This window comes from Alosa pseudoharengus, unplaced genomic scaffold, assembly GCF_046254945.1.
Source record: "Alosa pseudoharengus isolate Yale_2024_CS ecotype anadromous, Long Island Sound unplaced genomic scaffold, YU_APseudo_1.1 YU_APseudo_1.1_scf_4, whole genome shotgun sequence".
Taxonomy (NCBI): domain Eukaryota; kingdom Metazoa; phylum Chordata; class Actinopteri; order Clupeiformes; family Clupeidae; genus Alosa; species Alosa pseudoharengus.
This window is the reverse complement of record NW_027468774.1, coordinates 10655759-10727847: the sequence shown is the minus strand read 5'-3', so window position 1 is coordinate 10727847 and position 72089 is coordinate 10655759. Positions and strand designations below refer to the sequence as shown.

The 72089-nt window shown below is 41.1% G+C and overlaps 1 protein-coding gene across 2 annotated transcripts; it reads left to right on the top strand.

Annotated features, from left to right (window-relative positions):
• The first annotated feature begins 14728 nt into the window (after nt 1–14728).
• LOC143101678 (alpha-tectorin-like) lies at nt 14729–65887 on the top strand. 2 transcript variants are annotated; one of them, XM_076264806.1, is made up of 31 exons: nt 14729–14822; nt 15190–15304; nt 15419–15439; nt 23128–23282; nt 24340–24438; nt 38175–38276; nt 38460–38930; nt 39030–39125; nt 46059–46177; nt 51486–51770; nt 51956–52051; nt 52479–52632; nt 53168–53424; nt 53536–53682; nt 53773–54352; nt 54434–55017; nt 55148–55709; nt 55792–56390; nt 56725–57289; nt 57392–57588; nt 57696–57905; nt 58069–58257; nt 58386–58675; nt 59304–59572; nt 60964–61083; nt 61228–61412; nt 61739–61899; nt 62855–63100; nt 63257–63419; nt 63936–64038; nt 64403–65887. In XM_076264806.1, the coding sequence occupies exons 7-31, from the start codon at nt 38654–38656 to the stop codon at nt 64501–64503; spliced, it is 6555 nt and encodes a 2184-aa protein (XP_076120921.1). In that variant the 5' UTR covers nt 14729–14822; nt 15190–15304; nt 15419–15439; nt 23128–23282; nt 24340–24438; nt 38175–38276; nt 38460–38653; the 3' UTR covers nt 64504–65887. The 2 variants fall into 2 exon arrangements, with proteins under 2 accessions (XP_076120921.1, XP_076120922.1); XM_076264807.1 differs by lacking the exon at nt 24340–24438.
• The last annotated feature ends 6202 nt before the right edge of the window (nt 65888–72089 follow it).

Here is a 72089-nt window from a genome sequence, read left to right as displayed (position 1 = left end):
AATCTTGCTGTTCTTGTTCAATCTTGCGAGCTCACATTTCCTGATATTTTGAGGAGGCGCTGGCTGTTCTACGTCAATATGACATCACATGTAAGCATTCTACACTCGGCCGCAGAATAGACCTGATGAAGGACAGAAATCAAAACCTAGACATTCTTCATACACTTTTTTTTTTAAGTATATATTTTTTTGCCTTTTATGCCTTTAATTGACAGGATAGTAGAGAATGACAGGAAGTGAGTTGGAGAGAGAGTCGGGGTGGGATCCGGAAAGGACCACGGGGCGGGAATCAAACCCGGGTCGCCGGCGTACGGTGCAGGTGCCCCAGCCAGTTGCGCGGCTGGGGCCATTCTTCATACACTTTAACACTCCACACACACATACACACAGCAAAACTCCACACATCAACACTAAAAACAAACATGAACACCAAGATATTCCACACACACGAGCACAGATAGTCTGTGTGATCATTAATAATTTGAGAATCATGTTGACTTCAAAAAATATACAGTAAGGAGGATATGAGAGAAATGTGTAGGAACATATGTAAGCGGTAAAAACATATGTAAACGGTAAACGGTAAAAACATATGTAAACGGTAAACACGGTAAACTCACCAAGGTGAGATCTTTTTGCAGTTTATTTATTAATTACATCTCCCACAGGTTTCACATCTTTGCAAGTATGACACCCATAAATCTAGAACAAGATACATTTATGTAACATATTTATATGCATACGTGGTCAATCTGAAATAAAAACAAATGTTCTTAATGTGGATAAGTGGTCTCTCATCTTGGGCTTGGCAGTAGACCTAGTAGTTCAGCAAAGCTCCCCAAAGGAAACCTTCTGTACTTAGTTTCCACGGCCAACGTCTTGGTTGCTGCATGCGGCACATCTTCAGCCCTGACCAGCATGGGAGGTACTGTGTATCTGTGATTTAAAAACCCACGCCCACAACCCAGTGTATATTGAGATAACATGAGGAAGACACTTCATTTCATGTTTTCAGTATATTTACTTTAACAGATACATTTTCTTATCATCCACGTGTGGTCTTGGTCATGTTATCTAAACTTTAAACCAACATGCTACATGTACATGAGTAGAAATAAACAGGGATGCACAGGAATTTTGAGGGGCAGTTGCTCTGACCTGAAAAAAGGGCACAGGCTATTATATATGAAGGACTGAGAATAACAGGGTCTTTATAAAAAATAAATATACAAATAAGTAAAACACTGAAATACAGCACTCAATCACCTTAACTACTACTAATAATAACACAGAAAATCATGAAAATCCCTACATCAATATCCCTGGTCCACATTTTCCTAACATAGTCTGGAGGCTTGTGACTGCTCCTCATCTTAAATGTAATGTAATTATGAAACATTGCCACTAGTAGGCTAAAATATGAGTCTGATTAATGAATCAATTCACCTACACAGTGTCATGTCAGCTTTATCACAGTGCAAAGTCTCTGTCTCACCTGCTGGTTGGCTTTTTCGCACTCCAGTGATGTGCTGCCCTTTGCTGCCTCCCTGAATTGTCTCTCCCTCTCCTGAATCTGCCTCTTTTCAGTGGGTATCTTCGCTTCAAACAATACCCAAAATAGTGATAGGATTTAGGCATTTAACCATTTTGAATAAAATAATTAATGTGATGCATTACTTCCATCATTCATTCTTCTTGCTAAAACGAAAATGTGAGAAACTAACTATCAGCAGACATGTGGCTTAGTTTGCCTAATGCCTACCAAACTAGATGTACCGCAGAGCGGTACAAAATATGACCGCCGCCCAGTCCAGCACATTTTTTCCACAAAAAGAAATCACGCTGAAAGGCCTATATGATTCTAACTGTCTCACTAAATTGCATTATCCACACTCAATTCTCACTGGTATCTGCTAGACAACAAGTACCAAAACATGATTAGTTCATAGATTTCACATGTAAAATTCATTTTATACAACCCCACCTCCATCTTGCCTGTTTATAATTCTGAGAAATTCTTGATTGTTTGTGTTATGTTTATGTTATGTGTGTGGGTGTGTGTGTGTGTGAGTGTGTGTGCCTGCGTATGTGTCTGTGCATGGAAGCGTACATATGTCTACTGTGTGAGTATGTGTCATACGTATGATTACTGTGTGTGTGTGTGTGTGTGTGTGTATCTGTTTGTGCACATGTGCGCACATGAAATGGGTTAACATGACCCCTGGAGGCAAACATACGGAAAAAAATGGTCATCCTAGGCCCTACAGTTCTCAAGATATTCACAGAGAACTGTGTCTGCCCTACCCTCCTTTCGGGGGGTCCAGTCCAGCGGGGGGGCTACAGATCAAAATTAAAAATGACGGTTCCATGCTATCCATGTGGGGGTACATGCCCACCAAGTTTTGTGTACCCCGGTCTTTCAGTGTCCCGGGAATCCTTGTTGGTGTACGTCACTAAATGTACACATAAATTATTTTATTGTAAGGCCCCCCATGAACGAAAGTACACAAAACTTGGCATGCATTCGGAGGGTGTCATAATGATCCTACACTTTTAATTTCGTGCAGTTTTGACCTTGTCAGCCAGAGATATTGTGATGAAAACACCTAATTTTTTGCTTTTTCATTTTTAACTAGGTGGCGCTATACATAAAATAAGTGGTAATGGGATGGGTTGACATGCCCCCTTAAGACCAACATACATAAAAAAGGTGGACCTCCTAGGCCCTACGGTTATCGAGATATTCACAGAAAACTGTCTCCGGCCACCTACAGGCCAGTTGGTGTACAGTAACATAAATGAATTTATTGTGTGGCCCCCCATGAACGGAATTCCACGAAACTTGGCGTGCATACAGGGTGTCATAATGATCCTACACTTCCAATTTTGTACAGTTTTGACTTTGTTAGGTCACAGATACCTTCAATTACAACACCTCATTTTTACTTTTTTGTGTTTAACTAGGTGGCGCTATACATGAAATGAGTGGTTATGGAATGGGTTGACATGGCCCCTTGAGATCAACATACAAAAAAAAAATGGAGATATCGAGATATTCACAGAAAACTGTGTCTGCCCTACCCTCCTTTCGGGGGTCCAGTCCAGCGGGGGGGCTACAGATCAAAACGAAAAACGATGGTTCCATGCTATCCATGTGGGGTTACATGCCCACCAAGTTTCGTGTACCCCGGTCTTTCAGTGTCCCGGGAATCATTGACAGAAATTTGGGCATGCGAAAAAGAAAAAAAAAAAAGAAAAAAAAAAAGAAAAAAAAATCTGACTAAACCTATATGACCGCCGCTTCGCTGCGCGGCGGTCATAATAAATAGTAACCTAGGCTATGTGATAACGGGCTGCTTGTCTACAAGCTATCTGTCTGATTATTTAGGTTAAATGTGGCAAACTCAGCCTGTAGGCTATTTATGAAGATTTTAATTAATTTCATAAAACTTGATGATGATGATCGTTCGTTTGTTATAAATCACAAACTCGCCTTTTCCGACAACGTTGAGTCGTCTCACCCGACAACCGCAACAATCTCCTTATAGGGCCGCTCATGCAGGCTCAGCTCAGGTGCCGCGTGCAGCGCTGCAGCCACGTAAACAGAGTTTGCCCTTCCCCTACTGACTTTCACTTTCGGTGCCCGAATGGAAGTGAATGAGGCTTTGCAATTTTTTTTTTATCTAGGCCGAGTCGAGAAGGGCATATGGGCAGTTGCCCGGGCAACCTGAGCAACCCCCCTGTGCATGTCCCTGGAAATAAATGTTTAGAGTTGGCCTCTAGGGTCCAATGGTTTTGTTGTTTTAAAAGGGTGTGCTTATGTTCTAATGCAGGGGTGGGCAAACTTTTTGACTCAAGGGCCACATTGGGTTTTGAAAATTGGCCGGCGGGCCGCACAACAACCCCCCCCCCCCCGACACACGCATAAAAAAATACATTTTTTATAGCCTATAATTAAGTATGAAAAGTATTTGCTTTAAAATATGAATTGCTTAAAAATACTGCTAATTTTATGCTGTTTAACAAATGTATAAATTGTGCACTGTCGATTTAATTCACGTTTATTTCTCAATTATCTTCTGCCTGCTCCGCTATGGCTAGTGCTGTACCTACGGCTGGGCCCTCTCACAGTTTTTAAATGGTCAGTAGTGGGAACTACTGTTGCCTTCATGATTTCCTTTTAAAACTTTCTTATAAGAAGGAGATATCAATTATCAACAATCACAAGCCAGCTGGAACCTGCGGCTCTCTCTCCCTCTCGTGAGTGCAGACGCGTTCCCAATTAAATGGATTGCATAATGTTCACGTTAGATCTGCTGCAAAGGAGATAACTAAGAGTTAACTTTGTTTAACATGATGTTATCTCTATTTAACACGATGTTTTGACATTGACATTGTAAACGTTATTTAAGGAGAGTGAAAAGCAGTTTGCAGTAAAGTTAACCAACGTCGTCTCTATCGCAGGAAAAAAATAGCGAGCAGCCTGATAACCAAATGAAATGCTCGGCGGGCCGGTTGAAAGTGCTTGGCGGGCCGAATCCGGCCCGCGGGCCGCAGTTTGCCCACCCCTGTTCTAATGTGATCAGTTCTGCAGTTGTGTGTGTGTAGTAGTGATGATATATTTGGTAATTTGTAGGCTTGTTCATATTGTGTTTTGAAATTTGTAGAGTAGCCTACAGGCCGACACACGCAGTCGTCGACGCGACACCAGTTTATAGCAGGCGACCGCGAAATTGAATAAAATCTATTGAAGTGAATGAGGCAACTTACATGGCAGGTGGAACGACGGGTGACTGTCACCGTCACATTGCTATAATCGGCCCCTTTGTATTTTTCAGGGCGATTTTGATATGTCATAGAAAAAGAAAACAGCTGTCTGGTCAGTGTATTTCTTCTGAATCGACGCGTGATGGCATCACCAATAGTGTGTGAAAAAAAGATTAACAGAATTCCACCTTCGCGTTCGACTGTCGCATCGCCGGCTGTGTGTGACAGCCTTACATGTTATTATGACCGCCGCGCAGCAGTCCAAATTTCTGTCAATGATTCCCGGGACACTGAAAGACCGGGGTAGACGAAACTTGGTGGGCATGTAACCCCATATGGATAGCATGGAACCATCGTTTTTCGTTTTGATCTGTAGCCCCCCCGCTGGACTGCACCCCCTGAAAGGAGGGTAGGGCAGACACAGTTTTCTGTGAATATCTCGAGAACCGTAAGGTTTAGGAGGACCATTTTTTTTTGTATGTTGATCTCAAGGGGCCATGTCAACCCATTCCATAACCACTCATTTCATGTATAGCGCCACCTAGTTAAACACAAAAAAGTAAAAATGAGGTGTTGTAATCGCAGGTATCTGTGACCTAACATAGTCAAAACTGCACGAAATTGGAAGTGTAGGATCATTATGACACCCTCTGAATGCACGCCAAGTTTCGTGGAATTCCGTTCATGGGGGGCCACACAATAAATGAATTTATGTTACTATACACCAACTGGCCTGTAGGTGGCCGGAGACAGTTTTCTGTGAATATCTCGAGAACCGTAGGGCCTAGGAGGTCCACCTTTTTTTTGTATGTTGATCTCAAGGGGCCATGTCAACCCATCCCATTACCACTTATTTCATGTATAGCGCCACCTAGTTAAAAATTAAAAAGCAAAAAATTAGGTGTTTTCATCACAATATCTCTGGCTGACATGGTCAAAACTGCACGAAATTGAAAGTGTAGGATCATTATGACACCCTCCGAATGCATGCCAAGTTTTGTGTACTTTCGTTCATGGGGGGCCTTACAATAAAACAATTTATGTGTACATTTAGTGACGTACACCAACAAGGATTCCCGGGACACTGAAAGACCGGGGTACACAAAACTCGGTGGGCATGTACCCCCACATGGATAGCATGGAACTGTCATTTTTCGTTTTGATCTGTAGCCCCCCCGCTGGACTGGACCCCCCGAAAGGAGGGTAGGCCAGACACAGTTCTCTGTGAATATCTTGAGAACTGTAGGGCCTAGGATGACCATTTTTTCCGTATATTTGCCTCCAGGGGTCATGTTAACCCAGTTCATGTGCACACATGTGCACAAACAGATACACACACTCACACACATTCACAGTAATCATGACACATACTCACACAGTAGACATATGTACGCTTCCATGCACAGGCACATACGCAGGCACGCACACACACACACACACACACACACACACACACACTCACACACACTCACACACACCCACACACATAACATAAACATAACACAAACAATCAAGAATTTCTCATAATTATGAACAGGCAAGATGGAGGTGGGGTTGTATAAAATGAATTTTACATGTGAAATCTATGAACTAATCATGTTTTGGTACTTGTTGTCTAGCAGATACCAGTGAGAATTGAGTGTGGATAATGCAATTTAGTGAGACAGTTAGAATCATATAGGCCTTTCAGTGTGATTTCTTTTTGTGGAAAAAATGTGCTGGACTGGGCGGCGGTCATATTTTGTACCGCTCTGCGGTACATCTAGTTTAAGTGTGGTTGGTTGCTTGAGATTGTCACATGGGTGAATGGTGGAAAATCCCAGACAACAGAAATGTGAGCGTGGAATGATGTTTGACTACTCTGTCTACACAGATTACACCGTTTACAAGAACTTCACACTCGATAGGTTTTCAATAAATTCCATATCTCACCGCACAGATCAACATTCCTACATTTTCATAAACATCTATTATCACTACCATGCACCTTTATCATGCCTCTCCTCTGCAATAGAGCAGCCCGTTCCCACCAAATAGCTATGCTCCTGCTATTGCTATCCTCACTGCTATTATGTCGTACCCAAAGGGCTACTACACCTGCATCATCGCTGAAAAGCTGCCCACTCAGACCGGACTGCAACATAAAGTGTCTTGCAGATTGACATGCATCTACTTTTTGGCTGCTGATACCATTGAACTGCAGACCTCTCTAGTCTCACGCATTGAGCGTGAGACACACGCATTTCAATGATTTCACACGCTCACACATGGCAATTATTAACTTGCCCGCACAGACATTTCTAAGGGCTATATTTTACAAACGTGTCACACAACGCTGCTGTCTGTGCGCTCATTCAGCTCATAGAGCTGCTGTTGAGTTAACCTATCGGCCAATCAGAAAATAGGATTTCTCAACCAATCAGGAAATAGTTTTGTTTTGATATGGGTCCGCAACGTGGACTCTGCTGGTCCGCAGAGTCGTGGAGTGAAATTAGGCCTGGTGCTTCGTCTGATAATTTGCTGCGCAGTTGATCAAGATACCGCAGACCGACAAAAAAAGAAAACAAACTTTTCTGCTATCGATGTCATTAAACATGGAGCCATACAATAAAGTGGTGGTATGAGCGTTCATTCAATGCAGGCGTCTGCGCGAGAGAAACTGAAACTAATCGATAACGTTGGTATCAAAGCTCCGCTTCAACCTGTTGTTGAATGCTATTTAATTGTTTAGCGACACTTAATAGAACAACGTTGATTTTTGGAACTTCCATAGAAACAGAGCAGAGACTGTATAATACACTGTATAGCACTGAGTATTGTATAGTCAAATTTGAATATAACGTGGCCAAAAGCTATTGTAGCCTTCTTTCTATCTGTTAAAGATCAACAGATCAGTGATTTACGCCTATCTGCTCGCCAAAAAAGCTAGTATTGTGTTTCCTGAATCCTTACATTCAGGCATTCAAATTAAACTTCATTAAAAAACATGTTCCTCCATTTCCTACCAATGTATGATGCTTGCATGAGGGAAACATCCCAAAACAATAGCACCCATATAATTGTTGCTGTTTTGAGAAGTATTTCTTTTCTTACGCAAGCATCATGCAACCATGCAAAAGCAATGAAACTAATAATTATATCTTACATTAGTAAAGCAGTCCTCTGATGTGCATGTCACAAAACATTTAAGTGAAAGTGCATGTATAACAATATAGGTATAATAATGATTGTGATAATGATAATGACAATTTGATTTGGAGGGAGTGGGGTTGGGTACGTGTAGAAGATCCCTATGACCCCAAAGTCTGCCATGACCTCAGGTCAAAGAAGTTTGAGAAAGGCTGGTCTACATAACCTGCATCAGATTGAGGTTTGCAGTGATGCGCCTGAAGGCACAGGTTGAGGACCCAGTCAGTTACGTCACAATATGCACATTTGTTTAAATTCATACCTACGTAATCACCATGACCAAAATTGTACTTTTTTTTTTCTTTGAATCTTGAAAAAAAAATATTGACCTACCTACCGACCGTTTTTTTTTTTTTTTTTGGCTGTTACTGCAAACAAGAATATTTTTAAGGATGGCCTCATGACTGTGAAAATGGCTGACATTGAACCACAGTGCTTTAAATGGGAGCCCCCAGTATCAATTGAAAAAATATAATGTCCGCAACACTGCTTTTGACTCCCAATTATTTAATGCAACGTTTCGACCCTGCTGGGTCTTCTTCAGGAGGGTCGAAACGTTGCATTAAATAATTGGGAGTCAAAAGCAGTGTTGCGGACATTATATTTTTTCAATTCAGTATAGTTTTCTTTTGTCCTGCACCTGCCAGAAGGTGGGATGTGCACACAATAAATGCTGAACGTCTAGCCCCCAGTATCAGTCATCAAGGCATCAAAATCTGCCACAAACACTTACAACACACAACATCACTCATAAACACACACACACACACACACACACACACACGGACAGAACCACCACTGTTCAAGAGACCATTTTGGGGCTAAATGTGCTTTTTCTCATTTGGTTGTTTTCTGTTTGTTTAGAGCAGAATGAGCCACTGCTGCTCAAAGGGCCCATTTGGGTGAAATTATTATTATAATTAATGTTATTATTATTTACTATAGGGTTCTAGAATAAATAAAACAGTGTGTTTGAAATAATGGAATTTGTGCTCTATCATGAAGCTGGGTCGATGAGACATGGGGAGGGTGGGTCTGTTGATCGGGGGGAGGGGGCGTGGCGCCACGAGTAGTTCAAGCAGACGTAGGACTTTCATGTACATCGATCAGGGGTGGGGGGCGTGGCACTGTGCCAATACCACGCCCCCTCCCCCCTGAGAAACAAAGTCTCACTCCTTGCAAACTTCAAAACTTGAGAGCCCTGGTGAAACTGTGTATAGCCTAACTGTTTTGTCGTTGACTGACACCACGGTGAAGTTAGTTTCACTTTGCCAATGAGTTCAAATAATAGACGAGTGCAAATGCGTGTAGGCTATACTCTGCTAGGTTTTAGTTAAGCATGGTTTAGTGGAATAACTGTTCCATATGGTCTCGCGTGCAAGCAGATTCCTTCAAATGCGCCACTGACTATCAAAATACTGATGTGCTGTTTAAAGTTGCGCTGCATGTCATTCTCATTGCTTTAAATGATGTTACGCCCAAAACAAACCCATGACTGATTAAGAAACCTAGGAACGCCTTGTTGCGCCATCCGCCCGACGTTTGATAACGAAAACACTCCCAATGTGGATTGGACATCCCACTAAATTTGAATAAGCTTTTCGCCAGTGGCCATGCGTTTTAGACTGTGATGATAGGGCCCAAGGAAGTAAATGAATGATAAATGAAATGACCGGTTTATTGATAAATCAAAATAAAAAGTTAATACGGAAGTAAGTAAGAATTGTAGGCATTTTGCCAAATCCGGCACACACTACCACTGTAGTAATTATAAAATAAGCATATCTAGAACAGCAGAAGACACACAAGACAACTCAAGACAGGACACGTCCAGGACACGTGAGCAGATCCAGCCCTAAACTAGCAGAGATCTACTCATAGGACAAACAACACAAACACACAGACATTCATGGCTCACACCCATGAATGCTGGTGGGCAGCAAGGCCCTGCTCTGACACCATCCTGAGCTTTATAATGGGTGACCAATCGGACCCAATGGCAATCAGAGGTGGGCGGGACCTGAAAGGCAGAAGCACACAGACAGACGGCCAGGACACACTATGGCCGTAACACCTTGGCTCACCAAAATAGGACTTTCCTGGATTTGCAAGCTTGAGTACATTACAGTACACATCTGCAGACAAGCATGGGGACACATGTGGCTTAAATATGATGGAGGAAAGTCACAGGGAACTAAGTTTTAGTTGCCACTATGCAGTGATGATTTCCCTGCCCTTGGAAAAAGATGCAAACTCAGTTTTGCACTAGAAGTCACCTTGCTATATCGACTCAATCAATGTTGTGCATGTGTCTGTGTGTCTGCACTTTTGTGTCTGTGTGTCTGTGTTTGCTTGTGTGTTTGTAAGATGATACAGTGGGCCTGTGCTTGTGTTGTGATACGATTTGCAGTTGTGTGTGGTAGTGATGATACGGTTGGCAACTTGTAGGTTGCTTGGTCATATTTATGGTTATCGAGTGGTCATGTGAGATTGGCTAAACTGTGTTCAGAGACCTCATATTAAGTTCATCTGCAGTGTGGAAAATGCCATTCCAGACAACAGAAATGTGACAGTGGAATGATATTTGACTACTCTGTAGATTAGACCATTTCAAAGAACTACACTTGGTAGGTTTTCAATAAATTCCATATCTCACGACACAATTCTACAGTCCTACATTCATCTATGCACTACCATGCACATCTACCATGCATCTCCCCTGCAATAAAACCTGTTCCCACCACATATCTATGCACCTGCTACATGCAACCTCTATGATGGCATACCCAATGAGCTACTGAGCCTTTGCATCATCGTTGCATGTGGATTTTATCTGTTGACCCCATTGGACTGCAACAGACCTGATCTGCAGATTGACATGCATCTGCTTTTTGTCTGCTGATTCCATTGAACTGCAATGGACTGTATCTGCAGACTGACATTTATCTGCTTTTTGTCTGCTGATTCCATTGAACTGCAATGGACTGTATCTGCAGACTGACATGTATCTGCTTTTTGGCTGCTGATACCATTGGACTGCCACATATCTGCATCATCATCACTGCCACAATGTCTCGCTTTCCCAGCAGTAGAGGAGAGAGATCGTCGTATAAAGCAAGTAAAATAAGTAAGAAAAATGTTATTATATAGTGCTTTTCACAAACAGGATCACAAAGTGCTTCACAAAAAAGTGCATGGAAAATATAAAAAGCATAGTAGTAAAATAGAATTTAAGAATAAATAATTAAAACAAATTAAAATTAATAAAACGGATCAAATTAACAGGTTGTTGTAAACAAAAGTTACCCAAACGCTAATCTAAACAAATGAGTCATCAGTTGCCCCTTAAAACTCAACACTTTCAGCAAACCTAATGTTAATTGGAAGAGCATTCCGATTAGTCAAAAGAGTATGGGGGCACTAGAGGCAAAGGCTTTATTTCCACACGTCTTTAGGTGAGTGCGTGGGACTGACAAAAGACTAAGACAGATAAATGGACCTAAGAGAGCGGGAAGGAGTGTGTAGCTAAATTATGTCTGCAAGATAAGCAGCAGACTCACGGTGTAGAGTCCTATATGTTATGGTGAGAATTTTTAATTGGATCCTGTGAGTTACAGTGAGCCAGTGTAGTGACCAGAGCAGAGGGGTGATATGGGTGCGTTTGTTTGATCTTGTGAGTAGCCTCGCAGCAGCATCTTTAACGGACTGCAGGCGGTGGAGGACAGATTTATTGAGTGAAGAGAAGAGTACAATAGTCAATATGGGATGAAATCAAGGCATGGATGAGCATCTCCAGTTCTGACTGAGAGACCATAGCCCAGGGGTCGGCAAATAGTGGCCCGCGGGCCAATTTTGGCCCGCCATCTATTCTATCTGGCCCGCGAGATGACGTTAATTTGCTGTTTAAATAATAAAAAAAAAAAAAAATGAAATTTTTTTTAACCCCATGTTTTTAAAAAGAAAAAAAGGCCTACAGCAATCCCATCAATTTCAAAACATTTATTGAGGTATAGATGATAGTCCTACTAAAGTGACAAAACAACAGGTGGAACATCCTTGCAGTTATCCATGACGCACAGGTCGGAACGGTATTGGCACGCGAGTGCGCGTAATCTTGTGCAAAAAAAAAAAAAAAAAGTGTCCTGTCTCCCTCTTCCAGTGGGCAAGGTCAAAAATAGCCTATGTTTCGTTAAATTAATAGGCTTGGCATTAATAAATGCAGGCAGGCTCAACACATACCTCTGCTTCCATTCTTCTTTGTAGGTCCTGCATTCTGAATCAATTTTTCTTTTCAAGGCTTTTGACAACGACATTTTGCATCGATAACTAGCATATAGCAATGTTCAGCTAATCATTTACACGTCATCCAAAAGAATAATATTTGTACACATTAGTTACGGCAAGTTGCTAGGCAAGTCGCCTGTTTCATGAGAGACGACAGGAGATGCAGCAGGCGGCATAAAAACAGCGCACATAAGCAAATAAACGTTTTTAATGGAATTAAATTAAATGCATTTTAAAAGTTAGATGATGTTTATTTTAATATAATATAATAATTCATAATTTAAATAGTAGGCCTATAACCCCCCCCCCCCCATTACAAAAGCTATGGCCCGCGATGCCATTGTCTGAAAAAAAATTGGCCCGGGTCCAAACGTAATTGCCGACCCCTGCCATAGCCCTAAATTTACTGATATTTCATAGGTGGAAAAACATGATTTAGTCAGTGATTTGTGTCAAAATACATGTCATGTGAGTGTCAAAATACAAGGATTTGTCAAATGTCAAAAGTCAAAGTGAACTTTATTGTCAATCAACCATGCAACAAGCTGTTGCACAGTGGACACAAATTGTGTTCACTGTTCTCCATGTGCTGGTTTACGTAACAACATTTAAAAAAAGGGCAGTGCACAGACAGGTACACACACAATCACAACGAAGACAGACAGTTGGTATTACACACAGACATATAGTAAAGACAGACAGGACAAGCTATTGCACAAGTTAGAAGTTAAAAATGTGCACAGTGAGTCAGAGATATAAATTATGAGGTAGATTAATGAAGGTAAAGTGCAGAGCTGATATGAGGTAAAGTGCAAGTGTTCATGATATTTTCTTGTCTTGTTCATATTCAGTAGAAGGTTATTGTTGTCGCACCAGTTGATGAGTTGATGTACCTCCTCTCTGTAGGCTGACCCCTAGGTTTCAGACTTGGGAGACAGCAAATGTCAAGGGCCCAATGCTGTTTAATCACAAGAATAGCACTGTCTGGAGCTTGATTAAAATGTCTGTCTTATCTGAGTTTAACTGCAGAAATCTTTCAGCCACCCAGTCCTTTGTGGCATCTATGCAGTCAAGGAGCCTTGTAAGTAGATGCCTCATTTTGTTTAAAGGTAAAGTGAAGCTGAATGCCATCTGCATAAAAGTGGTAATGTTAAAGCTGTGTATAATCTCAGCATATTGTGAAAATAGTATGGGACTCAGCACTGAACCCTGCAGAACACCACAGAGTGGAAATCCCCAAAAGAGAGAGTAAAGTGCCTATCAGTGAGATAGGCTGAACCAGTAGTTTGAATGTCTCGTTATACAGCTCCAGTTTTTCTGATACAGTAAGAGTTTGGCAACAACTTATGCAAGAATTTTAGATAACAATGGAAGTTGAAATGGGCCAGTAGTTCTTTAGCACTGTTGGGTCCAAATTAGGCTTTATAATAGGTTGAATGATGCACACTCAAAGTATCAGAATAAAGTTTTAGAATACTATGAGCATCTTTCAAATGTCAAATGGCTTAAATGGCTTAAATATGATGGAGGACAGTCACAGGGAAATAAGTTTTAGTTGCCACTATGCAGTGCTGCAAAAGTTAAGTTTTGGTTGTCTTGAGAAAAAGATGCAAAATCAGTTTTGCACTCAAAGTCACCTTGTTATATTGATTCTAATTCATCATACCTGAAGGAGTTGCTATCATAGACAAAAACAAAAGTGTTCATACTCAAATTTCCATTCTCCTCATGGCTGACAAACTGTGTGGGGTGAAGCTGTGCAGGCTTTCCAACTAGCATGCTACATGTGAGTAGAGGAACAGTGGATATGACACAGAACATGCTTACAAAGAAATATAATCATATCACGAGAAAAATAACAAATATACGATGTTAATGCATTTCATCCTTGCAGGATTCATAAAGCCAGGTTACCCTTTTCTAGACCTCCAAACCATGAGAAAGTATGCAAGTGTGTTAAACTAATTGATGCCCCATCTGAAACAATAGCAGGATCATTAATGGAATCATTAAGGGATTGACGTATAATAGAGGGATTTGGGGAAGTTTACAAAAAAAAGGTTATACATACATAATTACGCCTTTGTTACATCTGCAGAGTAGAAAATCTCAGACAACAGAAATGTGAGAGTGGAATGATGTTTGACTTCTCTATACAGAGGACATCATCCGTTTCAGGAGATGCTTTATAGAGATCTTGATTAAATCTGTGAAATTGTTTCTCAGTTCTCTGTACCTGCTGCCAATAGCAGATGTAACGTTAAAATCAGGATTGGCCAATATAGTTATTCTATATTCTCTTCACTGCTTCCAGAACACACCTACTGTAGCTCACTCTAAATCTTTGACACCAGTCAAGTCATCAAGGAAGAGAAGTGGATATTTGAGAGAGGATTACGGGAAGCCAATAAAAATCAGTAGAACTGGTTTGGAGATTGTGTGTACAACAGCCAGTAAACGGCAGCAAGCCGTATATAAATGAGATGGACAGGAGCAGAGGTTATAGATCCAGGGGACACTCAGGAGTGAAGAACAAGAGCATTGCAATCACATTATTCTGCACAACCTCAACCAGAATACTGGTAGGATGTACCATGTATTTGAGTATATATTTTTGTTATAGTTGATGTTTTTTAATCATATATGTAATGTTTGCAGAGGTGAATTGTCACCATTTCGATGCATTTTTTTATTCAATGCTAACAGTATAGAGAGAAAATACCTTTGCAGTACTTAAAAACAATGGTTTTAACAGGCAGCAGTAGCCTTTTGTGAGTAAACCATAGACTAATTGATGTGTATTTTATCATGCTGATATTACTGCTGAGACAGTTTCACATGATGGCATTTGTGCCTCCAAGAAAATAGTGGCTACTTCTTAATGCCTAAGGTATTGAATGGCTACTTTAAGCATCATTTTGTCTTTGTGGATGTGACATTGCTGTGTAGATATCAGCAGCTGAGAGGAGTGGACTCTCCTGCTTGTGAGAGAGACCAGGTGCAGCAGTCACCATGGGCTTTGCCGTCTGTGTGTGTGTGCTATCAGCAGTGATGCTGATGATGGGTAAGGCCTTCTGAAGCTGGCTCAGGCAGATTCCTCCACTCACACCAGATGTATTCTTCACAGCTTTGTGCCATTCTACTGGTGCTAACATTACATGCTCTTTTTCATAAACAGGTGAACTGTCAGCAGCACAAGGTAGGCAACAAATTCAGAATTCAGCTTTGGACAGGATACCTTGACTCTGATATCTGAATCCAGCTTTGCATTTTTCCCTAAATATATGTGCATACATGTATAGCTACCAGGGCCGGAGTGGGGCCACTTTTCAGCCCGGGAGTTTCAGGCCCACGAACGGCCCAATTTTTCCATAGTGGTGGAAATTGGATAAATGAATGTAGTTTTTATTAGTATGGTTCAACAAATGTGTAAAGGTTATATAATAATTCACTTCAACTGAGAAGTTAACAAAAAATATTCCACTATTCCACAAGTTAACAAAAACAGAAAGAAAGAAAGCCTTTGAAATGTAGCCTATCCCACGCTTTCACAAAGAGGCATATTGAACTAATGTTTAGGCTACATGCTTTTTTGCATGGGTAGGCTATATTGTTTGGTGATTTAGCCTAGGCTACTCCTTTACTATACCCTCTTCTGAGCAAACAAGGCATATAGATTTATCATGTAGCATAATTGCACTTTCTTACATTAAATAACTTTAATTTATCCTCTCTACTTGTCCCTGTAGTCATGGCCTCCTCATCACTAATTTAGGGCTCATCATTTTCAATGGTCGACTGGTTGATCTGCTGTTCAGAGGCTACAATTTTTACTGCAAAGGCCTACACAGATCAAGCTTCAGTTTTGTTATTTGCATACTGCAAAGTCTATGAATTGGATACAAAAGGCTATATTTTAAGTAATTTACTTAAAATAAGCCACGCTACAACGTCCAGCCCAATAATTACATTGCTAATAATCATTGCCTATAGGCTATCTCTCTTTACCAGTTGCCACTTTTGTCTGTAATCTGGAAGCTATGCACATTTAGCAGCATTCTACCTGGCCGTTTCAGTCCCTCCTGGCCTCTTTCTACCATCCATCCTTCCTGACGCTTATGGCTACTGTAGGGCCGGCCCGGCTGAGAAAACTTTTTGGAAAAGACGGGCTATATGGACCCAACCAACTCTTTTTGGGAGGGGAGAACTCCCTCACATGGTAGGCTACAACCCATGCAGAGGCAACGGGAATGCACAGAATGCGGAATGTGTAGACTACTTATAGACTAACGTGACAAATGTCAACATTTTTTTTCCTCGACCGGCCCAAAAGTGAAGCGGCCCACCGGGAATACTCCTGATTCTCCCGATTACCCACCCCGGGCCTGATAGCTACTTATCTGATACAATCATCTTAAGACTAAAATCATTAGTACAATGTGTAAGTGAACACGTGAGCGGTCTTGTGATGAGTCTACACAAATAATGTTATTCTTAAAACTAGAAAGTACAGTAACTAGATGTACCGCAGAGCGGTACAAAATATGACCGCCGCCCAGTCCAGCACATTTTTTCCACAAAAAGAAATCACGCTGAAAGGCCTATATGATTCTAACTGTCTCACTAAATTGCATTATCCACACTCAATTCTCACTGGTATCTGCTAGACAACAAGTACCAAAACATGATTAGTTCATAGATTTCACATGTAAAATTCATTTTATACAACCCCACCTCCATCTTGCCTGTTCATAATTATGAGAAATTCTTGATTGTTTGTGTTATGTTTATGTTATGTGTGTGGGTGTGTGTGTGTGTGTGAGTGTGTGTGTGTGTGTGTGTGTGCGTGCCTGCGTATGTGCCTGTGCATGGAAGCGTACATATGTCTACTGTGTGAGTATGTGTCATGATTACTGTGAATGTGTGTGTGTGTGTGTATCTGTTTGTGCACATGTGTGCACATGAACTGGGCTAACATGACCCCTGGAGGCAAATATACGGAAAAAATGGTCATCCTAGGCCCTACAGTTCTCAAGATATTCACAGAGAACTGTGTCTGGCCTACCCTCCTTTCGGGGGGTCCAGTCCAGCGGGGGGGCTACAGATCAAAACGAAAAATGACAGTTCCATGCTATCCATGTGGGGGTACATGCCCACCAAGTTTTGTGTACCCCGGTCTTTCAGTGTCCCGGGAATCCTTGTTGGTGTACGTCACTAAATGTACACATAAATTGTTTTATTGTAAGGCCCCCCATGAACGAAAGTACACAAAACTTGGCATGCATTCGGAGGGTGTCATAATGATCCTACACTTTCAATTTCGTGCAGTTTTGACCATGTCAGCCAGAGATATTGTGATGAAAACACCTAATTTTTTGCTTTTTAATTTTTAACTAGGTGGCGCTATACATGAAATAAGTGGTAATGGGATGGGTTGACATGGCCCCTTGAGATCAACATACAAAAAAAAGGTGGACCTCCTAGGCCCTACGGTTCTCGAGATATTCACAGAAAACTGTCTCCGGCCACCTACAGGCCAGTTGGTGTATAGTAACATAAATGAATTTATTGTGTGGCCCCCCATGAACGGAATTCCACGAAACTTGGCGTGCATTCAGAGGGTGTCATAATGATCCTACACTTCCAATTTCGTGCAGATTTGACTATGTTAGGTCACAGATACCTGCGATTACAACACCTCATTTTTACTTTTTTGTGTTTAACTAGGTGGCGCTATACATGAAATGAGTGGTTATGGAATGGGTTGACATGGCCCCTTGAGATCAACATACAAAAAAAAAATGGTCCTCCTAAACCTTACGGTTCTCGAGATATTCACAGAAAACTGTGTCTGCCCTACCCTCCTTTCGGGGGGTGCAGTCCAGCGGGGGGGCTACAGATCAAAACGAAAAACGATGGTTCCATGCTATCCATATGGGGTTACATGCCCACCAAGTTTCGTCTACCCCGGTCTTTCAGTGTCCCGGGAATCATTGACAGAAATTTGGACATGCGAAAAAGAAAAAAAAAAAAAAAAAAAAATCTGACTAAACCTATATGACCGCCGCTTCGCTGCGCGGCGGTCATAATAAGATGAAAGTATAAGATGCAATACTAGTGCAATAATAGTATAAGATGCAGTAATAGTTTTATGCAATCAAAAAAAAATCATGTAATGACCACAGCTGTGTGGTCAGGTGGTTACCGACGTCAAGCTAATCTGTGGCATGTTTGAAACCACTCAGTTTTGGGTTGGATGCCCACAAGGGACCCAATAGCCCAATGAAACAGAACCAGTTTGAGCTCTAATCCAAAAGAAGAATGAAGAAAAGAAATGCATTTCTATGTGTAGCCCGTCCCAATGTATTAACATCATGGCTGAAAATGTTTTTTAAATCGATGTATAAACCTTAGTAAATAGACGGGGAATTATGGTACTTCTAAGAATTTGATTCTTATTCTAAGAGATAATAGTCTAAATGGGGGAGATAAGCCTCACTTGTTTAGAGAGAGAAAACAAACTATTGCTCCTGTGCTCTGCTTTCCCCCACTGATAGTGTGCAAACTCTATTAGCATTACAGGGGTAAATAAAATTGATCCCTTCCTGCTAATCCACTCACAAAGAATAAGCATGAAAGATTCTTTCAAGATTAGCATGTATAGTCAAAGTCAAAGTCTGCTTTATTGTCAATTTCTTCACATGTCAAGACATACAAAGAGATCGAAATTACGTTTCCCACTATCCCACGGTGACAAGTGACAAGACGTATATTAGTGAGGTTATCACAATCCAAATAGTAACTTGCACGGATGGGTTAACTCTTTCTTGTGTGTTTTCTTTGTGTGTTGCCTCCTTTGTTCTCTGAGAACAAACACAAAGAGGAGGAATGCCAACCTGCTGGCACAAATCCAGACTTTACTCTCATCTCCTTCCACCAAGCATGACTAGATTTGGGACTGAAGCATGACTGATAACATGCCTGAAGCAATGCAGACTATGCATGAAGCACGATCCTTTTAAGATTTAATTTTGCAAGAACAATTTTTTGCCTCAGTATTTTTCCTCTCCTCCTCCTCTACGTAAAGGCATCCAACATAACTTCAGTATTTTTGGCTCCTAGAGTCGCGAAATATTTGTATTTTACCTCCATTCATTGTAAATACTTTTCCCCCTGTACATGCTGCAAGTGCTCTTTGGAGTGTCATCTCCAAAGAGCTATATCTACTAACCAAGTAATGTTTCAAGATTCTCGCGTGATGTATTAGGCTCAATGAGACCTGAAGTTGCAAGGCTGGTTTTCCGTCTGCGACCCACTAACCAGCTATGCTCTATGGCTATGTTAGGTGGACAATTCCCCAATTGCAGGTTTGTTTGCCAGCAAATTGGCTTTGAAGCTGTTATATTAAGGTAAAAAAAAACAGTCATAGTGCTGCTTTAATGGAACAACTTGCATCTTTGGACAATAACTTCTGAAGTTAAATAAAGATTGAACAAATTGAAAAAAAAAACCTGCATCAACAATTAAAAACAAAACCCTGAGTAATGGACCTCAGTACGTACATGTGGGGTAGAAGAAAAGAATTAAAGGAAATAGTATGTTTCTCTATCATTTAGGTCAAAACATTTACAACATACTGTATCTACACAAATATACACCAACAATTTCTCCCTTTGTCAATCATTTCTTCCTTTTAAACTAACTAAACGGACACAAATCTCAACCTTATTTTAATATAGACATGTAAGTTGTAAGATAAACCTGGGTAATATTTTGACAAGAATGCATTAGGCTTAGCCTGGGAATACCCATATGAACTTTCGGCAAATTTGGGATTTGCTCTGCCGGTCATATCTGGCCAAGAGGCCATTGAAGCCTGTTTCAAACGTCCCCAAAACACGGGCACGCAAATACAATCACTAATCCAGCATGGACATGTTTCCTTCGGAATTGAGTAAACAATTGCATGTAAAAACCCTCATTTACAAGATTGCTACACTTTTGGAATGATTTGGTAAGAGTTTAATGTACCCATTTAAGTTCAATTTCACTGCTAGTAACACCCCTGCTGGAAATCGTAAGTCAATGAACCTTTTCCAGACCCACTCCCAGTTGTACAGTTGTGAAGGTCCTTGTGTTCCCAGGCTACATTAGGCTCAAAAGGCCTTGCAGTTTTATAAGATACAACTGATCTAAGAACATTTATCTCAGCTTCCCGGGGTGCATCAAACACTCATCCATGATCTGGGAGCAGATCCAACGTGCCAAAAGGGAGCAAAGTGATATCCATGTGGTGTGGCTTGACAAATGCTTATGGTTCATTGCCACATAAGCTCATTGACTTTGTGATGGAATTTTTCTACGTTCCATCGTGTGTCACCAACATCCTTGCTAAGTACAGTACTTTAGCAATTTCCACATGTGCTTTGCCCTAGAAAGCTTCACGACAGGGTGGCAACAACTGGAAGTTGCCATCGCCATGGGTTGCTCGATTTCCCCCATACTTTTTGTGGCTGCATTCAAAATCATCCTCAGTGGAGGAGTTCATAGTGTCATATGTTCATGACAGTTCATGTCACTCTTATGTCGATACTGTCAAGTAAAGTGTGACACACTTCCTCCCGCAATTTCTTCGCTTTCCATCGCGATTTTTTAGAAAAGTTCCTGGAGGGACTGAAAAGGATTGACAGCAGCCAACTCCCTGGGAAACTCGAGCAGTGGTGCTACCAATTCACACTGTTACAGCAAGTGATGTGGCCATTGAAGGTGTGTGAAATCCCATGGATCTGGGCCAGCAGGCTAGACGGCACTACCAACACCTACATCAGGAAGTGGTTAGGCCTCCCTCGCTGCTTCTCAGATGTAGGTCTCTTTGGCAAAAACACTCTTCAGCTCCCACTGAAGTCCGTAAGCACAGGGCACAAGCTGGAGAAGGCTCGTCTGGTCGTCAAGCTGAAGGGATCCAGGGACCAGGCTGTAAGGAGCATAGAAGTGGATGTTTGAACGGGCCACAAGTGGAAGGCCCAGGCAGAGGTGAACCAAGCTATTAGCAGGCTGCAGCATAAGGAGGTCATGGGAAGACTGCAGAAGGCCGGGCTGGGTTCGGCTTGGCAGAACAAGTCATGTTCTGGTCCAAAGCCACGAGGAAGGAGAGGAAGACCATGATCGTGGACAAAGTGTCACGGGTGGAGCAGGAACACTACCTCACCAAGGCCGTGTCCCAGGGCAAACAGGAGGACACCATCCACAGGACCATAAGCTGGAGGGACATCTGGCAAACCCCATAGGCACGGCTCAGCTTCCTGGTTAGGGTAGCGTATGATACCCTTCTCAGCCCGCAAAAACTGTCGCAGTGGTTTGGGGGTGAAGAAAAGTGTCCCCTGTGCATCAAAACCAATGCAGGCCTCCAGCAAATCCTGTTGTCATGTGGAGTGGCACTGGCACAGGGGCACTTGAGACGGCGGCACAACCAGGTCCTGCGGAAGCTGGCAGAGCTCCTGGAGAAACGCATTGACTCTCTGTGTGCTTGTTCTGCCATGTTTTTCCAGTGTGAGGTTGGGTCTTTGTCTTACCCCTCAGTTTCAAGTAAAGTTCGTGGAAATTCTTGGTTTTAAGGGGGTAGCTAGCCCTTCCCCTTAGACCTATTCCTCAATCCAAAAGAGAATTTGGATACCTCTATATATGTTCATGCCCCCAGAGTGTAGTGCTGTAGCTGCCTGGTTGCTTTAGCTGTTGGCTGCAGCAACTCGAGTTAGGTAAAACAGATTGTTCTTTTTTTATTTTCTGTACTAAGAGTACTTGTGACCTCAAAAAACGGAGATCTGTTATTTCCACAAACCCAGGCATTTTGGATTAAATCCAATGACATGCTCACTGATAAAAATCGCCTTTTCTTTAGAATTCTATTTCTGTCGTGTGTAGGCTTGCCTACATCTCTGCTAATATACACAGTTGGCTCTCCGTAGCAGCATATTAACAGCATTTCTCTTTCTCCTCTCCTACATCTTTTCTTGGCTCTCTGCTTACCTGCCAAAGCAGCACTGGTTGATAGCTGGAAAGCAAATATGTAGGCTATGTAGTCACGCTGGTCGGAGTGTTTAGTTTCCCTACGGGTTCTGGTCGGAGTGTTTAGTTTCCCCACGGGATAAAGTTTAAAGCATTTAAAGCAACTTTAAATGTAGGCTAACCGAGAGGCTTCTCCTCTGGGTCTTGGAAAATACATTTCATAATCCATTGGGAGTGAAGGAGCAAACAATCAGTTAATGATCTAACGGTAGCGTTCGCATTTGCCTAATGTTATCCTATTGCACTAGTAGAAGCTAATAGACAAGCTGTAACATGCTAATTAAAAAAATTGGCATGTTCTAACGTTAGATTAGCCATCTTCCCATAAGTTCTCTGAGTAGTTTGGTTTGGTCGCCTCGATTGACAGTGATAATAAACTTCGCAGAGAATGCGCTACAGTAGTTACAATTTTGGCGTAGATCATGATGCTACCGACTGCACGAGCACACACACACACACACAACCCAAAACTGCTTGAGTGGCCTGTGCACTAAGGGGGGTGGCCTGTGCACTAAGGGGAGGGGTGTGTTGAGTGCGGGGCTTAAAGAAATAGTGTAAATCAGAGCGCTGTATGAGGTAAAATTTTATCTATTTCCAAAAAAATTAACGGAATGTGGCAGAATAATCGTTTTTTTCTCAATTAATTAATTAATTAATTAATTAATCGTTTTTTCAATTAATTGCACAGCCCTACATGCACTGCAATTATACTTCAGCAATTGCCTCCTGCACACAGAGCTCATAACACCAAGCTTTCAAAAACAGTGTATACGTTTTAAAACAACAACAGTATGCAACAATTTTCCATATGTACTTTTGTAGGTTTCTCAACAACTTCAACATCTCCATCGAGTTACTAACTCTAACACTAACTACAGCAGCATCTCCGGAGCCGACAACAACTGAAAAGACAACAGCTACTTCTGTGTCAACTGCAGTAGAGTGGCGGCTGGTGACTGGTGAAGAAGCAGAGGAAGGTGTGCAGTGTGTTGTTGAGGGCTACAGAGAGTGAGGGTGTTGAACAAATCCTTCGAGTTTTCACATAGATCTGTTTCTCAAGGTCATGATAGAGATAGATGGGCTTAAAGGATAAATACGGCGAGTTTTCACATATATGTTTGTTTCTCAGCACTGACATATATATAACATATATGTGAAAACTCGCCGTATTTATCCTTTAAGCCCACGCTAGCGTTGCCATTGAAGTTTTATACGTTTTGACCCTGCTTTTCGATGAGTGATACAAAGTTGGATGCTCAATAAAAGGTTTGCTTTATTAACAACCAAGCAACTGAAATGAAGTTGATTTTTGATCCCCATATGCTCAATTTGTTGTTGTTTTAAAGGAACACGCCAACATTTTGGGAAATTAGCGTATTCACTGCCCTCGCCAGTGTTAGATGCTCGGATACAAACCCTTCTTGTCTGCGTGCAGTAACTTAGTCTGAAGTACCCACCGTTAGCATAGCTTAGCATAATTCATTGTAGTCTATGAGCCACAGGGGGTTGTCACTACCACTTGGGGGTGCAAATTCTCACTATATTTTTCTGAAAGCTATATATCTCTGGAGTATAAAATGGTATGATAGCAAGTTGGATCTTGTAGCTTTATGGCTGTATAGAAATTCAAAGTTGACCATTGTTTTTAAAAAAGGAAATTCCACCTAGTGGCTTTTTTTTTTGTTAAACCACTCATAAGAGCCCAGAAAATATTCCAAACTTCATCTGAGTGCTTTTGTCATTTTTGGGAGATAGCTCACCACAGTGAGCAATACTAAGCTATGCTAACAGTGTGTGCTTCAGACTGAGTTACTGCACGCCCAGAGACAAGAAAGGAATATATCATCTTATCTAACTCTGGGGGAGATGGTGAATAAGCTAATTTCCCAAAATGTTGGAGTGTTGATTAAATGCATGTAGATGTTATTACTTTAATTTCCCTGAAAATTCCTGAAGTTTAGGGAGGATTGTCCTCCTTTTCCTCAATGGACGAGCCTCTTCTCATATCATAAACAACTGTAACATCTCCAACAGGTAGTGCAGAAACATCTCCAGAGCCAACATCAACAACTGAAGAGACAACTGTCTCTGTGTCAACATCAGCACACCGGAGGCTTTTAGAAGAAGAGGAAGGTATGTGGCTGGGGTGGGGGAGTGGGTGGGTGTACAGAATGTGCAGAAATAAAAGGGCCTAGAATTGGTGAGTATTCAAGTCATATGTTTTTATCTTGAAGTTTATTAATTTAATGATTTCCAGATTCCACTCTGATGCATAAGTAGCTACCAGTCTGCCAAAGTTCACGTGCAAGAGCAATTAAAAATGTAAAACTGATAATTACATGATTCCATTGCCCGCAACAGGGTGATTATTAATATACCATTTTTTATTATCTCAGGGGAGGCTATTTCTATATTAACTCCTATCATGTAAAGGCGCATCCCATCACCCCCTGTCTCTGTTACAGATAGTTAGTGATGGGCAAGCTACTTGATATGTGTAATGAGCTAAGTTACCTAAGCTACCTTTACTCTACAATAAATTCAGCTTCACTACACAGAATCTACCACCCATAAAAATGTAGCAAGCTAAGTTACAAACTGTCAAAAGTAGCTTGATAGGCTACATTAGCTACTTTCAGTTAATCAAACTGCATGTCAAGTCAATGCAATTTTAGTGATCAACACAACTGTCAGTCAGATAAAGGCTAAAATATGATTTATTCATTGAACAATAGCCCAATACACAAAAAATAAATACAAATCAGAACACATTTTTAGTTACGCTAGAATGTCTTTTGAAATTGTAAATAAAATAAATAAAGTAAGTAAATAAATAAATAAAATAAGTAAATAAATATAGCAATGAGCCTGAATAGGACAAAAAGATGAGTTTAGTTTACAAATTAACATTATTAATTGTATTTTCTTAAGAACTGTTATTTAACTGTTGTTTAAACTAACAATAGCCCAATACAGACATAACACGTGTGAATCAGAGCAAATTAACTGCTATATTTCAGCAAGAATGCCCTCTGAAATTATAAATAAAATAAATACAGTAAGTAAATAAAAAAAAACATGACATGAGTTTACAAATGAACATGACATGAGTTTACAAATTAACTTTGCAAAGAATTGCCTCTGTTTAGAAAAACAATCGTGACTACCACTACCATCATACAGCCTTATTATCCATCATTAAGTCACAGAGATTGATGAAAAGGGCAATAGCTCCAAACAGTAAAGTGAAAATAAAAATCTTCTAAATAAGAGCTGGTGTGAGTGTGTGTATGCATGTGTGTGGGGTGTTTGTTTACACGTCACGAGAAGCTTCTCAAAATTAGCATCAGAAAGGCGGTTTCTCTTAGGAGAGAAAATGCCTAAACTAAAGAGTCTTTCAGAGGCAGCACTTGAAGGAACTCCTGTGTTGTATTTGAGAAACAGCAGGCTTTGGAATGCACTGACGAGTTTGGTTTCAGAGCAATGCAACCTCTCCACCTCATTCTGAACTGTTGTCAATTTCAGAGATGGGAAGTACCCTGATACTTCATCACCATTATCACTTGGGTCTTCATGCTCTGTCTCGATGTGATCTGGAGCCTGAGTTTGTAACCGGTTCACTTCCGCTTTTAGGTTTGACACAACATGTGTCTTCTTTTCAGAAGGGATGTAGGTCAGCCTGAACATTGGATGAGCTGCAGAGGCTATGAGCAACCTGTGATCTTCAAAAATATATTCAAACCTCTTTTTAACCCCATCGATGATGGCATTTACCAGCGGGTTACAGTGATGTAGGTGGATCCCATGCTTCATCTGCTCCATCTTTTCAAGGAGAATTGAGATAGTTGGCACCAACACTCCTGTGTAGGCCATTTTGTCAGACTGTAGGACATCAAGGGCCTTGGCTATGATTTTGCATGGGGGACGTGTAATTCTGATAGCTGGTACCCCGAGAGGCTAGAAAACGGGGTATATTTTCATCAGCAGTAGCCTACAGGACGTCTCTCGCATTTGCAACAGCTCGCAACCTAACATATCTTAGTATCAATCTTCCACTAGCTAGCTAGCTAGCATTAACGTCAGTGGTTTTTGCACGGTGATTTGCACGGCTACTCGCCACAAGTGCTTGTCACCTTGTATGTATTCTAAAGTTTTGAATACACCCCTCCATAGCATAAGTCCCTTTTGATAGCTTCTGGAGGAAAATAAATCCTCTTATCGATCAAAACGTCCTCAAAGCCTGCTTTCATATACTGTCAGCTGCCATTGTCCACAATGTATTTCTAATCAAGTCTGGTTTGTTTGTCCGAGTTTTCACACGGTAACAATGGGGGGCGGGGCTTAGCGACAGGTCAATTAGGGGCCAAGCAGCGAAGCTGTGAAGGCACCCATTGTGTTTGTTAGTTTTCTTATTGGGGGCCAAGCAGCGAAGCTGCGAAGGCACCCATTGTGTTTCTATGTTTTCTTCCCTATTACGCTTCTGTCATTGAAGTCAATGCCAGCCCATAGAACCGTCTGGTAAAAAGTAGTTGGCACACTAATTAGGCATAGTGCCATGATTAATTTCACCAAGTTTTATACCGGCACCTTGAGCGCTCTAGCGCCACCAACAGGCCAAAGTTGGACGCGCATTCACGCACGTAACTTTTGACCCGTTTCTCCGATTGTCAAAAATGAGGTATTGTTAGAATCCTTGGACCAAGCCGAGTTCAACGCAACGTCATTTTCCGCAATGATGGAATTTCCGCCATTTTGGATTTCATCAAAAAAACACTAAAAAGTCTTCACAGGTCACAAATTTTGTCCGATCGACACCAAACCTGACACACATGATCTTCAGACCAGGCTTTTGCACAATTCAGAATTGAATTGAGAATGACTCCTAAATTCCAATTCAATTCTTGAATTTGAATTTAATTTGAATTCAGGTCAAAAACAGGATGTAGAATTACAATTCGAATTTGAATTGAAATTCAATGAAATTCGAAGAAATTCATATACATAATTTAAGGGTAGTGTTTAACAATGAAGCCTCACAGTATATATCAGATATGATTATTATATGAGCATTAAACACACAACTTGTAACTTAAAACAGTAACAAATTATATTTCCACACTGTTAAACATAATAGTTTCACTTACTTAAAATGTTCTAGTAAGTAGAATTCAGGTTTTGTCTTTTGTTGAGATTACTTGCATAAAATGAGTGTTACAGGTACGTAGTTTTGAGGTAGAAAAGTAAACAATCAAGTAAACTATACTTGAATTGCTGAAGTTTGTGCTACACTGTAAAATTAGTTTATAATCTTACTTAACCTGTTAGTTTTGAAAAGCATGCAAACTGATTGTCCTTGCAATTCCCATTCCAGATTTGTTTGTAATGTCAATTTGTGCAAACAAATGCTCACTTAGTGTAGCCTAGTGCACTTACAGTACACATAATTATTTACTATTTCAACTAACTTGGTCATTACAATTACAAGTAAAGTATACTGTATGTTTATTAAACACAACAGGTGTATTGAAGTTGTGCTAAATAATGTCACAGTTCAGCTAACTGATATGACAAAAATGCATTCCCAGAATACCACAGACCCGGCCTACATATTGTTAAAGGGATCACATATTAATCTTTACTGAAATTCAATCTTAAGTTACAATAACAAAGTGACAGTGACACTAAAGGCTATGTTTTTGTGTAATTGATATGTGATTTATATTGATACATCACCCCATCAATGACTATCCAAAACAGACCAAACCTGTGAGTAGAACTAGTGCTGACAGTTATAGACAGACACAGATCTGTAGCTGGAAACCATACATACAGGTACCCTGTCTCTGCTAAGTTACTGAGGCTAAATGTGAGCCATTTTTATGAGTGTTCTCGTTGCAAACTTATGTTGCTACTAGAAATGGTGGTGTTAGTGGCTGTCCATTAAATGGCACTCTCCTCTCTGGTCAGAATATTAATATCAACCCCAATGCCTTCACAACATCATGGATACACTGAACTGCCGAAATCAGGCCTTTGAATGCAGTGGTAAAACAAAGTCCTGACTCACTGTGGACATCAAAGATTAGGGGGTTCCCTGAACCGCTGGACAAACCCAGGTGTGTGCCACGTATTGGTGGTACATAGTGAGGTCTCCCATTCATTGTGCAGTACTTTCAGAGTGTAGTAATACAAAATATAAATGTAACATGTTGCTGATGTTCTACCCACAGCATTAGAGTGTTTTGGATAGTCATCTACTTGATGGTGCGATGCATCCACATAAATTACACACCAACAGTATCTATAACTGTTAGTGTCACTGTCATTCCATTGTAATTGTAAGATTGAATTTCAGTAAGGATTAATATGTGATATCTTTACAAATATGTGGGCCAGGGCAGTGGCATTCTGGAAATGCATTGTGGGAAATGAAACATCAGTTAGCACACCTTGTGTTTAATACACATTACTTTACTTGTAATGACCAAGTTAGGTTAAATAGGAATTCTCCTTAGTGTAAGTGTACTACACAAAGTAGCCTAAGCATTTGTTTGCACAACTTGGAATTCCTATTCCAGATTAGTCTGTAATTTCAAGGCAATCGGTTTGCATGTTTTTTTTTTTTTTTTAATTAAGGTTAACTAACAGGTTAAGTAAGGTTAACTAACTAACTAACTTCACAGTGTAGCAAAACTCAAGCAATTCAAGTATAGTTTACTTGATTTAAATGATCATGTTCACTTTTCCACCTCAACATTAAATTACTCCTTTTAGCCAAGTAATCTCAAAAAGCAAAATCAACATAATCAACAAAAGACAAAAACTGAGTTATACTAACCAAACATTTTAAGTAAGAATAGCTATTTGATTTTACAGTGCAAAGTAACGTTCCCAAAACTGAATGCATGTGAGATTCAACACATTCTTCCTGATGTGTGACTGTGGAATTGCTTTGAATTGCCATGAATTTAATTCCACTTCCTGTCATTCCAATTCCAATTCAAATTCAACTTCCTGTGGGGCAGAGCTAATTCAACTCAAATTCCAATTTGTGAATTGAATGGAGAGCCATTCTAAAATGTGGAATTTCGCACAAGCCTGCTTCAGACCAAGCCTCACAAAAGTTATTCCTTTTCGTCTTCAGAACTAAAACCGTTCGCCCGTAACAGCCAATCAAAATGACCTCTAGAGGGCGCTGCAATTAGCAAGAATGCATTTTGGCCTGTAGCTATTGATGTGTTTGGAATTAAAATGTACTAGTGGTGTCTGGTAATACTGTTGGAGACCCAGGCCAACTTCTGATGTCATCGTAATTGATTCAGCCGCCATATTGAATTTAATCAAAAACATCAAAAAGTTTTCACAACTCACAAATTTCATCTGGTCTTCACCAACATTGGCACAGACCATCTTCAGAGCATAACCTACTGTATCAATTTATTGCTTTCTAGAACAATTGACAAAAGCATTCGCCCGTAACAGTATAGTATACTTATATACTTTTAAATGAACAGGCTCTACCGTTTGAAAAGTAAGCTATTAAACAACACGCATAGCCTATGCTGCATTTCAAATAGGAAGCGCACGCTTAAAACGTCCATGTTAAACAACGAACAAATGAGTGAGGCGGTTCAAACATGGCCAGGCCCAGGCAGACTAGCCTTAAAAGTTTTTTCAGAGGCCAGACGCAATGGATGATGATAAATTGGTAAAGTCTGAAGCCTCAGATGTCCGGTCAACTCCACCACCACCAGATAAAAAGCAGAAGTGTCGGGCGTATCTGTCGGAATCAGTGACATTGGAAGTGGAGTTGCGGGGGGTGCGGCCGCTCCAAGACACTGTCATTCTCCGTGTACACTGGACATGCAAAGTGTTCTTTACCCAAAGCATAGTAGGCCTATGCGTTCTCTGTCTATGATCTGCAGGGTTAGGGCCTCCTCGACGAGGCGATTACTGGTCCGCGGATAATTTCTGCCACAATTAAACGGTATCCTTGAACCGCGGCCGAAAGAAAAAGAAACTAAACATTTCCCAGAATAGGAAACATTTCTTAATTTATTGTTATCAAATAAAGATGCATAGCATTAGGGGGTAGTGGTGTGAGCGCTCTTGTGTGTGCGCATCTGTGTAAGTTAAACAGTCACCACTGGAGATAAGTAGCAGCAACAAACAACGTAGCCTTTTTAAAACAACGAACAAAGCGGATTCTTGCTGTCCATGAAAAGATACTGGCTAGATCTTGTTAGGCGTGTTTAAGTTAGGCTAATGAACATGTTGCATTCTATACAGCCTGGTTATGTCATATTAGTATACAAGTATATAAGTATATAAGTACTATATATAAGTACTATATATATACACACACACATATATAAGCCGCCAAACAGGAAGTGAGCTCATCTCAGCAACCTTTCCACATATCCAAACCATCATTAGTACATGGACTTGAGACCACATCCTGAGGACGCACAATAAATTAAGTGACCAATGACCACAAGGGGCGCTATAATTCACAACACTTTCTTGTATCGACACCAAATTTGGTACATGGACTTGGGACACCATCCTGAGGACACAAAAAAAACCTTTCGACTTTCGACCACTAGGGGGGCGCTAAATTTAAAGGAAATTAGCTAATATCTCAGCAAGGCTTTCAGATATTGGAAGCAAACTTGGTTCATGGACTCGGGACCACATCCTAAGGACGCACAATAAATGTAGTCACCATTGACCACAAAGGGCGCTATAATTAGCAACACTTTCTCGTATCGACACCAAACTTGGTACGTAGACTCGGGACCACATCCTGAGGACACACAATACATTTAGTCACCGTTGACCACAAGGGGTGCTATAATTAGCAACACTTTCTCGTATCGACACCAAACTTGGTACATGGACTTGTGACCACATCCTGAGGACGCACAGTACATTTAGTAATGTTTGACCACTAGGGCGGCGCTAGAGGAACAGGAAGTGCTGACGCATGTCAGTTGCAGTGCAGTGCAGTTGAGAGACCCTGGGCAATGGGCAAGTGGTGCAGTAGAGACCTTTAGGCAATTGGCAGGCGGAGCAGTAGAGACCTTGGCAATGTCAAATTTATCTGCCATCTCGGCAGCTCAAGTATCTGCATCTGCTTGGCCCCCTCATTGCTGCTTTGCAGCTATATTTCTTCTTAAGTTTTATTCATATTATTATTCTCGGGTCCCTAATTTTCCGTAAGCTCCTGCCCCTAGACCTTTTGAGAAATCGCTACTGGTCCAACTCTGGAAGGTCCGGTCAGTACCGGTGTAAGTTGCTAGAGAAGATGGCGTCACTGACCCTTGTCATTCTTACGCCATATTGGATTTTATTGAAAGCGAACCTAACTTTCACAGGTCACAAATTTTGTCCGATCTTCACAAAACTTGACATATATGATCCCCAGACCAAGCCTCACAAAAGTTAACAGAGGGATTTTTGATTTTCGAAAGCGCTTGCCCATCACAGCCAAACAAAATCGCTGGCATAGCCACCAAACAGGAAGTAGGGTCATATCTCAGGAACACTTTCACGTATCGAAACCAAAGTTGGTACATGAACTCGAGACTCCAATGTGAGAATGCACAATAAATTTGGTGCCCTTTGATCCCTAGGGGGCGCTCTAATTAGCCAAGACATTTGGGCATTACGTTGATGCACGTTACTTTTGACCTGTAGGCCCGATGTTAAAAAATGAGGTACTGTTAGAATCCTTGGATCAAGCCGAGTTCAACGCATCCTATGACATAATTGGATTTACCGCCATATTGGATTTTAGCGAAAGCGAAACTAAAGATTCATAGGTCACAAATTTTGTCCGTATATTTTGTCTGTATATTGACTTGGGACCCCATCCTAAGGACACACAATAAATTTGGTGACCTTCAACCACTAAGGGGGGCGCTAGAGTTACAGGAAGTTAGCTCATATCTCAGCGACACTTTCATTTATCAAAACAAAACTTGGTACAGGGACTCGGGACTCCATTGTGAGGGCACACATATAATTTGGTGCCCTTTGAGCTAGGCATCGCTGCAACTAGCAAAAATGTGTTCTGGCGTTTGGATGTACCGTAAAACTTAATATAATAGCCCGGGCTTTTATTTTCCCAAATTGCTGAACTGCATCGGCTAGTATTTGAGACAGGTGTCTAGGAGACAGGCCTTTAATTCCCTTCACACAAAACTTTTCCTCTGCAAAGATGGGAAATATTATCAAATTAATTATTTCAAACATACTGAATGCCTATCCATATTGCTAGGCTATCTGATGATAGGTTTCAATTACGGATCATTCATTTAGTGTTGAGTGTTAGAGATAACGATCCAAATAGCGTGGAGAGCCTGGACAAATGAAACACATTTTAATCAAACGTAATTTACAAAGAGATCGTACCACACTGATAGTCAATATTATTTCACTATCAACCTAAATCTGTCCTCTGTGAAATACAGTTTCAGCCCTGACCAAAACCATTCAGGAATTCTTTAGCAAACTTGGACGTGTGTAATGTTTCATTATCTCTCCTGGTCGGAATGAATGAAACAGCGAGGGACGAATGAACATACAGTTTATCATGGAATTTGTTTGCCAGATTTGACAACAGCTTACATTTCAAATCATAGCCTACTCCTTTCTCTTTGTCGCCATGGTGGTATTGAAAGAAACACATTTAGAAAAAAAGAAGAATGTTCCTGAACCCTTTTGTTTTGTTGCCAGCATAAAAACTACTAGGCTTACCATCGGCCTATCCTTGTCATGACAAGATACAATATTGTGTCTAATGCGCAAAATATGAAACAAAATGGTGAACCGCACCTGAGCAAGCACACTTTGCAGTTCCTCGGAAGTGTATTCTAGTTATATTTTGAGCATTGTCAGTGGTATAGAATAGCATTTGTTTTTTGATGTGCTAGCAGCCCCCTCAGCTTTCACTGTAAGCCCATTCATTGATAATGCAATTCATTTGCTCTCAGTCAAATGTTTGAACTTATTGACTACTGTAAAATATATCCTAGGTTGTTTGTACTCCGGAGTTACACTTTAACACACTGGCAGCCAAATTTGCTTCCTTTTAAGCTGTCCCAGACTTAGGTGCTACTTTTAGGTCTAAAATGCTTCGTGAATTACTTCTAGTGAAAAAAAAATAGGAGTCCTAAAGTTAGGAGTGACACGCCCATTATTTTTAGGAGTTGCTCCTAAATTCGCCAGTTAGGAGCTACGTTTAGCCTTAAAATTCTTTGTGAACACGGCCCCTGTTCAATAGTCTACTTTTACACTGAGTACACATCTACAGTTTTGTACTTCCCCCTTTACTACATAGATAGATAGATAGATAGATAGATAGATAGATAGATAGATAGATAGATACTTTATTGATCCCCAAGTGGAAATTCAAGGTTTCCATTCACTCCCCATTTCTAAAACCTATCGAATTATTATTTCCAGTGTGCCAATGAAAAGTATATGGCCACCAACCATATGCCTGCAAAGATATTGAGGTGGGGTCAATTCAAAGGTGGATATGAAACACAAGGTGATATTTTCACCATTTTTTTTCTTGATGAGGTTACTGTATGTGGCCAGATCCCAATTGAAAGCAGGATCTATAGACCTGGGCCCAGTTTCCCGATACACTCTTAAGTGGATTTTCTACGATTCATCTTACGATCGTTCGTTTGGTTTTTCCGACTGTTTCAAGAACATGCTCGTAGCGTGAACGCGCGTGCACTGCTCTTAATATGCTCTTAAGGGGAGCTGTCCACATTAATAGTACTGAAATATCCTCTAATTTGATGGTGATGTCAGGTGACTGCACGTCACAGCTATAGGCCTACCATTTAAACTTCGGATCTACACATTACTTCACATCAATACGAAAATAGAAACACTTTGACATCTGCATGTAAGCATCCAAAGTAGGCTAGTTTATATACCAGACACAGACATAAATAATTGTAATTATTTAAGATTAGATTGTTGCACCATGCAATAATTTTTCGTGGTGTCACAAGAACACGTTTGAAGATAAGAAAGAAGCCGAGTAAGAAAGTGAGGAAATGTGTAGGCTTAGATTTTGATGCAGTACAGACTAAACCACATGTTCCTTTCTCTGCTTTTACCTCATAGGCCTACTAAATTATAGCCTTCACTTAGCAAAGATAATGGCAAACTATTCTGGCAACGTCTCGTTTCATAACTGGATTGCATTTTTGTCCGCTTTTCATCACATTATTATGACCATTAAATGTAGGCTACACTATTTTGCACGCTACACAATAAAGAATGGGAACGTAAATTGGATTATGTATTCTAAGTTGTAATTCCTCTGTATGTCCTGTTGGTGACCTCAGTGAGAAGTACTGTTAAGATGCTCTTAGCCGGTAACGAGAACTCTGGAGCACTCGTAGATCTACGAGTGTTTTCACGACAAGCTACAATGGTTTCGGGAAACAGTCGGCAACTCTAAGAGGGACTTTACGATGCTCTTAGGCTTAAGATGCTTTCGGGAAACTGGGCCCTGCCCTATCCTCTGCAATTACGTTATATTTTGTACAATTATTTTTCGTTGAGCTATTTTTGGTTTCATTTTTATTTTGTTTACAGTACAGTAACAGTACTGTATGTTTTGGTTTGGTTCCATAACGCCATATCCACCACTTTAATGAATTTTCATAAAAAATGTCTTTACATTTTGTTTTTTTAAGTTGGGTATTGTTATTTGATTTATCTTTACTCAATCAAAACAACATCGATTCGATCGATATTATCTGAAATACACAATTAAATAGCCTGACTTTTTAATGTTTTTAAAAATGGAGATATGGCATTTTGGAACCAAACTCTTCATATACAGCTCTGGAAGAAATTAAGAGACCACTGCACATTTTTCTGATGTCATCCTACGGTCAAATTGAATTCGAATTTGAAGTGGTCTCTTAATTTCCAGGGGCCGTATTCACAAAGAATTTTAAGGCTGAAAATAGCTCCTAACTGGCGAATTTAGGTAGCCTGGCGAGCCAGACCCACATTAAAATGTAGGGTCTGGGCACTCACCGTTCGCAGTGCTCAGTCCGAGGGGCGGGATAATCAGTTGTCTTTCAAATTCCCTCTGCACGCAATAGGACGCAATAGGATATTTGTTTTCAAGTAGCAGGGAATTCAAGCCAAACCGTTGCAACTCTGCCATCAATCATTATGTTAAGCCCACCAAACGACTCTATACACGATTTCAATGTCCTGATTAAGTTTCGATTTCTGGAGCTCACAAGCCAACGGAGAGTTGCTAGACTAGGCCTGGCAGCAAATGTAATTTGCTGCAGCTAGGGGCGTGTCTAGATTTCTAGGCTAGAATTTAGGAGCAACTCCTAAAAATAATGGGCGTGTCACTCCTAACTTTAGGACTCGTAATTTTTTTCACTGAAAGTACTTCACGAAGCATTTTAGACCTAAAAGTAGCACCTAAGTCTGGGACAGCTTAAAAGAAGTCGAGAGGACTCCTAACTCAATAAGACCTATTCACAAACAATCCTAAGCCGCATTTTGTGGCATTTCACGTCGCAATGTTTTGAAATGCACATGCGGCTACAGCTCTCAATCACGAGGGAATAATTGTGCATTGTAACTAAGGGATGCAATAACGCCACCAACAACAAACAAAACCATTCATTGTCAACATGTAAACTAAATGTTTCATTGTAAATGTAACAATGTAAATTGTTTCTCCTATTCACAAACGTAGGCTACGTGTCTTCATACAGATTAATAACATGTTGCAAAGATATTGCATCAATCCAGTGCATTTCCTTATTTCATTACTTTGTCTTACTCTTTTTCCTGTAGGCTATTTATTCATAATCTTCCATCCTTCGCGGAGTATTTTTACTTGTGTAGCAAAGACCTGTAACCTTTCACTCATCATCGTAGGGGGGGTTTTTGGTATCATTCCCGCAATATAATCATCAGTCAGTGAAAGTGGTCACTTCGATCAAGCTCGTGCATGAGTAATGACGTCAACCACAGCAACTAGGAGTTGTCATTTTTCCTTACTAAGAGTAGGTCTGAGAGGCTTTGTGAATAACTTTTAGGAGAAAACTCCTAGCTAAAATCTTTTAGTGTGATTTAGGATTACTCCAAGTGGCAAGATAAAAGGCTTTGTGAATATGGCCCCAGAGCTGTATATTCAGTAATCAATATATTATATATAATTTTATGTTGCAATCATAAAAAACAAACTATAAGCTGTTACTGGAGCATTTCTATTCTTGAGTTTCACAAAAGACTGTCGGAGAACATTACAATACAGATAGTAAAGATCGCAGTGTTTTGTATAAAGCACATCAGTGTGTTGCTGCTGATTTGAAAGAGTAATTCGAATGGTGCATGTGTGTATCATTTTGTTGCAAGAATTACATTTTTAGAAAGGACAAGTTGTTTATCTCCAAGTGCTGTCTTATTTGGCTTGATTTGACATAATGAGCCAAATTCTGCAAAAACTGTGTAACCAATAGGCAAAAACTGTAAAAATCAAATGATAATTGCAAAAGCCATTTTCAACTGCTCACACATAATTTCAAAGCTCTGTCTTTTTACACACAAATCTAACTAAAATGCAAAATGCAAGATTCCTCAAATCTCCAGAAAAATGAAACACAGCATTCAAAAATGTCATAAACACATCTCAAAAGCAAGCATTTGCCTCACATTATAAAATTTTTTGTCATGATATGACATTTTGGATACATCATGTACACACTGTTGCTCAACTCCTAAAGCTCTAGTCCAGAGTTATTTTTGGGGGGGACGGGGGGCAGAGAGGAGAGGTGGGAGAGGGGGTAAGAGGTTGATAGAATTCAGTTTCCTGACAGCCTGGTGGATATAGCTGTTTGCTAGTCTGGTGGAGCGAGCACTGAGGCTTCTATATCTCCTCCCAGAGGGCAGGAGGCTGAAAAGACTTTTCGGGTGTATGGGGAGTGGGGCCCCAATGATCTTTCCAGCTGTGTTCACTATGTGCTGCAGGGCTTTTCTGTTGTAGTCAGTGTAGCTCACCCCACACAGCGAAGCAGCTGGTGACGATGCTCTCAATGGTGCCCTTGTAGAAAGTGCCCATGATGGGTGAGGGGGCTCTTGCTCGCTTGAGTTTGCGGAGGAAGTAGAGGCGCCGCTATGTTTCTTCGCCAGTGATGCAGTGTGGTCCAGGAGATCCTCACTGATGTGCTCCCCCAGGAATTTGGTGCTGCTCACTCTTAGTGTTAATTTCGTCAGACTAAGACGAGACGATGACGAGACTGCACTAATGTCCTGAAACACTGACTAAGACTATCTTAACATGCATTATTATTGACGAAAAAAGATGAGACTAAAATGTTTTGCATGAAATAAAAACTAAGATAAAATCTCTCTTCATTTTCGTCTACAAAATGAGAAGACAGAATATCTAGCAGCTGTTACGTTTTCAAAATATTCCGAATGATATTCCGAATGTCAGCTTTCCTGTAGGCTAGTCTACGTGTTGTTGCTGCAACCCTGTGGCTGCAACACGAAACTACATGGAACAAGAACACCGGAGATTTCTGCCAGAGTTAGCAAGCTAACTACCTAAGCTTTATGCCACAACGCTACATACCCATAGGTTGAAGCTTCTCCCTTACATATACGAAGTAACATCCTCCAGAATGTCCATACGAAAATGTTCAGCAAGTAATGTCAACTATTTAAAAGTGTGTTGGTTAAATGTATATAGATGTTATTACTTTAATTTCCATGAAAAGTTTAGGGAGGATTGTCCTCCTTTTCCTCAATGGACGAGCCTCTTCTCATATCATAAACAACTTTAACATCTCCAACAGGTAGTGCAGAAACATCTCCAGAGCCTACATCAACAACAACTGAAGAGACAACTGTCTCTGTGTCAACATCAGCACAGCGGCGGCTTTTAGAAGAAGAGGAAGGTATGTGGCTGGGGTGGGGGAGTGGGTGGGTGTACAGAATGTGCAGAAATAAAAGGGCCTGGAATTGGTGAGTATTCAAGTCATATGTTTTTATCTTGACGTTTATTAATTTAATGATTTCCAGATTCCACTCTGATGCATAAGTAGCTATCCATAACATTTATCCATAAACATCTCCATCAGGTAGTACAGAAACATCTCCAGAGCCAACACAAACTCCAGAGACAACAACAGCATTTGACCCTTGTCACCACTACACTGTGCTGGATAATGCAACGAGGGCTGCTAACAACACATTTAATCCCTACAACTACAACTACTACAACTACAACTACAACCAGAGGGATGCTGGCCTCAGCTGGCAAGGCTGGTATCGCATGTATTACCAGGGAACTGATGCCCATATGCCAGAGTACTGCTTGAGAGCACAACGCTGTGGAAATTATGTTCCTTTGTGGCTAAATGGAACCCATCCTCGAGTGGGGGAAGGTATTGTGACACGACAGGTCTGTGGGCACTGGAAGTGGGGATATACCAATAAAGAGGACTGCTGCGAATATGCCAACCCACCTGTTCGAATCAAAGCTTGCCCTGGAAATTACTATGTGTATGAATTTATGCGACCATACTACTACTTTGTGACCTACTGCACAGGTGAGTGAGGAACCTTTCACTAGTTGTTAACCCTTGAGATAGTCTGTTTATTGCAGTGCTTCGTCATTCATGTCCATGTTCAACTTTGATCTTTTCCAGACGTTGGTGATATTGATTTTAACAGGTTAGCCCCACACCCACCATTAGTACCAACCCCCCAACCCATCACTGGCACGACAGCAAGTTTCCCTGCAGGTAAGTCACATTAAGTAAAAGACAATGTAAAGCTGGCTTCTTCAGCAATGTTCTGACTTGTGTAGTATTGTTTCAAAAATCAAATAACTTATTTCCACAAAACGCCAATGACAATTACAGCAACTATTCACCAAAACAATAACAAAGTAGGAGTGGGGCCATCATTTCTTTATTTATCTATAGTCTACTACCACAACGGTCAGAAAAGGGGTTCAGGTCATAATGCTATTTGCATGAGTCTTCTTTCGTCGGTCCTTGGTCCTCCAGCCCGTGCCCCGGAAATCTTTCAAATCTCGACGTCATCAGGGGCAGGGCCGGCTCTGAGTTTACAGTTACAGTTGTAAAGCTCATATGCCTAATTGACTACCTCCATAGATAAATTAAAGATGCTCAAGGATATTTAACATGAAATTAACTCTATTGACTGTGGAAATAAAAGTGCTTTTAAGGACACTGAAAAAAACAAGCAAAAATATGACTGAAAAGTGTCACCTCTAATTAATTGTATACAACATTCTATATAGGACACTCAAGAATATTTAACAAATTATGATTCCGGAGTGTCTATTCGTACCCCTGGTACGAATAGCCTTGGCCACACAACTGGGCTATTCACACCCTGTTACATAACGACAAAAACATGTTGCTCGTGTGCCCAAAAAACATGGCCGACATTCGTTTTTTCGTCATTAGAAAGTGAAGAATTCTGAACGGTTTCAGCACTAATATCTGTTCAAATTAAATATGAGATGGAAAATTTGTGTTTTATTTTCATAATCTTTGTTCAGTGAACACATACAACCGTCAGTTTGTTAGCTAACAGAAATTTCGTTAATATGACGTTCAGGCCTATAAACTATAAGTTTACCTGCAAACCACACCACCTTGTGGAGGCAGATAGAGCAGTGGTCACAGGCAAGGGCTGGCATGCGGGAGACCCGGGTTCGAATCCCATGTGATGCGTTTTGGCAGAGTGAGTGTGCATGTGTCCCAACGTCTCTAGAGAGAAGGCGCGCAATTTGAACAAGAAATCGTTTCTCAAACGGAAGTTTTGATTGCAACAATTAGCTACTTCATGCACCAGGGTGTAAATAGCATGCAGTACTATAAACACCAGGCTACGAATAGCATCCACTTCTAACTGTACATTGATGCAAACAGCATACCTTATTCAGAGTGTCTATTACACAGCTGAGCAATTCACACTCTGTTATGTAACAACAACAAAAAAACATGTAAAAACATGTTGCTTGTTTTTAAAAAAAAATAAAAAATATTATTACATTGTGTGATTAATATGCCAGATTAAATGCACAGGGGTGCAAATAGCATACACTGATATTTGTACCAGGCGGGGTACTAATAGGACACATTGCTGTGTGCAACGGGGTACGAATAGCATACATTGATATTTGTACCAGACGGGGTACTAATAGGACACATTGCTGTGCGCACTGGGGTACGAATAGCATACATTGATATTTGTACCAGACGGGGTACTAATAGGACACATTGCTGTGTGCACCGGGGTACGAATAGAATTCACTTCTTATTGCACCAGGGTACGAATAGGATACACTGCTAATTGTACCAGGGGTGCAAATAGCCTTACCCTTATGATTCAAAGAACGGAGTGTCTAGCCTTGGCTACACAACTGGGCTATTCACACCCTGTTACATAACAACAAAAACATGTTGCTCGCGTGCCCAAAAAACATGGCCGACATTCGTTTTTTCGTCAGCAGAAAGTGAAGAATTCTGAACGGTTTCAGGACTAATATCTGTTCAAATTAAAGTTGAGATGGAAAAGTTGTGTTTTATTTTCATAATCTTTGTTCAGCGAACACATACAACCAGAGTGCGAATTACCCCACCATAATTGGGGGGTACTGCTCCTTCACTTCTTCTGACCATCATGATCCATTACCATATCAATCCCCACCGTGATCGCCAAGTGCAACATGTGTTGTGCAACACACATACAAGGTCTAAACATGCGACAAACTGATAATCAGTAGGCTACAGAATATCTCATCGTTTTTATACTGTATATCCAAAAGAGAACTGTTTTGATCAACTCTGCCCTCTGCCCTCATCGTGTCGTCTCCCTGCGGTCTGCTCACGGCTTTTATCCTGTGCCTTTCCTGTCTGCTGGGTACCCCTTTACTTAACACATATGAACAGTGTATAAAACCTAACTGCACCTACACTTTTAATGTAATTGTTTGTAGATAGAAAATAGTTTCGTTAAGATATCAGGGTTCTCAGATGAAACTACATTTATCAAACTAAAAATAGGAAATAATAGAATGTAAAAACAATACCAACCAATTAAAAACAAATTCAAATACTAGCACATATTTAGCCTAGGCTACTTGGGTCTTTTTATGTTTCCACAGGTTTCACTGATATTATGTAGGCTTAGCTACATCAGACCCTCTGTGTAATATAAAAACACAGGATCTGTGCCAAACTAATTTCAAAAGGGCACAATAATTTATTCAAGATATAATGAGAATGGACACCTAGGCTATGGAGTTAATCTCCTTGGAAATGACAATCGATTTTACCTCACCACAATGTAAAGGTTTATTTAAATAGAGAATTACCTTGCTAACTAACCTTGGTAACTAACCAAGGTCCACTTTACTAGCCTCAGTGGGTAAGTAGCAGGTAAGTAGCCAGTAATTCAATGTATGAAGAGGTGACATGAGCTATGAAAGAACAAGCACGTTTATAAATGAAGGTTGTAAAATAACACATTTTCAACAAGCTAGACGTCAGTTAGCAACTTACATTTACCCATGCACGTCAGCAGCAAACCGAATTTAGCCTACTGGAGGAATTTACTTAGCGTTTTGTCATTCAATGTTGACACTTGCTCAGTTGCTTCTAGCGCCACGGTGGTTAAAAATGGTACGGTCCACAATAGGGGTTTCTGAAATCGCTTTACATTAAAATATTTCTACAGTGAAAACAGGAGTTGACTTGTATTGTAACTGTAATTATATTTTTTCACAATATCAGAAAAAATATCTGACCCCCCCAAAACTGATATTTCTGTCTCTTTGTAATTCGAACTATGCATACAACCGTCAGTTTGTTAGCTAACAGAAATTTCGTGAATATGACGTTCAGGCCTATAAACTATAAGTTTACCTGCAAACCTCAACTTCTTGTCGAAGCAGATAGTGCAGTGGTCACAGCCAAGGGCTGGCACCCGGGAGACCGGGGTTCGATTTCCGTATGATATGTTTTGGCGGAGTGAGTTTGCATGTGTACCAACGTCTCTGGAGAGAAGGCGCGCAATTTGAATAAGAAATCGGTTCTCAAACGGAAGTTTTGATTGCAACAATTAGCTAGTTCATGCACCAGGGTGTAAATAGCATGCAGTACTATAAACACCTGGGTACGAATAGCATCCACTTCTAACTGTACATTGATGCAAACAGCATACCTTATTCAGAGTGTATATTACACAGCTGAGCTATTCACACTGTTATGTAACAACAGCAAAAAACATGTTGCTTGTTTAAAAAAAAAATATATATATATATTATTACATTGTGTGATCAATATGCCAGATTAAATGCACAGGGGTGGAAATAGCATACACTGATATTTGTACCAGACGAGGTACTAATAGGACACATTGCTGTGCGCACCGGGGTACGAATAGCATACATTGATATTTGTACCAGACGGGGTACTAATAGGACACATTGCTGTGTGCACCGGGGTACGAATAGAATTCACTTCTTATTGCACCAGGGTACGAATAGCATACACTGCTAATTGTACCAGGGGTGCAAATAGCCTTATCCTTCAAAGAATGGATGAACTCCAGAATATGCAAACAAAAATGCTCTCATCACTCCAACAGGCAAATTATGACTTAATGACTTGAATTAATAAATTTGCATACAAAAAAGGGTTAGTGGCTGAGATGAAAAGACTCACCTCTATACTTGGATTTCTTTTTATCTTCTTCCTTTCTCAGTTTTCGTCCCTGTGCACCAGTGGGTTTAGACTGCTTCATTTTGGGAATCAACCACTGTAAAGCTTGATCAACGCAGCGCGCTTGCCTAACATAACGTACAAAGTAAAGCATTACAGTAACATAACTACTTAGTAAAAAGTACTGTAACGTAACGTAGTTCCTTTTTCAAATCGCCGCAACGTTACTTTTCCCAGGGACAGATTTAAAAGCGACGCTGCTTTCTCAGCTGCGCACTTGCGCAATAAGCACAAGCTCCACACGGCAGCATACGTGACAGAGGCTGGTAGCATGAAATGCAGTACGTGACAGGCTGGTGGCAATGAAGAGCAATTATAGCAAGCGAGACACAGCCAACGCTAACTTCTGAGGGATGGAGGTATTCACATTACTTTGAACTCGTTGAAACTAAGGGGAGGAATGTGAGCGTAAGTTGTAGCCTACACTGTGCCTTGGGGCCTCATTTATAAAACTTTGCATAGATTCCTACTAGGGGTTTAACGGTACACAGAAGTCACGGTTCGGTTCATACCTCGGTTCGGACATCACAGTTTGGTACGAGTTCAGTACAATGGAGGGAAAATTTTTTTCAAATATGACTACAGCTGCCCAGGGTGTTCTAAAGGTTGTATATGGAAGGGTCTACAATTTGCCTCAATATTTTTCAGTGTGTGTACAGTAATAATCTAGCCTACTAACTGTGAAAATCACACTATTTTGCCTTCTTGTAAAAAACGAAATTGCTCATTTCATTTCATAAACAGACTACAACTAGAAGTCACGTGACTTTGCCCTTCAACGTTAACTCACCGTAGCATGGTTTGTTTATTAGCCTGGTTAGCATTGACCCTTTCTGTTACTGTCCATGCACTTAACACTACCAGCTCCTCATGTAAGAAGTTACAAGTTACCCCAACATAAAGGTAATTACCAAGCGATTTACATAGCTTTCTGTCATTACGAAATCATTTAATTTAAGCCATAGGTTTTGGCCCTATTTGTGTATCCAAAGGCTTGTGAAGCGCAGAGGAAGTTTTTTTCTCTCGTTTCAGTGATTGGTAGCCCATCATCTGGGTGTTGGCTTTGAATATGTGTAGCATGTTATATTTCCACTCACATACCCCAACAACTGCTGAACAACGCCGACACACAGTTTCATCTCTCTCGCTCGCCTGTAACTGTAACTGAAGTTCTCAAACTTGCGATCTTAAAGAGACCAGCGGATCCTCTAACTCTTGTGGGTCGCCACCTTAGTGCTGCTATCTCTGACTGACTGACTCGACCGACTACCTGACAAAAAAAACATAGGCGCCAATCAGAGCTTCAGAGCTAAGGCGAGGCTACAGATTAGCGTTAGGTGTCGCTAAAGAACTCCCGTAACTCTCGTACGGTAGGCGACTTAACAGTAATTGTGCATGACAGTAATTAATCCGCACACAAGTTTTTATGTATTTTTATACCGTGTATTCTCCGTGTAAATTCATGCACCGAACCGTGACGCCCGTACCGTTTCGGTTCAATACGAATACATGAACCGTTACACCCCTAATTCCTACTAGATTCCGCCAAGCATTTAATTTCAAGCGGAACGAAATTCATCTGGCGAGAGTCAGGTTAAAACAGGAGTGCAAGATTCTCTAAAAACAATAAGCAGAGTGGACTGCCATAACATCAGTGAAAAACATTAATGCAGGCTTCAACGTGGCTGTGTTTACGATTAAAAATGTCAAACAGATTTCGCCTACGTTGGAACTCACGTCTGCACGGTTTGCATATCGCTTTGTCCTTCTCCATAGGTTGATCTACCCAAAACCCGAAGTGCTTCCATCGAACTCCTCAAGTTATTAGGGCTTATCATTCGTCTCTCTCATGTCGCACTGGTTGATCACGTTGTCCTCCAGTTTTTGGCAAAACACCAGCAGCACAGCAGCTGATTGAAACAGCTGTTTCCGGTGAAATTGGTGGGAATTTTCTTTTTAGCCTTCGCAATGCCTACTGCACTTTCGGAATTCTTTATTTTCTTTTTCTGCTTGTTTGTGGGTTTTGTTACATCTATCTTTTTTATTTGTTTAATTTGCTTAAAAGGAAGTGTACATATTTGGTTAAAATCGATTCCCTATTTTAGTTTTTGAAACTTTTGTTGGTTGGTCCAATCGATTGTGCAATCGATTTTCGAACATTAAGTGACAGCCTTACAGCCTTCCGCCACAAAGTCTGGGAGAATAGGGAGCCACTCAGACTTATGCCGTGACCCTCAAACACAGATGTTCCCACATCTGAGGCCAAACTGGCCCGTCTGCTGCCCTAGTGATTACTGCCTTGTCTGATCAAGAGGCACTGTATCCAAGGCCTGTGAGGTATCCTCACTCAGCTCAGAATCAGAGGGGTCATCACGGTCCTCTGCAAAGTTCCAAAGGCTGCCAGTGACAGCTCATCAGGGCAGCGACGATAGCACCTAACTGCCATCTCACCCAGATTTTATGGCTCTTGCGGCGACCTCTGACCTTGCAGGAGCCCATTCTGCATTACCAGCATCTGACGCTGCAGATGCTCCACCTGCCCGTCCATATGCTTGCGCTTACGGGAGTGCTTCTTGCCAACTGCCCTTCGCCCCCGATCATCCCTGTCTCAATGGGACCTTCCTGGCAAATGAAAGTAAATAATAATAATAAAAAAAGTCCCCTTCTCTTCTTTACATCAGCCCTACTTGGCCCCTGTTACACCTGTTCCCTTTGCTACTGCCCCCTATAGACCTGAGGTTATCCAAACCTTAAACTGCCCAACAGTGTCAAAGAAATAGGTAGAAGAGTGGGGACAGATTAATTATCCTTCTAAATGAATGATTGAATTTTGGTACCACACAGCTACCAACAAGATGCTGATGCAGATTAATGTGCTGAGAAACCATGAATCCCTAACTTTCCGACTCTTTTCAGGTGTATTTTATCCATTTGGACCAGGGGATTCATATACTCACCGTTATGATGATGGCGCCACATATGTTCCGCTACCACAACCATTCCGCTATTTCAGGCAGACGTTTAGTTGGTTATATGTAAGTAAATGTATTCATTGATTAATTACTTCTAAAAACAGTTCTCAACTGTCCATTTTTACTTTTCATTTTTTTTTATTTCCAAGGGATTTTATCATCAGGTTTTATCATCAAGAATAACAAATAATCATATAGGCTACTGCTGTCGCCTACTTTGCCCCTTCCTGTTTGGTGTTGGAGAGAGGTCACTATTGGTTTTTATAGTTCACGTCACTAGGAATGATCTGTAGATCATGTATCGATTAGTTGGCACCTAGCAGCTGTATCAGTGATTAATATGTAAGGCTGAGTTCTCGTGTCAGTGTACGAGTCTTGGAGACAATAAAAGTGACAGTGTTCACCCTTACGTTGGACTCCAAGTGTTTTATTCTTAACCATAAGAACACAACAGGAGGGAGGGGGAAGGAGGGGCGAGCTAGCTTTCTGAGGTGTATTCCAAGTACATGGTTTAGTGACAAACCTGTGTAAGTTAACTCGGAGTAAGTGGTAAACCTCCTACAACAAGAGCCCTATGGCATTGTTTTGTTAGGAGAATGAAGCCATACAGCTCTTCTATTAGGTTTACTACTTACTCTGAGTTACCCAGGTTTGTCCCCAAACCACATACTTGGAATACCCCCGTTTTGTCTGGAACGCAAACAGAAGTGACGTTACCCAACCAAGCTAAGAGCACCTTTAAGGTAAACCTATGAAAATAATCTGAAAAGAATCCGGAAAAGGCTAGCAAACAATACAGCATTCAACTTACAATCTTTCTATTGGAGCACATTTGAGAAAGTCATACACGCTTTTATCACTTCCAGACTGGACTATCACAATGCCCTTTACACTGGAATTTATTAATAATCTCTTGCAAGATTGTGGTGGAAAAAAGCCTCTACCAGAACCTCCAATTAAAACACTCTGAAACAATGAGATGAGAAGTAGCCGCTAAAGGCCTTTATTCACAAATCCTCCAGCATACAGCTCCGAACACGCAGAGACTAAGTACAGCCAGGCAGGAGATGTGAATGGATGGATGTCCTCTGCAGCGGAATCTAGGAACCAGGCCTCTGGTGAGAAGAAGCGCAAATTCTGAAGTCCGCTTCCTTGGGAGCCAACTTTTATACCCGCTAAAGCTGGTGTTAGAACACCACCTTCTCAGTAATATTGGCCAATCCTTGACCAGGTGTCTGCCCCATATGCAAATGGCAGACACCTCCAGGGGCGCCTGCAGGAATTAATGCTATGGTACGCACACCCATCACCCCCCCCCCCCCCACGCAAAAAAAAAAAATCACTCGTGAACAATATTGGTCCGTGCATTGGTCAGTCAGCAAAAAAGTAACCTACATAGCATAACAACATCCACATGCAATAATACAACGACAACGTCTACAATGACCTATTCATTTGGACAACTTGATACAGCCCTATACAGGCTAAAGTTACCTTTAGTTTTGTTCTAGCGTAACGTGACGTCTGGCTTTAGTGCAGTCTAACGTTCTGACAAGCACACCGATTGCCTACCTTGTTCTTGTCCATCTGGAATAACTCCTAGCTTTGCTGCCTCCATCCTTTCTGTTTTCGTTGTTTAAAACTTGTGATATCCATGATGAGTATTGAGTTAGTGAATTAGCTCAACATTGTGTGCTGATAACCATATATAGATAGCCGAGTAAAAGAAAACAAGTAGTCTATTGCGTGCCTGCGTGCGTATTCTCTCTCCTGCTCAAACAAAATGTGTGCATGTTAATTTTGATAACGTGTTCACTAACTTTACATAATAGAAAATGGTAAATAGCCTGATGGCATGCAGCTAATGGGATACTGTGCATAGTTGGGAAGGTATGGTAGGCCAATTTGGTGTGAATACACACACACACAAGGGACATTTTCTCTCGCTGTTGAGCCTGATGGTACGCACAGTGCGTACGGACGTACACCTGCAGGCGCGCCTGGACACCTCTTTAGCCAATCAGCGTTTACCCAATTATTCATGTTGGTGGATAAGTTTACCGTATTGTCCATAAAAATAATGTGCACCATTTATTTAGTACCAGACGAGTCTATTAGATTACATACAGCAGGCCTGTTTCCCGTCTCGGCTCATGCATGACATCATCCCTTGGTGCCTGCCTGGCCATACATTCGTCTTCAGAAATTCACCACATAGATTACAGTTAGTTAGGGCTGTAACGATATGCGATTCGAAACCGAAATCGCAACACTCATATCCACGAAACTGTCGCGGTGTGAAAAGGCAGAACCACAACACACCCTTTCCAGTGTTTCACACAGTGCTTTGCAGCTTACGCGGCCGCATAAGCAACACACATCTCCCGCTTTACTTACCGGTAGCCTACGTTGTCCAAAAATAAATAAATAAATCATAATTTCATACCTCTCGTTGCTTTCGTTGTAGACTATGTGTTCAACTTTACCTAACAGTATAGAAGTAAACCCCCTCTCCTTGCCCCGCTCTCTCTCACTCTCCCTCTTTCGCTCAATGGACACACGTTAACAAGTTAACAGATCATTTCAATACCAATGTTTCCCAAAAGGGCCTGTCCCAAGGAGAACAAGCATTACCTTAAAACTTAAACACACATGGGAAAACAGTCTAATTATGGTACTTTGTTTACAATATTTCCAGGCTTCAACCAGACAGCTGAATGGTGTTGTAATAGAAATAGTAGGCTTAGGCTATACGGCATTTCAGAATGTTTGTAAACAATAGGCTCCAAGATCCTTCCGGGTGGCAGAACGCAAGCGGCTTCCACTGACCTTACATAGTTAAAACATTGTTGTTGATCAAAGTTGAAACAATAACGAAAACATGTTGTGTTTGGGGTTGTGCCGCCAGATATAGCCTACAGCAAAAAGTGTGGGGTTTTTATCGATGTCCTTCAGAAAAAAAAAAAATATCCAGCGGAACCTGTGGGTGAAGTTTAAAGCTAGTGGACGTCGTCAAAAGTAATGCTGCAGAGGAGATGGCAAGACTGCCTGGTGGCGGAGTAGCCACTTCTTACATCTGTATCCGATCCGAGCAACAAAAACCCGATCATAGACTTTTTATTTAGATAGCAGGGAAATACACCATCTAACAGATTGTAAGTCAAACAGCAACAGTCACTAAAATAACCACTCAATGGCAGGCTGAGGTTCATTTACACATAGGCTATAGTAAGCTAGCCTAGGCTACTAGAGAGATAGATAGATAGATAGATACTTTATTGATCCATAGGGGAAATTCAAGGTCTCAGCAGTATACATACAACTATATATAACTATGCATTTAATTTAACGTTATTGCTATCTCCTTAGGGCCGTTTACACAAAGCACCTTAAGTTTTGTCCCTTTAGTATCAACCACGGATTGTTTGTTTGCTAATTTGTGCTTGCTTTTCTGAGAATGCAGATGTTGGTCAATACGGGACTGTCCAAAATAATAGCAAGCTGTGTGCACATATTGTTGATAAAATCAGATAGTGAATGACGCATTACAAATCTGAGTAGGCCTATAACTAACTAATTAATTTTACGATGTTAGCTATAGTTATTAATGCACCTACTGTAGGCCTATCAATAGCTAATGTTAGCAATGAATAACTCAACTGGTAGGCTACGTTCAACGGACATAGTTGTAACTAGCTTGCTAAAGTTATGCCGTAGTCTGCAACCCAAGCTTATGATCTTATCTTACCTTAATAATTTTCGGTGACATTTATCCATTCATCAGTAAAGCCATATATAGACATGAATTGAACAATACTAGCTAGTTAGATATTATCCTGACTGTCATCAGGAAAAAAAAAATGTTTTGCCTGGCGAACCGAACCTCGTGTGGTTATTTAGGCTGCTAAGGTCGTTTGGGCAACGGAAATTCTTATAATATAAGAAAATGAGAAAACCTTAAATACTTGAGGGAAAATTATAAGGAAACCGAAGTAGAATACTTAAATGTGTTTGTGCAGCCGATTTTATTTTAAGGGGGCCTTAAATCAGATTTTAAGGGAACCTGAACAAGGTGTTTTGTGCAACCGGCCAGTCTCTCATGTTATAACTATGTCTGAATATCCACCACGTCTGTTTTTGAATTAACTTAGCCTACCTGTTGAAATGTATTAGGCCTAGGCTACGGCCGACGGCGGGTTCCCCAAGCAATTTACCTCACGTAGCATTTTCATCATTCGCCTTTGATTTCGACTGACACTTCACTTCGTTCAAACTACGGGGTAGAGTGGACGCAGCATGGCTAGAGACACGTATGACTCATTGCATATTAATGAGACTTCCCATAACCGTATGAATATGAATGAGAAGTCCCGTAGCACCACGCAAGACGAAAATCAATTAATTCAAGCCATTTACTCTGTTTTCTTGATCGCTCTGCCCTGGTCAAATGACATGGAAGGGTTTGTTTACTAGTAGTGCCAATGGAGAATGCTTCAGCTTTTGCCACCCAGAAGAATGTATATTGGTATTGTGACGTCATGGTAAATTCTCGTATAGGCTAATCTGCATAAAGTGTGCTGTCATAAATATCAGAATTTATTATTCTCTCTTTTTATATCAGGATATAAAATAATATAGATATGTTATATTATATTTGTAATCCTCTGGTGTTCTAAGGTAGGCTATTGAAATGTTATTAAATACAAACCGAATCGTGAGGTTGGTGCATCGTTACAGCCCTACAATTAGTACAAAATGGAGCCGCTAGACTGCTTACTGGGACAAGGAAACAAGAACACATCACTCCAGTACTGGCCGCCTTGCACTGGCTGCCTGTTAAATTTAGAATCCAGTATAAAGTGGCATTGACTGGTTTTAAATCATTAAATGGGGAGGCTCCAGGTTATGTAACAAAAATGCTTTTTTTACACTCCATCACAATCACTAAGTTCCGCATCCCACACACGCCTGGACACACCCCATTCCCGCACACAGAAAGGTAGATAGATAGATAGATACTTTATTGATCCCCAAGGGGAAATTCAAGAAAGTGACCGTCTTATGCACTGCGGCTCTGGAACAGTTTACCACAGGACCTTAAATCAGTATCATCTGTGACTGTTGTTAAATCTCTGCTAAAACCCCATCTTTTCAGACTTGCTTTTAACAGCCATTGAGTCTGTGTAACTAATGGATTTGATGCCACTTGTATTTTGTCTGTATGTTTATGTCTGTCTCTTTTGTTTTGCTTTTGTTATGATTGAATCATTTTTTAATCTCTGTCTTTTTAACTGTGAAGCACTTTGGAATGTAATGTGCTATACAAATATTATACAAATATACTTATACAAATACTTATTTTTTACTTCAGGTTAGCAACAACGGATTTCTCACTTTTGATTATGGAGGGTATAGTTGGTCTCCACACCAATTTCCTGCTTATTCACAACACTACAACAACATCATTGCCCCATTCTGGACAGACATTGACAACACCCGCAAAGGCAACATATCCTACCAGCAGTATACCAGTGGCAGTGTTCTTCAGCAAGCCACTACAGACATTAACCAGTACTTCCCTGGGTTGAACTTCTCAGCTTCCTGGGTCTTTGTTGCAACATGGGACAAAGTGGAATATTACGAGAAGTCAGGAACAGTTAGTATTTTTCCTGCACTTTTTTAGCCTACATACATTGTGGTCCTCAAATGTCATCAGTTCATCATCTGGAATAAATAAGACATTAGGCCTACTTGTAAAAGAACTGGATTTGAAATAAATTCCAAAATGAAATTACTTGATATTCACTACTTCACTATCTTACTGTTGTGTCATTATCCTAGGAAACCTCATTCCAAGTGGTCCTTATCTCAGGAAGTAACCGTTCGTTCACTCTGATGAATTATGGTGCCATTGCTTCAACGCGCCATCTAGTTCAGGTGAGCAGACCACACATGCAAAAATCTCACAAAATAAATAAAAAAACAAGGCATTGGCAACATTGTACTGTATGTGTGCTGAAAGTTTATTTAGAAGACAGTTTATACAGACACTACCTGGAGTAACTTTTCCGCTTGTTTTTCGGGCGACAACATTTTGAATTTAAGACTTGATAAGTCTATGAATGACACAGCCCCCTTTTTGAATGATCACACGCACAGTTCTCCTTCCGTCAACAACACAAGATTTGCTTTCCTCGGTTGACTTCAAAATGGCGTCGCCCGGAAAATAAGTGGAAAAGTTACTCCAGGTAGTGTCTGTATAAACTGTCTTCTAAATAAACTTTCAGCACACACACTGGTCAAGGATATAAAGGACCCGTGGGAATCATGAGTAACTGTTAAATCTTTCCTTCTTGATGAACAGGCTGGCTATGACACCACCAACTCAATGCATCATTTCTCAATCCCTGGGTCCTTCATGAGCAACATCACCAATCTAAGGCACACTAGCAATGTCAACAGGCCAGGCCGCTGGGCCTTCCTGATTGATGATGGACCACAAGGCTGCCAATACAATGGTGATTTAAACAATTTTCATTGCAAACTAGCATTATTTTCACTATGGACTTATATTCCAACATAACAGCTTCACCTAAACAACAGTCATGCATTCCTATGTAAAAATAAACAAACCAGTTATTTGTTTATGGGCTGCCAAGGTCTGGAAACGTGTCAGACGAGAATAAGCCATTCAGAACTGTTCAATTCATGACATGAAGAAGGGAAGCTTTTTCATTAAAACCACCTCAATTTTACCTACCTGGACCAAGTTTCCACTTACAACTGAAAAACCAAAGTGCGAAATTTTGCTTCTGTCACACAAGTTCAGGACCTGTTACTAAAATATCAATGCAAAGCCATTGTGCAATATTGTACCCGCAACAAACAACACGCACACAAACAGGACACTTTAAGGGTTTTTCCAGACAGAGTTGAAAACGATATTGTGATGCTATTGTGGTGTGGATCTTCCTTTTGGTATTTTGACCAACACAGAAAGCAAAATGTGACCTTTACTAGGTTTACTAAAACTAATGCAGAGACGTCTCTTAGGTTTACCTGTGCAGGTAGGGGACTCTTTCTGGAGAGATGCCACCTGTCAGCAGAGATGCACCTGTGTCAGTGGAGGCCTCCTCCAGTGCCAGCAGCAGCCCTGCAGCTACTCCCAGGCGTGTCGTCCAGCACCCTTCCAGTACTCCTGCCAGAATATTCAGCGCCGCACCTGCACCATCTCTGGAGACCCCCACTACTACACCTTTGACGGGAAAGTCTTTCACTTCCAGGGAACCTGCACATATGTCCTCTCAGAGGTATTATACTTTAGTGCCTTTAACCATATGGGTTTATTAAGTTTCTTTATTAATATGTTTTTATTTGCTTGGGAGCTTCACGCTAAATATTTTCACTGAAATGTCTGCTAGGCTTGTGGCAATGGACTGCCGTACTACCGGATTGAAGGGAAGAATGAACATCGGGGCAGCACACATGTGTCTTGGACCCGTCTTGTAAGAGTGTGGGTTTATGATGAGGAAATTGAACTTGTCAAAGACCATCGTTACCAAGCAATGGTAAGCACAACAAGAATTCACAATTTCACAAGTTCAAACTGTTATTCTCCAATTGGCCCAGTGTTAATGGTAGCAATCTCCTTCCTTCAGGTGAATGGTAGCTTTGTGACCACCCCATTTACCCTCCGACATGGGTCCATCCGAGTCTACCAATCAGGTTTCTCTGTGGCTGTCAGTACAGACTTTGGCCTGCTGGTCACCTACGATGCCAATCACTATGTCAGAATCTCAGTACCCTATGAGTACCAGAACGCCACCTGTGGCCTGTGTGGCAACTTCAACCACCACCCTCAAGATGACTTCCGAACCCGCGGTGGGCAGCTTGTGAGCTCAGACGTGGAGTTTGCTAACAGCTGGAAGGCAGAAGGGGACACTGACCCTGGCTGCCAGGACGTGCGATGTGCAGGACTTGCTTGTGCTGCCTGTACCCAAAGCCAAAGGACTCTTTATGGAAACACGGCCCACTGTGGTATCTTAAGCAACAGTGTCGGTCCGTTTGCCTCCTGTCACTCAAGGCTGTCTCCACAGATCTTCGTAGAAAACTGTGTGTATGATCTGTGTGTGGGTGATGGCTACCAGCCCATTCTCTGCCAAGCACTCAATGTGTACGCTGCCCAGTGCCAACAAGAAGGCATCCAGTTGGGCCAGTGGAGAAGCCAGGGATTCTGTGGTGGGTACTGACTCTGTAAATATACTGTATCTAGTGAACAGTTTTGGCAAGCGTTCAATTTACTAATTTTTGTTTCCACAGAAATCCCCTGTCCAGCCAACAGTCACTTTGAATCACAAGGAACTGGATGCCCTGCAACCTGCAGCAACCCCAACGCCCCCCAGAATTGCCCTCTGCCCAACCAGGAGAGCTGCATCTGCAATGCTGGCTATGTCCGAAGCGGTGGGGAGTGCGTTCGGCAGAATGACTGTGGCTGCACCTTTGAGGGGCGGTACTACACAGCTGGAGAGACAGTGGTGCTAGACCAGGACTGTGGGAGACGTTGCCACTGTACTCAAGGGTCAATGATCTGCCAGGCACACAGCTGCAGTGAGCTTGAGGTGTGTGGGGTCCATGGTGGCGTGCGGGGCTGCAGACCTGTCAGCTACTCCACCTGCTGGGTGGAGAGCTTTGGGTCCTACCGCACTTTTGATGGACAGACCTTCCACTACCCAGGTGCCTGTAGTCTGACGCTGGCTAGGGTCAGGGGACAATCTCAATTACCTCACTTTCAAGTCACTGTTGAGAAAGTTCCCACAGGCCCAAGAGATTTTGTCAGACATCTGAAGTTTGAAGCAGAAGGAACACAAGTCTCGGTGGAGATGGGAGAGGGGGCCACAACTAAGGTATGAGTTCTATTTTTACACACTTAAAAGAAATAGAGATATCCAAATAGTGTGTCTGATAGAACTACTGATTAAAGTTCCAATACCATGATACACATCTGTAAGTATAAACCTAATGTTCTCCCATTAGGTGGATGGGCAAACAGTGGGCATTCCGCTCAGCGTCAGCCCCGGTCATATTAGCATCTACCACAGCAGTGTAAATGGTGTTGTCATAGAGACCAGCTTCGGAGTGCTGGTGAGAGCTGACTGGCCACACGTCATCCGCATCACCGGTCCAGGCAACTACAACGGCACTCTAGGAGGCCTGTGCGGAAATCTGAACGGAGACCTTCGTGATGACTTCCTCTCCCCCACTGGAATTCCCCTCAACGACTCTCAGCAGTTTGGGGACAGCTGGAGAGATGGCTCCCTGTCAGCACACTGTGTAGAACCTCAGGTATGGGAACCTGGACACTACCAGAACACCAGCCAGTTCAGGGAGCTCTGTGGCATTATGGGATGGGGACATGGGCCTTTTGGCCAATGCCAAGCAAGCCTGGACCCCTGGAGCCGAATTGAAGACTGTGTCCAGACTCTAGTGAGGACCCAAGGTGCTCGAGAGGGACTGTGTGAGGCACTGCGTGGCTACTCCCTGCTTTGCCAACAGAGTGGCATCACAGTTGGGGAATGGAGGAACATCACTAACTGTGGTAAGTGTGATGACATATTATAATAAATATATGGGAAAAGAAACTGTTTGAAATGGAACTGACCTGTCATTCCTTTTTATAGAGGCAACTTGCCCAACTAACAGCCATTATGAGCTGTGTGGTACGTCCTGCCCAGCTTCCTGCCCAAGCCTGTCTTTCCCCTTCCTGTGTACCCAGCAGTGCCAGGAGGGGTGCCAGTGTAATGACGGGTTCCTCCTGAGTGGGGATCGCTGTGTGCCCCCCACGGGTTGTGGCTGCCACCACGGCGGGCGTTACAGACAGAGTGGAGAGCGCTACTGGTACGGCGAGGAGTGCCAGTTCCTGTGCCAGTGTAATGGCATTACTGGACAGTCGCATTGCACCGCCTCTTCTTGTAGTGCTCAGGAGTCTTGTCGAGTTGTGGATGGACAGTATGGCTGCCATCCCAAACCTGAGGCCACCTGCTCGGCCTCTGGAGACCCACACTACACCTCCTTTGACAGACGCACCTTTGACTTCCAGGGCACTTGTCGTTACGTCCTGGCATCAGTGTGCAATGAAACACAAGGCCTACCTCACTTTCAGGTGGAGGCCAGGAATGAGGCATGGAATGGTCTGCAGGTCTCCATCACTGTGGCTGTTTATGTCAATGTGTCTGGACATCTCGTGTACATCTCAAAATACAACCAGGGGACTGTGCAGGTAAGGGTCAAATTCAGATTATTTTTTAGATCATTTTTAGGTACTGGACAGTGTTCTTTGTCCATCATGGTAGAACCAGTTTCTGAAACGTTTACGTAATGTGCTTGAAGTTTGTTGAACCAGTTTGTTAATTTAAATATATAAATAAGCCCACTGGAACAATAGATTCTCTGCTTGCTTTGTAATTTACCACCTGCATCTGTTTGGTATATAACCCTTTTCAAGTGAAATTTTAAAGAAAGTTTATGAAAACAAGTTACATAAAATCCTGTCTCAAGTTTATGAAAACAAGTTACATAAAATCCTGTCTCACAAAAGATAACTCTGACTTTAGGTGAATGGGGAGACAAGAAACTTGCCGATCGTTCTTGATCAGGGAAGAGTGTCAGTGTATGCCAACGGGCTTCACACATTTGTGAAAACAGACTTCGGTCTAACTGTCAGTTATGACGGCCGGTGGGTGTTGGACATCACTGTACCATCCAACTACAGTGGAGCTACATGCGGCTTGTGTGGCAACTTCAACGGTTTCCAGGGTGATGACTTTACGGTCCATAACGGCAGTTCAGGCCCTGTTGCCCTCTCTGTCTCTGAGTTTGGAGACTACTGGAAGGTTGATGACGGCATTCCCTGTACTGGAGGATGTGGAAACTCCTGCCCAGTGTGTCGAGACGACTGGAGAGCCCGTGCCATATGTGAGCTACTCAGAGCTAGCAATGGACCACTGAGCTTCTGCCATTCCCATGTGAACCCCCAACAATTCTTCAACGACTGTGTGTTTGACGTCTGCTTGTCTGGGGACAGAAGCGAAGTCCTCTGCCGTGCAATGGAAGCATATGTCAGCGCATGCCAAGAGGAAAATGTCATCATCTACCCCTGGAGAGAAAATTCCACCTGTCGTAAGTGTCCAGGACTTTACTTACACTGATTGCTTTTGTGGTTGGATTCTTTTGGTTGATCCAAATGTCTGAAAAGTAATGAAACCATACCCGTGTCAACAGAAATGGAGTGTCCAGAAAACAGCCACTACGATCTGTGTGGCACAGAGTGTGGGCACACCTGTGCCAGCAGCATTGATGCCAGCTGTGACAGGACGTGTGCTGAGGGCTGTTTCTGTGATGATGGATTTGTGAGGAGCGGGGGGCGCTGTGTGCCTGTGGAGCAGTGTGGTTGTCTTTATGACGGCTTCTACTTTGATGTAAGCAGAACCTGACCAAGAGGATGATGTGTCTCTCACACAGTGATTTTATTACCTCATAACCATTAGCAAGTAAATTAAATCTCAGTGTTATTTGTGTTTGTTAGATTGGAGAACAGTTCTGGACACAAGACTGTTCACAGCGCTGTGAGTGTTTTTCCCCCAATGACCTTCGCTGTATCCAGTCCTCTTGCCCTCCAAGTCAGGAATGCTCTGTCAAAGATGGCCGCCGGGGTTGCTATGGCCGCTTGTCAACCTGCACGGTCTGGGGAGACCCCCACTACTTCACCTTTGATGGGGCTGTGGCTCACTTTCAGGTAGAACAGACAGAATGGAATACAAAAAATGAAACCGAAAATGAGATCCTAAATCTGAGAGAAATGTCTCTAGATGTTTCTAGATTCAAGGTCTTAATTCTGAAAGAGATGATTCCACCACCTCAACACAAGTTTTAAACATATTTCAAATATCTATTTCCAGGGCACCTGTGCTTATGAGATCACCCACACCTGTGGCAACATGAGTGATGATGCCTTGACCTTCCGCGTAGTAGCCGCTAACAGTCACCGTGGCAACTTAATTGTGTCTTTTGTGTCCACTGTGGATGTGTGGCTCTCTCAGGGAGGAGTTCAAAGCCACATCAGCATTGGACAGAACAGGAGAGTCAAGGTACCTCCAAACTGTGGAACTTCTCTGTTTGGGCACAAAAGGGTCAAGTCAGTGAGGACATGTGTCTTGTAGTTCAGTATGCAAACATGTCTGTCCCACCTCCTGTAGCTGTCTTCTGTTTTTTACAGATTGATGGTCAAAATAACAATGCAAACAGCATTCACGTTGGCTCCCTGGCACAGTTGACTCGAGAGTCTGGATTTGTGGTTGTGAATGCCTCAGGAGAGCTGTTGGTCCAGTTTGATGGTCGTAGTAGACTTCTTGTCAGACTGAGTCCGGATTATCACCAATCTGTGTGTGGAATGTGTGGCAATCACAATGGCAACCCAGCAGATGACAAAGTTCTGCTCAATGGCACTCTAGCCCAGACTGACAATGAATTCGGTCAAAGTTGGAAATCAGATGCAAGCAGTCCTGGGTGAGTTGGAATTATTGGAAAAGACACAAAATGTACTCATTAGGTGACATTTCCAAACTATAGGATTAAATGGCTGACGATGACTATAACCTGCATGTTCAGAAATGTATAGATTATGTCCATCGTTTGGCACACTGGGCTATTGATCAGATTTCCAGTTATGTAAAAACTATGTAGAAAGGTGAAAAATCCTGGTAAAAATCTGTACACCTTTACAGGGATATTCCACCATTTGGGGAATTACACTCATTTTCCACCTCCCCTTATGTTAAACAATCAATTTTTGCCTTTCTCAAGTTCCTCCAGCCATTCTCTGAGTCTTGCGATACCACTTTTAGCTCCAGCCTAGCATAGATCATTAAATCGGACTAGACCATTAGCATCTTGCCTGCTAGCATCACATTTAAAAGTGACATAAGATTTCCGCTAATTTTCCTATTTAGAACTTGTCTCTTCTCAAGTTAGAATGTGCAATAAGACTAATGGAAAAGGAAACATGGCGATTTACTAGGCTGATTTGACATGAAACTATACTCTCATTAAAATTCACACCACACAATCGGTACGCCTTTAAAATTCACACACGCAACACGTCTGATACTTATTTCTTTCTCATCGTCTTCCCTAGATGTGGAGCAAGTGACCGAATTGGTGATGGCACGTGTGTATTTGAAGCAGAATACACAGATCTGTGCAGCATCATCACCAACAGCAGTGGCCCGTTCCAGCAGTGCCACCTGCATGTTGACCCACAGGCGTACTTCACTTCCTGTGTGTACGATCTCTGTGCCTACACACCAGCCAATGGCATGCTGTGCTCAGCAGTGGAGGCCTATGAGACAGCTTGCAATGTGCTGGGGCTCCAAACACCAGAATGGCATTCTGCACTGCATTGCTGTGAGTACATCAAGTTCATATTATCACTGCCTGCCTCACTGACACAGCCTCATCTAAAATGAAGTATTATGTTACACACAGTGAATATTCTGATCTACAGTGCCTTTAAAAAGTATATACCCCCTGGATATTTCCCATTTTACTGCGTCTATAAATTAACATTTTTATCAATTTAATTTGGGCTTTTTCTAGTTAGTTAAAAAAGATATAATGCCAAATAAGCGAATGTGAAAAATAAGGGTAAATATCCAAGAGGGTGTGAATACTTCAGTGTACTAACTGAGTAGTAAAAACATTTTTCGCTTCCCCAGTTATAAATACATTACATACAAATATATATATATATATATATATATATTAGGGCTGTCAAGCGATTAATTTTTTCTTAATTGCGATTAATCGCTGAATTTCTATAGTTAATCGTGATTAATCGCATATATTATCGCATGATTAAAATTCTATTATTTAGCATTTCAGAACCATATTCAATGTAAAGAAATTATTAGCAGTGTATCTTGATTGGGAATCAAATAAATGCAAAGAAAGTTACTTTATGAAATAGACATATTTGATTATTTCAAATCAAATTTCAAAAGATGTGCAGCGGGCCTGAGGCAACACAATGTCTTCTTCAGAAATATAGCTGAATAAACTGGAATAAATGCTACAGTGCATGCACAACATGTAGGACACATGATAAAGGGCATAACAAACCATAAATACTCTGTATGTTCATTATCTGTGAGTTCAGTTGAAAATAAGGAAGTTTTAATATTGAGAAATATGCAAGTGCATGTAAATGTAGCCTAGGCCTACAGCACGTTTCAATAAAGTGCATGACAAACAGAAATAGCCTAGTCCATCTCAATTAACTATGTTCAGTTCAGTTAACTAGTTTAGTCGAAAACGTGTAACAGTGTAGGAGTGTAAACAATGTTTAGGAGTCGGTAAGTAACTTTGGCCGTGGGCCAGTATTTTTCTTAGCCAATAGTTGGCGGGCAAGAGTATAGACTACTATTAAATGCAGCTCCGGTGGATAGTCTATTAGTCCACACACGCATCCAACCGCAGAATGGATGAAAAAATCTTTATTGTTTGCCTACAAGAAATATTAGCATGAACTTAACCTGTCTGCCTTCCGAGATGCAATACCAGCTTATGGCAACTTACTTTCCTGTCATCAGTGTTTATGTGCTTCATCCATATATATCACAGGGGGGAGACAGAAACATCTTATTACAGTTTAGAAAGCAGATGGTGGAAAATGGAAAGGGCCATTAATAGACCTTATGATAGAAATTGTGATCCAAACCCACCTGTTTCTGCCTATGTCTTCGTGTAATAATTCTACACATAGTCTACATATGGAGTCATCATGTGTTTTTCAACAGCTGCAGTTGACCCTTGTGAAGAGCTGGACTGCACTGAGGAGGAGTGGTGTGGCCAAAAAGATGGAGTCTATGGCTGCTTCTGCAATGAGGATCACCCGAGACCTCAACCTGAGTGCTATGGTAAGATTTTGTATGATCTACTGCTGTTATGGACACTGCATGTTGAACAGAACATTATATTCCTCCTTCCTCCTATTCATTTTTCCTCTATTCCCTCTCTCGCCTTTTAATCTCTTCCTCCCACTATCTCCATCTCTCTCTCAGACTCTGTTGAGTTCTGTTCCAGCAGCACAGGCACCATGTCTTTGTCTCGCTGCCAGCTGTTTGAGGCAGGCTTCTCGTCTGACACCCTCCGCCTCAACGACCCCAGCTGCAACGGCACACTCCAAGATGGCAGAGTGGAGTTCCTCTTCGACAATGACAACCACGTTTGTGGAACCTCGCTAAGGGTACAACAGCTTTGCCATCTCACTGGTCCAGTTTTCCTCCTAAATGTGAAAGCAAAACATGTTTTTTATGTGTAAGAATAATTACTGGTCTTGGTGATAATCAGTACAGTAAGCAATTACATACAGAGCTTTTCTTTGGTGGAGTATTATCTTTAGGTGTTGTTCTTTGAGCGAAGACCTTCACCCCTCTGGAAGTCTTCCAAAGAACAGCCTAAATAAAAAATCTTTACTGAGAACTCACCCCAGAACATAGATGAAAATATTTGGTAGAACATCATGGTTGTCATGGACATTTACCCCTGCATGTGCTGTGTGTTGGCCAACAGAGCAACAGCACCCACTTCATCTATGAGAACTACATCCATGGGGAGGCCAACTCAGCCAACGGCCCCATCAGCAGAGAGAGACGGATAAACCTGCTCTTCTGCTGTGTCTACCCCCTCACACAGACCCTCTCCATGAATATAGAAATCAACCCACTGGAGAGGTTTGTTCTTCCCGCTATCATAGACACTCCATGTCCACGCTTTACTTCATGGTAGTTTGCAGTGCCTTACAGCAGTGACCAAACACAAACATAAGACTTCATATGAACTGAATTCAGTCATCTATAGACCCTTTCAAGAGAGTTCCATTATCAGCATCATAGTTGGCCCCACAAGACTTCCGTTTTAACTAGGGCTGTCAAAATAACTGATTAATTTCGATTCATTAATTTGAGAAAAAATAACTGATTAAAAAAATTAGTGCAGATTAATCGATTCTGTATGACCTTTGACCCCGAGCCGTTCTAGTCAGTAAAAATTTTAGACTGTAAAATGAAGGAGAGAGAAGAAAACGTGCTACCTGGATCATTGATTGGAACATTTACTTTAAAAAAACGGCCTGATGGTGTTGATAAAAATAAATTGTTGAAAATAAAGTCCTTTGCAATATCTGCAGCAAGGAATTTGCATATCACCGGAGTTCATCAACTCTTATAGTTGCACATCAATGCAATTGTGTCGCCTAGGTTATATCTGTGGCCTGAAATGCCTTGTATGTGAAAAAAAAAAAAAAACTTCTTCCCGAAGCACTTTTGAATTTATTTCCTCAGCATATTAGGTCATATCATAGATTATTATGGCCATTATTTGAACAGTGAAAATAATAATAAAAGAGTTGAACTTTAATGTCACTAATGCTGATTATTCAATGATTCATTTGAATTTAAATATTTAAAATACTTTCACAGCAAAAATTATATATGCGATTAATTTAGATTAATTAATCACAGAGTATGTAATTAATTAGATAAATTTTTTTAATCGATTGACAGCCCTAGTTTTAACATTCCATATGTTATCTTAATGCAGAGGAAGTAGATTGGGAACCAAATAGAACGTTCAAGCATTGTTTTTGTTTTTATTGTTGAAAGGGTCTATATGTGTTTGTTTCTTCAGCCGTATCACTAAGAAGCTACCAGGAGGGGAAGGAAGCTACCATGTCCGTATGATTCCCTATGTAGATGCAGGATTCTCCCATGCGTTCTCTGGGAGGGTGAATGTGGCGGTGAATCAGCAGATCTACGTGGCTGTCCAAGTGGACGGAGTGGATAGCCGTCAGATCGCCATGGTGATCGACTCCTGCTGGGCCACTCCGGTCAATCAGCCAAACTACCACATCCGATGGGACCTCATCAGAAATGAGTAAGAAGTGCAGACCTGCAACACACCTACTACTAGACCATCACCTGTTAATTTCCCTTTTCCCCATCACCTGTTCTACCCTACTATTAAACCTAACAACCTAGAACACATAAGGCTTGCTGTTGTCATCACTTGGATGTGTATCTCTCTTTCTAGGTGTGCTAACCCCAATGACAATACAGTGGAGCTGGTGGAGAATGGGGTCAGTACAACAGGCCGATTCTCCTTCAGGATGTTCACCTTTAATGCAAACTCCTCCAAGGTTTACCTGCACTGCAGCATCCACCTGTGCTTGGTGGCAAACAACGACTGCACAGCCGTAAGTTCAACACATGCAAACTACAGCAGTGGGAAGTTATGGTGATGGTGGCTAAGGAGCCGGGCTAGCAAGTAGTAACCAGAAAATAAAAATCGCTGACTTCCTGGTCCGGTATCATCAAATCAGTGGGCACGTTTGATCTTGCAGCGCTGCACAGATCTGGCTAAATGTAAGGCATGTTTGTATTGTAAGATTCAGCTAGATCTGTGCAGTGCTGCAAGATTGAACGCACCTGCTGATTTAACGATACCGGACCAGGAATCCAGGGAATTTTCTTCCTGCAGATACAAGTCTTGTTATAACCTCTCTATACACTTCTAAAAGAAGAGACCCTCACCACACTACCACAGAAGTGTAATTATAGTTGGAGCATTTTCAGTAGTATAAAATAGCATTTGTTTTTTGACATGCTCCCTGCCCCCTTAGCATTCACTGTAAGCTCATTCAGTGATGATGCAAATAAACGGTCCTGCTCAAAACTCCACCAATTAACGTAATTTGGCTCTCTTTTTACAGCACTGTTACCCAGGTTACCATCAGAGGCATCGTCGATCTGTTGATTTCCATGACAGCGCTTCCATCTCACTGGGGCCTCTGGTTTTGGCCAATGGCAATGAAGGTAAATAAAGATGATTCAACACTGACTGTTTGTCATTTACTGTAATTATTGTGGTCTGAAATTGTTCCCTATGTTTCAAATGTAATTCAGCAAAGCATGATGCCATCCATAACTTTAACAGCTGAGAAAATAGCATCTTTACTATCACTGTGACACTAGTTTTGCTGGTGTTGTTGCAGTTTGTCAGTTTGTTCACCTGAAAAAAATTGTCTTTGTTATTGATACTTAAAGATTTCACTTCACACTGCTCTCTTACTGACTGCCTCCATAACTGGAATAGGCTACCAGCAAACGTGCCTCCTATTAGCAACATTTGACATTCTTCTATCCATCATCTCATTTGTTTTTTTAATTTTCTTTCTAGAGGGGAGAAACATGTTTGTCCCACAGCCTGTGAGGGTGTCTAAGGCCTCGGGTCTGACTGCATCTCTGATGGTCCTGCTCCTCTCTGCTCTGCTCATCTAACACACAACACAACACAACACAACACAGCACAGCACAGCACAGCACAGCACAACACAACACAGCAATATAAACAGCTACGCAACCTAACACAACACACAGCACAGTTACACAACAGCTACACAACACAACACAACACAACACAACACAACACACAGCCCAGCTACACAACAGCTACACAACCACCTGTGGGGTATACTACGAATCTCGGTTAGTGGGTTAGCAAGGTATGTTGCGCTCAAAGCCAGGGTATGCTGTGACACGAAAGTGGATGTGTTTTAGTGTCGCTATATTACCATGGTATCGTATGCTGTCAACCAAACCTGGTCGGGAGGAGGTTATGTGCTAAGTTATAGCTCAAATCGTGTAATCTACCGCCCACTGACCAATCAATTGTCTTAAAAACTAAGTTATCTCACGTGTAGGATTCTGTCATATATCTTACAGGTGGAGCTCCGCCTCTACTAACATTTTGGATCTCGAATGCGCTTTAATAGTGCTGTGCGTGCAAATATCCCACTATGGACGTGCATACCATACAACAACTGATGACAATTGATTTATTTGATGTTATAGGTTAGATACAAAAAATGACCGCAGTGTACATTAATTCATTAATTTATTATCGCTCATGAATGCGGAAGTAATTGTTTTTAAATAGAGGCGGTCTCCACGTTTCACGATTGGCCAACGTCATCCCAACACCGAGAACGCACACAGATCTGAGCTGAAAGCCTAGTTTGACAAATATATCACATAACTGCTATTGTAGTATCACTTAACGTATACCTCTGAGTCAAGGCTTTGTGAAGCCTCGATATGTCTACATAGCCTAGATATGTCTAACATGCTTCGTAGTATACCCCACTGGTCTGACACACACACATTCAAAAATGAAAGGACAAGAATTTTACACATCACTGATTTAAGTCATGGCCCTTTGTGTGTATGGGAAATATAATGTTTAATTCAATAGTGATCTTATGGGGACAAGTATGCACAATTGTATTCAGTGTCTTTACAAAGGACTGTTGTGACACTCAGTGAACAGTAGCAACAGTAATGAGAATAGGTGAACAGACATATGGAAGGACCCACAGAAGAGTCTGGTTATCTAATCTACTACTAATCTAAAATTACTATACGCATTGTGATTTATAATTGCTAAGGGGTTTTCTGCTACTTTCATATGTGGAAGTTTCAACATTTTAAGATTTAAACATTCTGTGACGATTATGGGCTTATATGAGGTGTTTTAGATCTGTCTTGGTCATTATAATGGACAACTTTGTATGCTATATCAGGTGTTTTTTTAGGAAAGTCTAGGCTACCCAAATCTGACATGTATGTGTAATACTTATATGATGTAATAAAATGTTCATATACACCAGTGTTTTTCAACCACTGTGCCGTGAGAGATCATCAGGTGTGCCGCAGAAAATTACCCAAATGTCATTCACTGGTCCAGAAAAGCAACTGTTGCATCAAAGAATTTATAACCACATGCTCTCATTGATTGTATGATTGCACTATTTGTGGTATGCAGGCATTGTACAACGGGGGTCCCATATCCAGTATTCACAGAATCATCACATATCCAGTTCATAACAACAATTAAATTAGATATGAAACAGATACAAATTAAACAGAGGGCGCTTGTTTTATTGAGCAGGTCTTGCATAGAAGCCATAATAAGGCCATATCTGTGTATTATTTGAAATTTTAGGCTATGGTATGTTTATATTTTCTTCACACAGGATGTTAGTGTGCCGTGGGACATTTTAAGTGTCAAAAGTGTGCCGTGGCACAAAAAAGGATGAAAAACACTGATATACACTAACGGTCAAAAGTTTGGGGTGGGTCACTTAGAAATTTCCATTCCACTCCATTATAGACAGAACACCAGCTGAGATCAGTTGCATTGTTTTTTTACCTGTGGCCTGCCTTCGAATTTAGCTTCTATGACTAAAATCAAATCAATAAAATAAAACAACAGCAGTGATTGGCTGCAAAAATAAATAATGTCACGCGTCTTGCACCTCTCAAACTGGGCTATCAGGTAACCTAGAGAAGAATTTGAAATTATAAAATATGACTAAGGCTAAGGCATTAAAATGCTGCTTTTTCACTGATTTATTTTAAAAATATGAGCTATGAGTGTGAATGTTATATATTCCATCCCCTAATTCTGTTTTACTGGTTTATTTGACAAATAATCTATATGGATTTGCTCTATAAAGACCTTATGTCTGTTTGGGATTGTTTTGAGAGCCTATTGATGCATCTTAGAATAAAGGAATGTCCACAACATTAGTGATGTTTTTTGTGTGTGTGTGAATGTATTTTACTTAACTCATTGAATGTAGCTGGATACTCATGAACGCATGTCTCTAATAGCCACAATAGGAGTAATTTTAGCAACACCGTATTTTGTGTGGCCCATAACGACCCAGTGGATCATGAAAATGTGCCAAAATTCACATTCCTTGCTTGTTGTTGGTACATTAATCCCATTCAGATTGCCACTTGGATCACGCATCTGAGATGTAAGAGTTCAGTATAGGTTTAAGGTCTGGGGCAGGGATTTGACATTCTGTGACTTCTTCATTGAGGGCTTGCTTAGCAGCACTGTCCGCTTTCTCATTTCCCCTCAGACCAACATGGCCTGGGACCCAGCAAAAAACTACACTTAAGTTCTGGTTCTTTAGATGTTCTAGGTGATCAAGCTCAGCTTTGGTTGTACTTTTTGCGTGACATTAAAGCCTACTGGAAAGATTTTTAATTGCAATTTAATTGAATGCAATTTACTTTTACGATTAAATAAAATTAATTTATCCCTCTCACACATAGTTTTCTATTTATTTACAAATGTACATAGACCTACTGTAATTACATTTATACATAGTTATTCTACTGATCTTTATACTATTCATCCTGCACATAGACTTATTCTTACTACTCTTATAATATTGTTTCTGCACTACAATGACACTGTTTCCACACTGCACATAGCTGTATGTTATGTACATATCTGTTATATATTTGTCATATTGAATATCCATATTTATTCTGTTTTATTATATTATGTTAATACACTGCATATATCTATATTATTATTTCTACTATTATAATGTTACTGCTACTGTACATCTACATACATTATTCTACTTATTGTATGAGATAACTGCTAATACACTGCACATATTTATATTCTGTAAATCAACTGTATACTACTATCTACATTGCACTATATTTCTTGACCTGTCTCTGTATATTTCATCACCTTTCTATACTTTGCATCACATTGCATGCATACTGTAGCTACATGAATCACAGCTAAGATCCTTGGTTGCTATGAAGGCCAGTCGTTCTAAATGGATGGTTGCTATGGCCAAAGGCCAGTTATCTCTGCCGTTGTCAAGCGGGCATATCCTAACTTTATCTTATTTTAAACATCTCTATTTTACTTAGCCTACTTCCATACAGTGAGTCCCATTAAGAAGTGGCCACTTCATTCACGCTTACCGTGATTCACGCAGCAACATTATTAAATTAATCTGTCACCATATGCCTATGCCAACGTTTGCAAAGAGGATAATCTTTTAATTTGATTCACAATGAAACGTTACATTTAATATACATGTATGAGTAGGCTAGTTTTGGTTGTTGTTGGTGGTGTTACTGCATCCCTTAGTTATGCCTACAATGCAAAATTGTTCCCTCGTGATTGTTAGACGCATTTCAAAACATCGCGACGTGAAATGCCACCACAAAATATTGTTTGTGAATCGGTCTTATTAGGAGTCCTCGCGATGTCACAGACTCAGGCGCTACTTAGGGCTAAAATGCTTCCTGAATTACTCTTAGTAAAAAAAAAATAAGAGTCCTAAAGTTACGAGTGGCGAAGTTACGAGTACAAGCATCTCATATCAAATGAACATGGCATTACGCTAAGCAACATAAATCCCATAACGTTACAGCAACATCTCCTCCCTATGACATAGCTAGCTTCTAGCCACACAAGAAATGAATGATTTTAAATCTCCGCTTAGCATTCTAATAACAGAAGGGGCACATTTATGTTGACCACTACAACATGACTCATTATGTCTGTAACTCTATAAAACACTTACTTTCATAAAGGAAGCACGCCATCCAGCACATACACATGGAAACCGATATTTTAGTGATTACGAATGGATGTGTGTGGTTTGCAATTACAATAAACAAGAAATAACATTTCCAATAATTTCCCATGATAAATTACAGTAGGCCTACATAATATTTGCACCTTCCTTACTTGTGAAGCTCACACCTAGTGAAATGTAATACAACGTTGCCACCTCGTTGTCATTGCTTGCTTATTCATTGCTTGCTTATTCTTTCGTCAACTCATGGTTTCCCATGATAAATTACATAATATTTGCACCTTCGTGTGAAGCTCACACGTATTCAGTGAAATGTAATACAACGTTGCCAACCTAGCGTTAGGCTATTTAACATTAAAGTGACATTGCTTGCTTATTCTTTCGTCAACTCCATGCTTTTAGGAAAACAATCTTTTTATCATAGTTCCCTCTTCAATGAGTGATTACCAGCTCGTTTTTGTAACAGAGATAGCTGTTTATTGTCCCTAGGTTTACAGAAACACCTATTCATATTAATACGTAGCCTATGGAGTGCTGCCAACCACTGTTCATTACGGCCCAGAATGCCTTGCATGTCTTTATAACAAAACAACACAGTAAAACCTAAATGCCCGTAAACATATGCATTTGCATACTTGTAACATTTTTAATAATACTCTCCCATCATGATATTTAACAATAATGAAAAATCTAATTTGAATACCGTCAATGTGAAAACAACTCTATTATGTAAGCTATATATAGCTACTGTTCTCCTTGCTATTTCAGTTCGTAAGTCCATACTATCCCATGGCAGAGCAAGGATTTCATGATTGGGCAAGGTTGCCCTGAGACTTTGTGGCTGCCTAGAGACATTGTTCATACTTGGAAGGCATTGTGATAGAAGTGCAACTGCAAAGGCGAAAGGTGATAGTTACCAAATACCTGTAGGTGGTATGCCAAATGCTGGAAACTTTTGGAATATTTCTTTTTTTTTTTTAGCTTATGCACCCTCACATTGGAATCCCGAGTTCATATACAAAATTTGGTATCGATATGTGACAGTGTTCCTGAGATATGGACGACTTCCTGTTTCGGAGCTTCACCGCCGATTTCCTTTGGCTGTGACGGGCAAACGCTTTTGAAAATCAAAAATCCTTTCTGTAACTTTTGTGAAGCTTGGTCCAAGGATCATGTACGTCAAGTTTCGTGAAGTTCGAACCAAATTTGTGACCTGTGAAACTTTAGTTTCGCTTTCTATTCAATCCAATATGGCGGAAGAACGACAAGGGTCAGTGACATCCTTTTCAATTTCCACACTACACCGGTTCCGGCCGGACGTTCTAGAGTTGGACCGGTGGCGATATCTCAAAAGGTCTAGGAGCAGGAGCTGACGAAAAATTGGGCTTACAGGAATAAGAAAACTTAAGAAGAACAATAAGTGTGCTGCTTTCAGCAAGCACACTTAATAAAAACATATTGTATAAATGTATGTTATGACGAGTAACTGAAAGAATCCCAAGCACATAAGATCAGAAAACTTAGCTAAACAGGATGGGGTTGACAGACCCAGGAGGAGACCAGGAAGCATACAGGAGCAGGCGTGTCAGGCTGAGGAGAGAACACTTCAAGGAAGTCCTTTGTGTCATCACAGATGAGGCCAGACAAAGACTGAGAGGAGACGGGTTTAAATAGGGAGTGAGTCTGATTGCACACGCGTGCAGATCATCAGTCGATTGGGGAATGTAAAATGGAGATGGGAGCTGCAGGTGAGGTAGGAGTTTACGTGGCTGGAGGAGAACCTGGTGCGACTGTGATGACCACAATGTGTTTACCACAGAAAGCATGTCAGGAAAAATATTTATTTTCATATATTGTCATAGTTGTCTAGGGGAGATTGTCTGGAATCTGGTAATATCAGAATCATGATATGTACAGATATGTGTGATTTATAAGTGTTTTATTCCTTATAAGTTGATTCCCTGAAGTCTTGTCACTGACCCATTCACCATTCACTGAACATGGATGAAGAATATGCTTTCTACTCCTCTGCATTTGGAACATGAAACGTATTACTTACATGTTATCTTATAGGAGTTGTCAACGTTTTTATTATTACTTTCTCCCATCATCAATCTTTGGTCAACGATTCCCGGGTCACTGAAACACAGGAGAACATGAAATATATTGGCCATGTAGCAAAAGCAAGACTTTTTTTGGTCTTCGGGGGTAACCGGGGGTCCCTAAAACCCCAAAAATGTTATTTTTGATAAATCACTACCTGAACCATTGCATCCAAGATGACAATTTTTTTTTATAATATGTTGGTCTCAAGGGCCCGCAACAACCTAGCTCATAACCACTCATTTGTGATTTCCACCCCCTCCCTCACCCCCACAGTAAAAAATTCAAATGCAAAAACATGCCAACTTTCCCCTACTTTGGTTAGAATGCTCTGAACTGCACCCAGTTTTATACGTATACATTACCCTGACAGCCTCTGGGGCTATGCCCATGGAATTCCATCCATGGGAGCCATACAATTAATTGATTTATGTGTACTGTACATTTAGTGACTGTACACCCATCAATCTGTAGATGGTGGTTTTGAGCGAAGAGTTGCCAGTAGGGGATGTGGAGAAGTAATGTTGAAATGTACCCCCCCACACACACACCCCATTACACCCCACCCCACTCCACACACACACACACATACACACACACACACTGCTGTACTGCTATGTAGCCTATGTGGTAGGCTACGTTTAGTCAGGGCCAGCCCGAAGCATAAGAGAACAAAGCGGCTGCTTGGGCCCCCCTTTTTGTTTTTTTGTACATATTAAATAACTTAAACAAGTGACATAAATTAATGAATGAATGATTGAATGAATGAATAATTCAAGTCAAGAAAATGTCAAGAACTGATTTCATGATCAATATACCTTGCCTACTGCTACTGTGTTGCCAGCGTTTGAGTCGTGCTTATAGACACCTCACGTGCAATTTGTGCGCATAGACACTGCATCAAGTTCAAAAGTCAGAAGAAACGGTAATGTTAAGGTATGTCACAAAAAAGGAACGAGGCCTACTGTATCCTTCTGGTTCCGAAAAGAGGAGAAAAGATGGAGAAAATAGCAAGATAAAGGTATGTTTGCATTATTATTTACAGTAGCCTATGTTTTGTGTTCACTTGAGGTAGCTAGCTAGCTGTCATGATCTTATATAGGCTAAGCCATGTCTCCCATTACAGGTGGGCTTAACGTTATGTTGTAAACCAAAATTAACTACTGTAACACTACACTACTGTGCTTGAAAACGTGGCTGAAGGCACATTTACCAGAGAGGGATTGTTTCTGATTTCGCACTTGAAAGTGTTGATAGTTTATTACTGCTTTATAATGTGACATAGTGGTAAGTCTGATAGCACCAGCAGGCTATAAGCCTAAGCTCCCACTCCCAACC

Excerpts from the sequence above, each read along its gene's own strand:
- LOC143101678 (XM_076264807.1), top strand. The coding sequence starts at position 38,654 with ATGTATTACCAGGGAACTGATGCCCATATGCCAGAGTACTGCTTGAGA. Across the intron at positions 52,052-52,478 it reads CAACGCGCCATCTAGTTCAG|GCTGGCTATGACACCACCAA; the intron begins GTGAGCAGACCA and ends CTTGATGAACAG. Across the intron at positions 55,710-55,791 it reads GAGGAACATCACTAACTGTG|AGGCAACTTGCCCAACTAAC; the intron begins GTAAGTGTGATG and ends TCCTTTTTATAG.